At 41.8% G+C, this 72,089-nt stretch overlaps 1 protein-coding gene and 1 pseudogene across 3 annotated transcripts in view; one reads left to right on the forward strand and one right to left on the reverse strand.

Annotated features, from left to right (window-relative positions):
- Nucleotides 1-13,834: 13,834 nt before the first annotated feature.
- Nucleotides 13,835-45,770, forward strand: LOC117452882 (uncharacterized; annotated as a pseudogene).
- A 23,559-nt stretch (nt 45,771-69,329) lies between these two features.
- The window catches only part of npnta (nephronectin a), a 50,691-nt gene continuing 47,931 nt past the window's right edge, over nt 69,330-72,089 (reverse strand). For all 3 annotated transcript variants that reach the window (XM_034092936.2, XM_034092944.2, XM_034092955.2), the window contains 2 exons: nt 70,559-70,818; nt 69,330-69,538 (listed from right to left, as the gene is read on the reverse strand). In XM_034092936.2, the coding sequence (XP_033948827.1) occupies nt 69,428-69,538; nt 70,559-70,818 (371 nt within the window). In that variant the 3' untranslated portion in view covers nt 69,330-69,427. The remainder of the gene's footprint in view (nt 69,539-70,558; nt 70,819-72,089) is intronic.

Genomic DNA, 72,089 nt, shown 5'->3' on the forward strand with positions numbered 1-72,089 from the left:
TTTCACATAGAGTAGGTGATGGCACAACACAGGGAGAGTTACAGGGATTTAAAAGAGAATTAAGAGTGGTAAAAAGGAACTGGGGCCTATTTCTGTTTTTGGACACAAGATTTGAAATAAAATGAGTTTTTGCACATTTAACAGCCCTCTGATATTCGCTTAAACTGTCTCTCAGAATCCCCAAGGAGACGTGAAGTTTATCCTTCTTCCATCTCCTCTCTGCTCGTCTACATGCGCGTCGTAGGGCGCGGGTAGAGTCAGTTAACCACGGTTCAGTCACAGGTTTAGGGTGTCTGGCCGTGAATGGAGCGATCAGGTCCAGAATATCCGTGCAAGTAGAATTAAAAAGGATGAGAATCTCCTCAGCACTGGCATCACAAGAGTCATTTAAAGTGGAAAGCAGCACAGCATCATTAAAGGCAACGGAAAACTGTGACGCTGTCAGAGGATTCAGCGCACGTAGGTGTCGCTCCGGAACGCACGAGTCAACTTGAGAGCAAGGCAGCATCATAGTAAATAACACAGGCAAATGGTCCGAAATACCAGTGTCACAAATGTCCCTGATACAAACCATGAGACAACACCAGGTCCAGTGTGTGTCCCTTCTCATGTGTCGGGCCATTAACCGACTGTGTAAGATTAAAAGAGTCAATGAGATTCATAAAATCTTTGACGAGCGGTCGGGAATCACAGCACACATGAATATTAAAATCGCCAATAATTAAAAATCGATCAAAGTGCTTGCTTGGTAGCACATGTCTTCCGAGTCATTTGCTTCAGAAGCGAGGCAGGAATAATTCCGAGGCAGGAATAATTCCTGGTATTCGGAAAACAAAGAGTGGAACAGGCGAGCAAGTGTGCGTCATATGAGAGGCCCCGCCTTACATTTTCCGTCACAGATTTGGGGAAATTGGTCCGTGCGCAAAGCATTGTGGGGATTTTAAGACCGCAGAATCTACACATGTGCAGCCTCGAAATTTCTCGCTACGAAGTACGACGGGCTCGGTAGAATTCCAAGTATGCTGGACATTGGAACAGTCCTTCGGCCGCACTCGATGACGTAGCATTCTTGAAATAGTGGCTCTGGAGCAGATGTACTCGACATTGAGAAACACCCAGTAATTTACTCCATAAAATGTTCAGTCATTTACATTCATTACACTCATTTACACTCATTTGGCGAGTTGTAACACCAGTGGCGTAGCTTTGGGTGGGCCTGGGCCCACCCACATGCACATCTGGCCCACCCACAGCCAATCAGCGCAACATAGCACAGAGCCGGGAAGCCCAGAAGGAAGTGCCACAAACTGCAGTTTATCTAGTGGCCGACAGGGGATGGATGCAGAAAGGAGCAATTTCCATAGACCCCCATGTTAAAATGCCCAACTTTACAGCAGAAATAAACATGTTTCTAGCCTGGATCCAATCAAACTTATTCTGGATATAGTTAGATTCCACCTTCATGCCAATGGAATAGGGAGTGCATTTTTTTACTGTGAGTAAATTAGTAAGTAAAGTAAGTTTTGCCGTGAGTGAATGAAAGTCTTATTTCTTCTTGAGGTCTGCAGTTTAGCGTGTAAACATTTGCTGAATATGAAAAGACTCTCAGTGTGTGTCCACTGTGCGACTGTCAAGGATAAACAACCTGTGGCTGCCGAGCCAGTCGTGTGTAGGGATGGGTACCGGGGTTGAATTAGTAAAGACTGTGGTAAAATAAAATAAATAAATAAAAAACATCGATTGTTTTAGCCGCAATGCATGTCGGGATATGGTGTTCATCCGATATGAAATCGGAAAAACATTTTTTTTAAATAAAATAATAATTTATTCCGAGTATTCTTGCTTTTCTCTTTGGAAGTCATCACATAACGGCATTGTAATACACGGTTTGGCTGCATTAAATATTACATATCTGCTGTAGATATTTATTTATAGAGCCCTGATCAGAAGACCTTTTGACAAACTGTAAGAAATGCCGCCAAAACTGAATATGTGACGTGAATCATAAATATATTAGCAATTAAACAACATCTTCCATTTCTTTTCACACAATACGTCTCCTTGCAGTATCAACACTAATTCGGCTGACTTTTATATTTGATCCAATTGGTAGATAGGCTGTATTTACAACATAACGGTGCACAGCTGATAGAAAGGGATTTTTTTGTAGTTTTTAAAGATATTATTTACTACCTTTGCAACTCCTCACGCAGTTGACTGTTACAGGTCTATACAGGTTCATGGTACAATGCATAAGCTTCAAATCGAGAGACTGAAACTGTATTTTCCTATACCGTTCTGTTCCGTTCCGTTTTAATTTCACAATAAAGTTAATAGTCATATTATGTTTGATATTATTATGTTTTATTAACTACACCACTCGTTTTTGAACCCGCACTGCCTAGTGGTTAAAGCACAGTATTGAATGTTGTTGTTGAATATGTTTTATTTGATGAAAACATTTAAATATTAAGAGTAGCCCACATACGAAATTGGGGGAAAGTAGAAGGCATGATAGAAATATAGAATAGAAAATATCAAGAAGATACTGTAGTGATCTCTACAATAAAACAGTTTAGTGCAGGACGTCCAAAGATATTAACAGGAGGATGTGCAAAACAGACAAACTAATAAGGCTTTATTTAAACATTAAATAATATAAAAACAGTCATTAATTGTACATCTGTAAACATCCAAGGTATAAAATCAATTCAAAGTTCCTATTTGTACGAGAGCTGGAAGAACATGTCCTTCAGTCTTGCTGACTCGTTCTCCTCCTCTCGTTATGACAAAGAGTGTCTAGTGTGTAAAGGCACTGTATATTAGCACTGAGGTGCTGATTGGCTCAAACTCTTCTTCATCAGAGCGCCATATTTCAACCCCCCAATTGCTCTGCTTTTGTGTGGCTCATTCAGTGAGCACTGTAGTTGATCCCCCAGTGAAACTGAGAATCATCTGCCTGCATTCCTTCTGCTATCTGCTTGAGAGCAGTGCAACTGCGTATTCCAAGTGCGCATCCAGGTCTCCCCCCGTGATGGGAGAGGTTAGGAAGACATCAAACTGCTCCAAGAAACAAGGAACCTTGTATGAAGCCTCTGAAGCCCTCGCTCGTCCTGCAGGGTTGTCTGCTTGAGCCCACCGAGCAGAAAGATGAAGAAGCATCCCATCTCCTCAGAAAGTTGAAGATTAGAATCCTCATCTCGAACGACCTCGTGCCTCCTTGCCCGTGGCTGGGGGTGCCCTCTGCAGCCGGAGAGTGTGACCCTCTCTCTCTGACCCTTGGCCTTCAGAGCTGTCCTAGTTATTGGGTTAACACCTGATAGGGATGTTTTCCTGAGTGCAGACACCTCAAAGTAATGGATTAGCACATTATCATTTAAATACAAAAATAGGATAGGCCCCTTAGAATTATTTGGGAGCCTTCCTGACACATGCACATGCATAAATGTAAGGTTTGTGTTAGTCATTTAACATGCAAGAATCATATACTCATCAGTCCAAAGCAGAGAAATGTTATTGTAATTTAAAGGTGAGCTAGTCCCTGTGGATATAACCCCTTCTCAATGATTCTACATGTTATATTAATTCACTATTTACCGTTTGATAAAATATTAGTTTATCAGAAATATCTTTTTTCTCTTCCATAAAACAGGTTTGAGAAATAAATGTTCCAATATAAAATCAGTTACACAATATAATTGACTCTTCTCTGTCTTTTCTTACATATGTCACATATGAAATAATAACTTAGGAGTCTATTTAAACATGGTGTAGTGTATATCTATAAACTCAAGAAGACTCAGTATCACCTGTGTGCAGCTTACAAAAAAACAATTGTGAGAAACATATATTATGCAGGAAATGTATACATTTGTTGAAAAACAAAGCATATCTGATTTGGGAGGAAAAGCTTCATCCCCCTTAACATCTGAGTCACTACTGATGGCATAGCATGAATGGAATTGGGTGTCTGAGGGTGTCACTACTGAGAAACGTCAAACAAATTAAAAACCTTACATTTGAAAACAGGTTTGCATTCCTCCACTTAAAGTGACGTTATCATTGGAAACAATAAAAGCTAATTGTTTTGATGTAGAATCTATCAATTGAATCGTTAGAGCAGAACAGAATGGTCGTATTGTAGCCTGAGTTTCGTGCAGCCTCTAGTTTTACCAGGTGGAAACATGGTCCATATAATGTGAATACATGTAGAACTAAGAGGCCCTTGACATTAGGCCTATTTTAAAAATAGTAGGGGCTTTTAACAGCTTGCCAACCTACAGGCATCCTCTGCATAGCAGTATGAATAGCCTTAAAAAAACAACCCACTCTGCGGTAACGAGAGTCATGTACTGTATCTGAACCAAATGCCCTAAGTGAAGCCGTTAGTCTCATCTGACTGACCCAAGGGTTGGTGCTGGTGTGACAGGGAGGCTTCCAGGTGTTCAAAGCAGATGTCAAGCTTTCAGTTCATGGCTCGGTGGGTGGGAGCAGACCCACGTGAGATAGTATCAACGGCTGTAATGTTCAGTTTGAGGAGCGTCATTCTCTCTGGGAGCAGGAAATGGTGTCCATTCTCGGACCAGAACATTAATGTCATTTCATGTAGAGCAGCCATAGCATCTCTGTGACTGCACTCAGCCGGACTGTAGCAGGGTAGAACTGGGTGACTCTGAAGCCGTCCAAGGCCATAGACAAAATGGAACCACGTACCAACAAAAGGGACACAAGGTCATCATTAGCCGCGTTCACACTGCGGTACTTTTCCCAAAAAGGTTCATGCGAACTTAGTTCATGCGAACTCTTTAGTTCGCATGAACTAAGTACAGATCGCGTTCACACCAGAAAAAGTCCCTGGGGGTGGATTAGGCAAATGAAGCCGCTGACGTCACTTCTTCTTCTTCTGCTTTGGGTTTACTGGCAGGCCGCAACCCACTTCACGGCGTATACTGCCGCCCAAAGTCCCCGGCCGGAAGTCCCCGGAGTTGGGGACTGGCTTCAGTAGAAGCTGCTGGGAGTCCCAGCAGCTTCTACTGAAGCCTTCCGAGTAAATCGCCAGAACGCCGACACCTCCTCATCTCCACCGCTCCCATGTTTTATTGTGTGTTGCCATAAGTTAGTCTCTCTGCGTTTCTGCGCTGGGCTAATGCTAATGCTAATAATGCTAATGCGAGGATAATAAAATGGCGGCTTCACAACACTTTTTGGGAGTTTTACGCGGCGTGGTTTGCAATTCGACCAGCCAATCAGGAATACAGCTCTTTTCTCAAAAAAGAGCCGCTCGAAAGTCCCTGCTTTCTAGCAGGGACTTTCGAGGGGGTAAAAAGGTTCGCATGAACTACTTTTAGTACCGGCTCTTTTTGGTGTGAACGCGGTCATGAACTAAGTTCGCATGAACCTTTGTGGGAAAAGTACCGCAGTGTGAACGCGGCTAATGTCTCTCTTTGCCATTGGCCTAATTGCACAACAAATTAGTGGGAAAAAAATGTGGAACACACCGGTGTCCTGCCCGGCCTCCGGCACTGTCCCGTCAGCGCCTTCCTGCCCGGCCTGCGGAGCTGTCTGGTCTTCGCCCTCGAGCCCGGCCCCCTGAGTGCAGCGGTCCTCGCCCTCGGGCCCGGCCCCCTGACTCTTCCTGCCGCTGCCTTCGCCCCTCCATGGTCCCCACCTTGGACTCTGTCTTGCCCCCGGGCCGTCCGCCCGAGACCCCTTCCTGGTCCTCTGCCTTGCCCCCGGGCCGTCCTCCCGAATCCCCCTTTTTGGACTCTGCCTTACCCCCGGGCCGTCCGCCCGAGACCCCTTCCTGGTCCTCTGCCTTGCCCCCGGGCCGTCCGCCCGAGACCCCTTCCTGGTCCTCTGCCTTGCCCCTGGGCGGTCAGTTCAGTCCCGTCCTCCTGACCCCCTCCTCCCACCCTGGTGGCTTAGTGATGCGAATACATTGAAATCAGTTGAAAGCTATTTGCGTCCCTTTATGAAGCTGAAGGAGCATAGGAGCATCACAACTGCACGCCACGGGACCCTGACCAAACGTCGCTCCTGGGCGATTATGGAGTGAGTGTGTTGCACAACGATGAAACACAGTTTTGTTCTACACTTGCTTGCCACTACCCACCTGTGATCAATTAGCCTATAATTTTATGTATGCACCCCGGACCGCCACCAGCTCCTCTAGCAATGTACTGAATGAACTGTGGCGCATCGGGTGATGCACGCACCTCGCGCTGCCCCGTCTTACCATGCATGTAGAAAACGGTCACAAACAACGAGTGCTTTTAGACCATCTCGTTTTTAATAGAGACGGCGGTGGTGTGAATTAAAGCTATAGACAAAAAGCTGTGACTTTCTCCCTCTCCAGCCCCACAAACACGGGGAGGTTTCACACACACACACCCGGGTCTGCAGCTGGAAGCCGTGTTTACAGAGAGGCGATAGCAGTAATATCTCCGGCTGCTTATTTTCAACTGCTGTGTTGGCCGCTGAAACCCCCAGAATTTGGCGATTTGTCCAATACAAATCTTTACATCGCTTTCATACAGAAGCTCCACTTTACTGATGCCTTTCTTTAAGGTTTCTCTAAACATGAGCTGTGCATGCTTGTATGGCACTTTCGTCCCGAGCAGCTACACAGAGGAAATCAGCCAGGACTGAGTCCCCAGACACTGATCCCCTGGGTTTATTATCCCCAAATGTTCATTAACCAAAAACGAAACACAGCCGCTCAGTTTCACAGGTAATTTTAGGATACCGTCAATCACAGATTCTGGTAAGGCAATGTCCAAATGTAGATTTGAAATTACACTTACTAGTTCTGAAGATTTGTTGGCATCCTGCCGACAACGCCAATTTGTAAGGGAACTTCTGTGTAGCAATGCAGTGGGAGTCACCGACTCAGGAAAGAGACACGGGAAGAGCAGGAGCTTTGATGTCAAACACTGATTGTTTATTTGGAGCTTCAGCCGGAGAATTCACATCACAAGTCCAAGAGCCAGAGGTTCTGACTTCACGGTAGAGTTGCCACGTCAATTCTGAAGAACTCTACCCCAGACCCATGTATTTAGCTAGTTCAGAGAGCATCATCAACATGCTGCATAACAAGATAAAATCATAACACCTCTATCAGCTGACGCCAACAGGCAGGAACAGGGAGACAGAACACTGAGAGCACAGCAGCCAAGGTTACGAGGTGCGTGTGCTCAGTCAGGACAGTTTGAACTGATAAACTGGGTCAAAGTTATGGGCCTTGGAAAATATTTCCCCAACGCTTATCTTATCTTAAGATGATCGATGGCTACTGCCATATTTGCAAAATTTGCCTCAGAACCTTGACAAGTGCATGTTTCAGGCTTATCAATGAACAGGAGGGGTCACAGGCATAAGACCAGTTGTTAAATAAAGCTCTTCTGACCTTAGGTGTCATGTGGGTATATTAATTCACCCATTTATTAATTATATGTTTTAAATGTGATAACACCAATGTGTTTAGTATCCCCTAAACCTCCAGGGTGTACACAGTTTAATACTGGCAACTTCTAATTGTGGGAAATACGAAAACGTCTTATAAAGAGACGTGCCATTGAACATGTTGCGAAACACACAATACAATACAATTAGGGCTGTCAAGTTAACGCGTTAATAACGCGTTAACGCAAAAAAAAATTAACGCCACTAATTATTTTAACGCGATTAACGCATGTGTATTTTTTTTTCTCGGCCGCCCCGTAGTTTCAGAGCGCATCGAGTTTAAAATACCATCTACAAGCTGATGCTGACAGCCCCGCTCCTGCTTCCTGCTTGTGGCAGACCACACTTCAACGCTCACCGGCAGGCACCGACTGGCCATCGGGAGGACCGTGTGTGTGTGTGTGTGTCTGTGTGCGTGTGCGTGTGCGTGTGCGTGTGTGTGTGTGTGTGTGTGTGTGTGTGTGTGTGTGTGTGTGTGTGTGCCCGAGCGAGAGAGAGACCTTAGTGCATTGTTGTTGTTAGCATCGGGAGCTAGCTAGCTGCGCTAACGGATATAAGGAGCTGTTTCAATGAAAACAGAGGAGCGCTCTATCCACACAACTGCGAGCACTTGACTTTAAGCAGGAAGCCAGACAGCGGGACATTGTACGAAAAGTCAGCACACTCATGATTGCAGCAACATGATTGCAGCGTCCAGGCAGCTCCTGTTCGAGCATATGCCTTGAGTTGCACATAGCTCCAACGATCCAACACACACACACACACACACACACACACACACACACACACACACACACACACACACACACACACACACACACACACACACACACACACACACACACACACACACACACACACACACACACACACACACACACACACACACACACACACACACACACACACACACACACACCATTTGTATTGTATGAGAGGTTCCAGGTTGTTGTGTTTAATATTCATGAGAATATTTGTCATTGTTCAAATGATAATAAACATTAGCATAAAGCATATTTGTCCGCTCATATGTTGATAAGAGTATTAAAAACTTGAAAAATGTTCCCCTAAGGTACAGATAAAAAATGTGCGATTAATTTGCGATTAATCGCGATTAACTATGGACAATCATGCGATTAATCGCGATTAAATATTTTAATCGACTGACAGCCCTAAATACAATACAACTTTATTTATAAAGCACTTTAAACCTCCAGACCAAAGTGCTGTACAGGCAAATAGATAAAACACAGCTCAGCTCACACACCATAAAACAAGTACAAGTAAAAACAAAAAACAATTTAAATGCAAAAAAAGCAACACTCTAAAAGATGTTGAAACGCCAAATGTTAAAACGCTAAGGAGAAGAGGTGGGTTTTAAGAAGCGATTTAAAAGCAGGCAGTGTGGAGGCCTGTCTGATCTCCAGGGGCAGAGCGTTCCACAGTTTGGGAGCCGCTACAGAGAAGCAACGGTCCCCTCTGAGCTTTGACCTGGTTTTAGGCACATTCAGGAGCAGTTGGTCCGCTGACCTGAGAGGGCGGTTCGGCGTGTAATGCTGTAGCAGCTCAGCAAGGTATGGTGGGGTCATGCCATTTAGGGATTTAGAAGTAAATAAAAGAATTTTAAAATGGATCCTAAAATAAATTGGCAGCCAAAGCTAAAACAGGGGAAATGTGGTCAAACTTCCGTGTGCCAGTTAAGAGCCTTGCTGCAGCATTTTGCACCCGCTGCAGTCGTGCGAGCGAGGACCCACTGACCCCCATGTAGAGAGAGTTACAGTAGTCCAGCCGGGTGGTGACAAAGGCATGGATTACTGTCTCAAACTGCTGTCTGGAGAGAAAAGGTTTTACTTTCGCTAGTTGCCTCAGGTGATAAAAGCTCGTTTTTACCACCGACTTAATCTGACTCTCAAGTTTGAGTTCACGATCCATTTTAATACCAAGGTTTGTAACGGTGGGCTTGGTGTACTGATGCAAGGGACCCAGGTCTACAGAAGTGGTGTCAGTGGTGCTACCAAAAACCATTACTTCTGTTTTTCCTTCATTGAGTTTAAGGAAATTGCACACCATCCAGGCCTTTATGTCATCTAGGCACTTTAGCAGTGGGCTAATTAAGTAACCCTCCTTCTTTGTTAGAGGGACATACATCTGGCTATCGTCAGCATAGCAGTGGAATGCGATGCCGTGCTTTCTAAAAATGGACCCAAGAGGGAGCAAATAGAGGGAGAATAGCAGGGGGGCTAATACTGAGCCCTGTGGGACCCCATACAGGAGTGGAGCAGAGCATGACTCGCAGTCACCAAGGCTGACAGAGAAAGTTCTGTCCTTCAAATATGACCTGAACCATTCCAGGGCTTTTCCCTCAATGCCCACCCACTTTTCCAAGCGGGAGATCAGGATGTCATGGTCGACTGTATCGAAAGCAGCAGTTAAGTCAATAAGTAGGAGCACAACGCAGTCCCCAGAGTCAGTAGATAAAAGGATGTCATTAAAGACTCTTAAAAGCGCTGTTTCAGTGCTGTGCATAGTTTTAAAACCGGATTGGAAAACCTCCAGTATGTTGTTCTCTTCCAGAAAAAACATAATTTGACTGTAGACAATCTTCTCCAGGATCTTTGCCATAAAAGGCATTTTGGAAATGGGCCTAAAATTAGCCAGAACTGTGGGATCCAGGCTGGGTTTTTTTAATACGAGGTTGCACTACTGCATGCTTCAGGTTTTCGGGGACCTTCCCTGAGAGCAGGCTGCTGTTTAAAACTGCCAGCACAGATGGTCCAACAGTGGGGAAAACCTCTTTAAAAAGTCGAGGCGCGACAGGGTCATTTGGAGAACCAGAGGGCTTTAACTTGGAGACAATCTCCTGTACAAAAGACAGAGCTACATGCTCAAACTGATTAAAGACAGCAGAACACGGTGCAGGAACTGAGGGGTCAATTGCAGGAGCAGAGATTTGAGCTCTAGTGGAGTTTACCTTATTAATGAAAAAGTGAAGAAAATCTTCACAGACCGCGGTAGAGGTCTCCATAGAGCTATTCTGGGGGGCATTAAGGACCAAATCAATAGTCTGGAACAGAACGCGTGGCTTATGACGATTTGACAGAAAGATGTCAGATAAAAGTTTGCTTTTCGCCTCCTTCACAGTGATCTGATAGAAACGCCAACACTCCCTCAACATTTCAAATGAAACTTGCAGTTTGTCCTTTTTCCATTTACGCTCAGCTCTACGGCAATCCTGTCGGACAGCCCGAGTCGTGTCATTTAACCAAGGCTCAGATTTAGTTTTAGGTTGCCTGGTTTTTAAAGGAGCAACAGTGTCTATGGCAGCTTTGCAAGTAGAGTGAAACCATGATCTAAGCTCATCCGTTTCAGGTGACATAGGTTCCCGATTCACACAGTTCTGTTTAAAGGCAACAGAGAACTGACCAGCAGTGGAGGGGTTAATAATGCGAGCGCGCCGAGGAGCAGCGCGCGGTTTAACCGTTTTACAAGCAAGACTCACATCAAATAATACAGGCATATGATCAGAGAAAAAGGCGTCACAAATCTCCAGGTTAAGAACAGGCAAACCATAAGATAAAACAAGATCAAGTGTGTGTCCGCGTTCCTGATTTGGGCCAGACACAGACTGCACAAGATTAAAGGAATCAACAAGGTCTAAAAAGTCCTTTGCCATAGCTTTGTCGGGGCAACACACATGAATATTAAAATCCCCAACAATAAGTACACGATCATATTTTGGCATAATTTCAGCCAAGAAGTCAGAGAAATCGTTTAAAAATCCCTTATTGTATTTGGGAGATCTATAGACCACAGCACACAGCACTGTATGAGAGCGACCAAGCTCAAACACGCTCAGTTCAAAGCTGCCGGGTGAGAATGTCAGTGAAAGCTGCTGGCATTTATAGTCACTCAAAACAGTTGCTATACCTCCACCTCGGCCTGACGTCCGCGGGGAGTTAAAATAACAGCAATGCTGCGGTACAAGTTCGGTAAACGCGCTGGACTCACCAATACTGAGCCATGTCTCAGTCACGAAGAGGAAATCCAAGCCCTTGGAAGTGAAGAAATCCTTTAGGACAAAAGTCTTGTTTGTTAGCGATCTTGCATTGACCAGGCCAAACCTGGCAGGAGGCGGCAGATTGGCGGCGTTAGAGGACCGGGGAGCCCGACACAGAGACTGCAGTTTATGCGGATTAACCCCACGGCAGCGGGGACGAGGGGAGCAGGTCCCGCGGTCAGGAATGCCTCATCCGGGTCGACGACAGGTACCAGCCAGGCGTCGACAGGGTCCAGGAAGCGATGAGCTGAAGAAGCCTTCATTCTCACCAGTCGACCACTGCGTTTTCCCCGGCGGCGGTGGCGTTTACAGCGGGTAGGTGGAGCAGGGGTGCGGCACAGGTAAACTGGTCCCCCTGATAAAAACGGAGGCAGCATTTTATCTCCACCACGAGTAGACTTTGCTGGATTAATGGCAGAAAACCGAAGGTCCAGCAGTGTTTGGCGATCGTACACCACTAGAGAGTTGACATTTTGCATTAAGCATGACAAAAACACACAGCGTAAGCATCGGCAGACGGCAGGCCATACACACTGGCGCCATCTTGAATCACGTCTTCACCAGGAATGGGGTCAGAATAGCCAGAAAGTTACGGCCCGTCCACACTACAGCTTCGACAGCTTCAAAAACGGTTTCCAACGCGTCTGCCCATTCACTTTGAATGGGGTGACGTCACGTTGCCTCGCTTTTCGCCGAACTGAATTGTGGGTAGCATAGTGGTCCGTCTCCGGCGTCTCCGGCGTCTCCGGAGTAGCCAGCGCCAGCCAATCAAATCCCGTTCCTGAAAATCTGACAGCTCAAGCCCTAGCCAATCACACCGCGTCTAAGCTGGGAGAGATATCCCGCAGTTCATTTCTATATTTCAAAAAAAGATGGAGGAGAAACTAATTATCGCCGTCAGGGGCGGGAGATTCATGTGATTGGTTGTTGGTCGCGTTGCTCAAATAAAATCCACAAGCTTTAGACACGCCCAGCTCCAAGCTTTTTTTGAAGCTGTAGTGTGGACGGGCCGTAACAACCCGGCTCGTGGGCTGTAACATAAAGCAGGGAGGCGAGACGAGAGGTAAGAATAATATAGTTTAAACACCACAAACGAAAACACCAGCATCAGGTCCCCGAAGCTGGCGCAGAGAGAGTGCCCAGAGGAGTGAGACAAACTTAACCGGCTGGGCTCCTCCTATATCCTGTTTCAACAGGTGTAGCCCATCCGGCAGGTGCGCCTCATCAAACAACTGCAGCTGGAACCTGCAATCACACACAAAACACACACAACCAGACGGCACCCCACGTGGTGGGAGGGGTCGTCACATGTAGGTTCCATTCCATTTCATAGAGTAATCTTGTCGCACTCGTCGCACTGCCACTCCAACATCCAATTACAGGGCTTGATGACTAATCACGGGGTTTTTAAGGCGGATGTTGTAGTCCCAAACGATAGCTGGGGATTCTGGGTAGTGTAGTGCCTTCTAAAACTGTAGTGTCTAAAACAATTTTTTTCTCTGAATTGAAGGTTAAAAACACAAAAGCATTATTAAACCAATCAATATTGTATAATTAACAAGGATAAACTGATGTTTTTTAGTGGATGAGTAATGTAGATATCACTGTGTAATCATTTGACAGTGAGGGGAATATATCCGGTTTTATTATGAAAACTTCGAGACCGGAAAAACTGTTTTCACCCACGCTAACTTTACATGCAAGCTGCATACACGTTATCCTGACGAGACCTCCAATCATCTTCGTAATATCTATCAAACTATAGATACACATTGACTGGACGTTGATTCTAAGAGTACAATATACACTTCTCGCCAGAAATCAAATCAAAAAGCATTTTAATGGCCAAACTATTCCACAATTTAGGATTGTCCAGAGAGGGTTATTTGTAAATAAACGTCCCTCCGGAGCGTTTGCAATGAACGGCCACACGACCACACGACCACTAGAGCACCTCTAGTGGTTGTGTAAGAAACAACATAAACTTTAAAACGTGTCTCTGCGTCGTAAAAGGGCATGAACAATCGGCCTGTATGGTCGTTTTTTGTAGGAGGACAGGCTGATTAAAAGAGGAGGATCAGTGGGCGGTTCGTCAAAGGAACTCAGGTCTCAAGAACAGGTAAGAACAATTCTTCTGTAATTTAAAATACACATTTAATATTTGTTGTTTCTTTAGATTTGCCACTGCCTTTTTCTTTCTGGTACTAGTATTTAAACAAAATAATTCAAATCAAAACGGTATCTTACGCAATAATTGCTGAGAATGGTGAATATAACTCTCTCCTCAACAGGATTGTTCTTCGTTTTGGTGAGAAAATGGTGGATTATAAAGTGTCTGTATCCACTGGTACACGTGTCTTTGCCGGAACTACACACCACATCCATATTAAGCTGGTGGGCACAGATGGGGAAAGTAAACGCACATGGCTCAGTGGGCCATTTGCTTTCGTTAATGGAACAGTAAGTCAGACATACGTATCTCTCTAAAAATATAACACTCTAACCAAGCGGCAAACTCTGGGGAAGAGCCGGGACGCCAATACGGAAGTGCCACACACTGCAGTTCATATATTGGCCGATAGGGACTGGCTGCAGAAAGGAGCAATTTCCATAGACCCCCATGTTAAAATGCCCAACTTTACAGCAGAAAAAAACATGTTTCTACCCATGGATGCAATAAATATTATTATGAATATAGTTAGGTTCCACCTTCATGATTATGGATCTGCGAGTGAATTTTTTTCTAACACGACCCTTTTATTTATATTAGGTCTTAAAGTTTTTGGATAAATTAGGGCGTGGTCACATTGAGTGACGGCTCTGTCAAGTGACTGCTGCTGCTAGCTTCTTGTCTCTCTGCTAGCTGCCGCGTGAAACTACAGGGACTCTGCCTGGTCAGTTCATCCAGGAAACACAATTTGAAGCCGGCCGTGGCTGTTTGTTCTTCATGCTTATATATCGGACTATTGTGACTCGCTCTGCGGTTAAAACAGACGGTGCATGCATACGGTAAGTGAAAATCGAGTGCTTTATTTATGTGTTAATGATTTTAATCGGCTACGTAATGAATGTTAAGGCTTGGTTTAGTGTGTAAGCGAGTGGTAGCTACATCGGTGCTAACGATGCTAATCGTAGCCTCCAAGTTAAAACCATAGACTGTATATATAAAGGTTAAAACGAAATAGACAAGTGTTAAGTGGGATAATACTGTAGAACAAACGGCTTCTGTTTGAGGTTATAAAATAAGGTCATCCTTGTAACGTAGAGAGATATTTTATTGTACGTAGGAACTGTATGCATCGCTAAGGTTAATTTAAATTGGCTATGCTCAAGTATGTAGACAAGCTAACGTCGAAGTAGTGTATGTGAAATCAACCTCACAATAAGATGTGTGTATATTACAATTATTAATTTTTTATTAATTGCATTACCAAATGGGTATCAAATAAACAGTAAGCATTGGTAACACAACTTCCAAAGTTACAGTAAAATAAAAAGGACCGTGACTCGGACAATACACAATCCAACATGTTCAACAGAAGAGAATCAGTTATATTGTTTGTACACATGGTACTTTACATATATATATATATATATATATATCTGTTTGTTTAAGGTGTCCAGATGATGCAGACAGGCTGGACCAGAGAGTGAGAGACAGAACTGGACTCCTCAGAGCAGTGAACTTCAGCTCAGGTACAAAGACTCTTTTTTTCATACTGTACAAAGAATCAAGAAAGATATTGGTTTAAATAAATGAAGTATTGACTTGAATACACTGATATGTATTCCATTAAACAATACTAAATACTAGATCACCTACACATCACGTTGAGGGGTTTTTCCATGCAAAAAGTTGCTTTTTAGATATTTAGCAATATGACTTTGTCAGCTTTCTAATTTAATGTATTGAAGGCAAAGATATTTAACACATAGTGAGAACTGCTACTATTTATCTCTCAATATTGTCTGAAAAAACGTGGTAAAAGTGATTCTTTCAGTGAGACAACAGAGCCAGCTTATACAGTTGCACTACGTTTTGTAACAGTTACATATTATTTTGATAATAACATATATTTCAATGTTGATGAACTTCATACTGTTCATTCATAATCTGATTGTCTTTTTAGCTCACTGTTGAAATAAAAAAAAAACATTACAATTACAAAATAATTATATCTACAGCCCCTAAACACACAAACACACCGCTTTCATAAATAACACACTTGTTGTAAAAACAGTCAGCTGATCGAATGCACCTATTTCCAAATCTACACTCCATCAGCTGATTATTTCTATTTGCCTCGCTTTATGAGCTTCACATCACTTGTGCCTTGTACGCAGAGTTTGCAACGTCACAAATAAATGGGGCCAATCTTCAGTCAGATGTGAATGTGTAATCTAACATTTTCAGTAAGAATAATGGACAAAAGGAGAGCAAATACAAATACAATTTATTGAAATGTGAACCAAAAGTTAATCAAACATGTTTTAAATAAAAAGCACATATGGACAGAAGGTGTAAACCTATTAAATGTATAAGTAAAAACATATAGTCAAATAACGTGACAGACTAGGCCTGTGCAGTTGGTATCAGCTGTGCCCAGCATGGGCTCTTCCATCAGGCCTGGTCCTCCTCCATCAGGCCTGGTCCTCCTCCATCAGGCCTGGTCCTCCTCCCTCAGGCCTGGTCCTCCTCCCTCAGGCCTGGTCCTCCTCCATCAGGCCTGGTCCTCCTCACAGAGGAAATACCCTCAGTCCTCTCCAAACCAACAGACAGGACGTCCATCACACGGAGGTTTCTCCCTGAAGTCTCTGCAGCTCTCTGGACACCATGCTGCCTCAATCCGTCCACACTGAATATGAGAGGGGGGAAATGAAAATAATAAATGCTTTAGACAATAAGAAATATACAGTTGAGTTGCTCTTTTTTTTTTAGATTGTCAATACTATTACTGTATAACTAATATATCAGGTTAAGAGGCACATTCAAATAAAGATTGGTCTTTAAATACATTTTGTTTTTTGAATTGTTTGTCTAAAGTCAAGGATCTAGAACTGGTACTTAGTTTTAATGATACAGTCTGGTTATTATGCTGTTTGGAGGAGGCCTCACAGGTAAGAGCACTAACTAGCTACCATCACATGTACCTTAGCTTGACTTAAATGTATTAAACGTATAATTAAGTGATATCAAAATATAAATAACTAATGTCATGCGAACATATTAATATTTGCTTGATTCCAGTGTTGAATTTAGCACAATTGCATACAAACGTTAAGGGATTTTAAGATTCTGAAGTATTATGCTAAAAACTTAGATTATTATTTATAGTTTTGCTGGATAGTTTCATGTCCGCTTACCTTAGAAACGTAAAATGCGACAGCAGTGTACAGATGGGGAGGATGTTAGCTTAGCTTAGTAGCTTCAGCTAGCTCTGGAACTTCCAGCTCGGTGGCAGCAGGTCCCGCCTTGGCTCCGCCTCTTTGCCCTTATTTGGAGCAGGCTGGAGAAGGCGGAAGTTGAACTCTGACGTCACTGTCGAGCCGTTAGTGGCCGACTCTGCCTACTAAGGGCTTCTCGGCAACTCTGCAGAATCCTATGGGTGACGTCACGGACCCTACGTCCATTTATATATACAGTCTATGACTCTAACTCAACTTTGCTAATACTTTTTAGATTATAAAGGGATATTAAATATCAATTGGGTAAGGCTAATGTCAATTTAGGCATCAACACAGTATTATTATCTTGTACTTAGATTAACTTGACTGACTTGCTTCATCTTGCAATTGTGTTTTTGTAACCACACAACTATTGTACACTCTAAAAACAAATGCCTTGGCTCAACAAAGAAAATCAACGCAACAGTTTGCATCGATGTTTATTGAGTTAAGACAACTTCTGATGAAATTGTCTAAAAGCAACAAAGTTATTTGAGTTAGTGGAGAAGGCTTTTCCTCTACAATCAGAGGTGTTTTTAATTACCACTTTCTTAATAATTGGTATTATAAACACAAGTTTTGAAGTTGATTACTCAAAACATTAAGTTGTTCCAACTTATTTTACAGTATGATTTAAAAGGAATTTTAAGTTGTATGTACTTAATTACCATCATTGTGAACACACGTTTTTAAGTTGACAACCATTTATAAATTAAGTTGCTCCAAATATATTGTATTCAATAGTTTTTTTTCTTAGCTTTTTCATGTTTTTGCCTTTAAAGAAAGAAATTAATTGATTCCACAACAAAAATATTAGGCAATTCACTTTTTATTTTGAATTGCAGTTGTTTATTTCAACACATGATGTTTCAATCAGGAGAGAATTCATTTTGTTTGAACATTTATTGACACATGCCATATGATAAGGTGCATGAACACCTGAAATCACAGCTGACTGCAGGAGAGAGGAGAACCATTGTATAGTTGGGCTGCAGCACGTTGATTGGCTGCTGGAGAATGAGGTGAAATGTAATAGGTTAAAGAGAACGCCTGTGATGAGCTGATTATATGCAGCTGCGGAGTGAATGTATACACCCAGTCTTCCTGAAAGAACTTGCGCTGAGCTTCATTTAAATCCTGAAAAAAAAGATAAATAACACAAATTAAAATTGCCCCACAAATAATAAATAAACACATTAGCCATATTACCATGGGAAATGGGGACACAGCAAATAAATGCTGCCATCACATCGAAGTTAGAGGCCATTGCATATTTAAAACCAGTGCCTAATATGTAAAATCTGTAAAGTTTTTGTAAAACTACAGAAACAAACTCTCAATGGCCACCAATCTGCAGATCACACACATCAATTTTACAAAAGATGTAACAAAGATGTTTACACTGCCGACAGTCATTATTTCAAACAGTATGAACACATTTAACGCAGAATGCTTGCTAATTCATTTGTTTCCCTCGACCACGATGGTTGCCATCGTATGGTCAGATCCTGGGGTGGACCGGTCACTGATGAAGGCGTTATTCATGTCCTTTTGAAGCACATTAAATAATAGGTTAGCGCATCAGAGATAATGAATTAGGTAATTACATACTTTTTAAACTGTCACTCTTAGCTAATTTCAGAGCCATTATTACCAGCTGCTAAAGCAACGCTGGTATTGTTTTCACCTATTGAGTCTGCATGTGTGTGTCGTCATGGCAATGTGGTCCTGAAGACGCACAGAGGTGGTTTTGAGTACTTTGCCTAGTGTTTAAATGCATGTGGACAGATTTTGTCAATCACAACCATGCAAGTTTTAGTGTTCCTTCTCATCTGTTTTGCAGGTTCCATACACTATTTGAACTGGTTAAGTGAAGAGCAGAAGCCACTTTTCAAATGTTACACAATCCTTTTCCCATGCCATTGCTGTCAACACCTATCCATGCTGAACGTTGCTAAGATATTATTGATTGGGGTGTGGCCAAAAGTGCAATATGCTTCAAAATGTAACTGACAGAGAGCAGTGCTTTTGTCCTGTGTTAAAAACACTGTGCCCGTGGATTCTATTTGATTTCAAGATGTTTAATTACGTCGCTAAACTCCTTGAAAAGGTCCTCTTCCTTTTCTCCAAGGTACACGACAAGGCAGCGGATGGCTAGTTCTCTGCGTACTTCAATTGTATTGTGCTATTTTTTTAAAAGGAAAAAAAGAGAAATTACCTAAATTAATATATAATTAATAATAATAATAATTCCTTACATTTATTATAGTGCTTTTCCAGATGCTCAAAGCGCTTTACAAATACACATTACACATATCATACATGCAATGGTCATGTACTGTGGACAATACCCACAGGAGCAAGTTCAGGTGAAGTGTCTTGCCCGGACACATATGTTGAATGGGTGACTGCCAACAACTTGCATTTCAATGACAACTCTAAATAACGATCCTACCTCAAGAAGCATGTCCTTGATCTGCTTCACCTAGATTCATTTTTAATAAAAAGCGATATCACAATAGTAACCAAAGTATTTTTACACTCACAGTAGCCTCTACTACTTTGTATCCTCTCACATAACTATTCACAGTTCAAAGGCTGCTAATTTTGGTCAAACAGCAATTTGCCTATACAGTGCAACTACAAGGCTATCTACTGTATTTGAATGACAAAAGATGACACTTACCTTAAAATGTCCTTTGTATATTTCTATTTGTCCTAACTGTCGGAACTTGTCCAGGCATGTTAAGTGAGAGTGGACTTGAAATCCTTAAGTCAGCGTGTAGAACAATTAAGTTATCAAGCCATTACTTACTACAACTTGAATTTTGTTTTAAGTCAATTAACGCAGAAATCATACACAATATTAAGTTGATGTAATTACCAACATTATTACGTCAACACAACTTATAAATTAATGTTTGCAACTTAAAATGTTTATCTAAATCAATTGACTCACATTTTTATCTTGCAACCATGCATTTAATTAAGTGGAGGTGAAAGGTCGCCTGAATTCGTTTTTAGAGTGTAATTCACATGGATTAAAAGAGTTATTTAACTTGTAAATACAGTTATTGTATAATTGCTTTCAAATCCTTTCTGTCATTACCTCAGGTATCCACGTTTACTGTGTCCTGTCCTGTCTCTATTGGAAAGATGATTCTGATAGAGCTCGATAAAGAGATTGGACTGGTCGTTAAAGACCATTGGTTCCCTGCCAAGGTTGAAGTGGAGTCTCCTGATGGAGAAACATACAACTTTCCCATCTAACGCTGGATCACAAGCGGCAAGGTGCATTACTTCAGAGAAGGAAGAGGTATTCGGAAATGTGCTTTTCTGACATCCTGTAAAAAAAATTCAGACCACAAAATACAAGTTCTGCAAGCTGGACTATTAGAAAGTCAGGGTTAATTCATGCCAACATACTCTGCATATCACATTTTTTAATCTGTCTTTCTTTAAGCTCTGAGAGCGTTTGAAGACAGGCATCCTGATGGCAGGTCAGTCGAGAGCAGGAGCTGAATCAGCGAGAGAAAGACTATTGGTGAGCGCTCAGAGCTTATACACATTTTAACTTCAGGCATCCCGAAACTTAAATCCATCCAAACATATTACACACATATGACACTGTCCAAGCTTTATGCAATGTAATACAGTATATCTAAATATGTTGCTATATTGAATACTTGTCATGTGTTTGTATACTCGAAACTAAAACTGATACACTAGTATCTAGAATGTCCACATCTCCTCACATCTGTTCTCTATTTCTCCCAGCTGGGGTGAGTACGAGTATGTAAAGGGAATACCCATAGAGGGAATCATGGAGGCAACAGATGGTAATTCTCTGCCTTCTGAGGTCCGCTTCTCCTACGAAAAGACCATACAGTTAAGACTCACAGCAATTGCTGGGTGAGTTTCTCAAGTCCTGTTATCCAACAATCTACAAAATATGTACCTGCCTCGAATCATTTTAGGGCATTATAATAAAGTTACTTGTTGCTTTTTTTTAGGCTGACTGAGTTGAACTTAAAGGGAATCGCTGACTCCAAGGACAACTGGACTGATATTAATGATGTCAATCGTGTGTTCAGCAACAAGGACACTAAGATATCAAGTACAATTATATACCTGTATATATATATAATACTTTAGATTCTACTGAATACTAAAAATGTATCTAAAAAAAGTTGTTTTATCTTTACTTATAAGAAAACTATTTATTTAGTATTTAAATAAATACCAGTAAGACTGATAACTCACTTATGAATATGTAGAGGAAAATTGGAAGGAGGATGCCTTTTTTGGCTACCAGTACCTAAATGGTGTCAACCCCATTTTGATCCGACGTTGTACAGCTCTGCCCGAACACTTTCCTGTCACTGATGAGATGCTCTTCCCTGATGGTCAGAGTAGTTTGACAGATGAAATTAAGGTGATTATCTTTACCAGAATTGAGTTTAGAGCCATGTTTGTTTAGAATTTGTTAGTGTTGGAATTTCTTCACTGTGTTTCATACATACAGTGTTTGCATGTGAGTCAATTCATATCTCATCTTCACTCAAAACAGAATGGCAACATATTCCTGTTAGACTACAAACGTTTTGATGGACTGAAAGCAAACATTGTCCATGGGAAGCAGCAGTACCTGATGGCTCCCCTTGTCCTGCTCCAGAAAACACTTGATGATAAGCTGATGCCAATTGCTATTCAGGTGAGATACACGCTCAAATAAAGCTAACATCTAAGATGTAAGGACGGACTAACATTCAATACAATAGATGTCATATGTACAGCGAAGTAAGCAAATAGCTTAACGGTCACCTATTAGGCAAAATTCACTTTTTATGTCTTTTATACATAAATATGTGTCACCTTGTGGCTACTCGGCAATGCTCCGTTTGACTTTGTAAGTGCCCAACATTTCATACAAAATTACTCAAATTCAAGTATGCACATAGTATTTTCATTAAAGGTCACCTATGATGCTAAATGCACTTTTTGATGTATTTTATGCATAAATATGTGTCCCCGATGTGTAGGAAGACTCACAAAGGGAAAATACAACACTCTAAAGGGGAGTGGTTAGTAAAATAGGCATACATAAAAAGTAGTAACCCTAACTAGGTAACATAATATAAGATAAAGGTAAGACAATAAAATAAACAAATTTAAATGATTTATTATTGGATGTGATCATATTCTAATAATTGTTTTATCATTGAAATGTTTACAGTTCTGTTTCGTATGAGTGTTGAGAGCTGAATAAATAATTTTGCTCTCGGAGGGGTCCACCCACAAATAAAATTGGTTCACATGGATAGGTAGATAGGTTTGCACACTCATCAACATTCACATTGACTCACCCACCTGCAAGCTGACATCCGTATTCACAACCCTGCTGGACCATTTCTCTATCACCCAACATGTCACCTTCCCCACCCATGACAAAGGACACATTCTTGATCTCGTCTGCTCTACCAACCTCCCAGTGATTGACCTCCACCCTTGCCCATTTCCCCTCTCCGACCACAAATTCATACAATTCACCATTGCCCCCCCACCCGAAACCCCTGCCCACCCAGAAACATCACCTTCCGTAATCTACACTCCATTGACCATAACCATCTCTCCAAACTGCTATCGTCTAATCTCCCCCTGGACGCAACCCTCAGCTCCCCTAATGATCTGCTCAACCACCTCAACTCCACCCTACTCACCTCCCTCAACACTTTAGCCCCCCTGAAAAATAAAACTGTTACTTTCAAGACCTCCTCACCCTGGTTCACACCCGCACTGCGTAAAATGAAGCAGCGAGGCCGCCAACTTGAATGTCTTTCAAAGAAATCATCCCTCACAGTCCATTACATAAACTACAAACTCCATCTCAATGCATACAAAGATGCTCTTATTGCCGCTAAATCTGCCTACCTCTCCAACATCTTCACTGACCCCTCCCGTAACCCCAGGACCCTCTTCTCCACAGTTAACAAGCTCTTCAAACCCCGTGCTGATAACCTCCCTACTTCTATTTCCGCTACTTGCAGCTCATTCCTCCAGTTTTTCGCAGACAAAATTAACGCCATTAACCGCTCCTTCTCAGCTCCATCTGATATACAAGCATCTCCCCCAACCTCCACCACTACCATTTCTCCCCCCATCTCCCTGGACCTCCTGACTCCTCCTCCCCAGCGCCGCCTCTCCCAGTTCAACCTGGTTACCCCACTTGAAATACTCCATCTGATCGGTTCCTCAAATCCCACAACCTGCTCCCTTGACCCTCTACCCACTCCTCTCCTGAAGTCCTGCCTCCCCGTCCTCTGCCCCTATCTTGCTAACCTTTTCAACTCCTCGCTGTCCCATGGAACCGTCCCCTCTGCTTTCAAAACTGCTGCTGTTACTCCAATCCTCAAAAAACCTGGTCTTGATCCCTCCTCCCTCACTAATTACCGCCCTATCTCCAACCTACCATTCCTCTCAAAAACTCTTGAATGCATTGTAGCCAAACAAATTCACTGCCATCTCCAAACCAACCAGCTTTATGAACCCCTTCAGTCTGGATTTCGTCCTCACCACAGTACAGAAACTGCACTCGTCAAAGTACTCAATGACCTCCTCACCTCTGCTGACACTGGTTCCTTCAATATTCTCATCCTCCTCGACCTGAGTGCAGCCTTCGATACCGTGAGCCACAACATCCTGCTCACCCGACTCAGGGACATTGGTGTTGAAGGTATTGCACTCAGGTGGCTCCAGTCCTACCTCACTGAACGATCCCACTTCATCTCCCTCCCAAACCACTCCTCTGCCACAGCTTCAGTCACCCAAGGCGTTCCTCAAGGATCAGGCCCCCTCCTCTTCATCATTTACATCCTCCCCCTCGGTCAGATACTCCGCCACTTCAACCTCGACTTCCACTGCTATGCTGATGACACTCAGATCTACCTCAGCACCAAATCCCTCCATAACCCACCCGTTACCCACATCGATTCCTGTCTGACAGCTATTAAAACTTGGATGCAACATAACCTCCTCAAACTGAACAGCAACAAAATAGAACTCCTCCTAATCGGCTCCAAATCCACCCTCAGCAAGGTCACTAACATAACTCTCACCATCGATGGCACCATTGTTTCCCCCTCCAATCAGGCACGCAACCTTGGCGTAATCTTTGACCCCACCCTCTCCCTCGAACCTCACATCCGCCAAACAGTAAAAACCTCATTTTTCCACCTCCGCAATATTGCAAAAATCCTACCCTCTCTCACCCGCCCCGCAGCCGAACGACTAATCCATGCCTTCATTTCCTCCCGCCTTGACTACTGCAACTCACTTCTTTACGGCATCAGCACTACATCCCTCAACAGACTCCAACGGGTTCAAAATGCAGCTGCACGTCTCCTCGCGCATACCACATCATGGCATCACATCACCCCAGTCCTCAAAGACCTCCACTGGCTTCCTGTCTCCCATCGCATCAACTACAAAGTTCTGGTCCTCACCTACAAAGCACTCCACCATCTGGCCCCCCCTTATCTCACAAACCTTCTCACTCCTTATCAACCCCCACGGTCCCTCAGATCCACCGCAGCCGGACTCCTATCCATTCCCACATCCACACTCTGCAGCTTTGGGGACAGAGCCTTCTCAGTGGCAGCTCCTAGGCTCTGGAATTCCCTCCCTCAAGATCTCCGTGCCTCTGATGCCCCTTTCACACCAACGCGTTTTCAGCTCCGGCTCGGAGCTGGAGCCTGAAAAGTGCCGGTTTTTGCTGTTCACACCGCAGCGGCGCCGCCTCTTAGCTCCGGAATCCGGTTCACTTCCAGCTCCAAAAAAGTGTCGGTCTAGAGGCAAGAGCTTCGGAGCTAAGAGCTCTTGGCCCGAAGAATCTACGAAACAAATTATCCAAAGATATACTAACTATGGATGGCATTAATTTGGCCTCCAGTGAGACTGTAAGGAATCTTGGTGTTATATTTGATCAGGATTTATCCTTTAACGCCCACATAATATCAATTTCAAGGACCGCCTACTTCCATCTACGTAACATTGCAAAAATCAGGCATATCTTGCCTCAAAACGATGCAGAGAATCTAGTCCATGCATTTGTTACTTCTAGGCTGGATTATTGTAACTCTTTATTATCAGGGAGTACCAAGAAGTCAATCAAGTCGCTTCAGCTGATTCAAAATGCTGCGGCTCGTGTACTAACCAGAGTTAGGAAAAGGGACCACATTACTCCCGTTCCTGGCTGCCTTACACTGGCTCCCTATAGAACACAGGATAGAATTTAAAATTCTTCTTCTCGCCTACAAAGCCCTTAATGGGCAGGCGCCATCTTACCTTAAAGAACTCATTATACCCTACTGTCCTACTAGGGCATTGCGTTCCAAGAATGCAGGGTTGTTGGTTGTTCCTAGAAGTCTCTAAAAGTACAATGGGAGCCAGAGCCTTTTCTTATCAAGCTCCACATTTGTGGAATCAGCTTCCAGTTTGTGTTCGGGCGGCAGACACCCTATCCGTTTTTAAGAGTGCGCTTAAGACCTTCCTTTTTGATAAAGCCTATAGTTAGGGCTAGGGGTGTAACGGTTCACAGAAGTCACGGTTCGGTTCGTACCTCGGTTTGGGGGTCACGGTTCGGTACGGGTTCGGTACAACAAGGAAAAGCAAAAAAAAGTCCCAAATGCATAATTTTTTTTGCTGTTATTTAATTTGAACAGTAGTGCAAGTTTTGGTATGAAAATAAGGAACTCTAACATTTGGAATCATTAACTGTATTATACAGTTAAAAACAAACCACAAACAGTAACACACAAACAGAAACACACACACACACACTCAGATGGCCATATTATCTATAATGGCTGATGTCAAACTAAAAGGTTAAATAAGCTGAACAACTAAAAAGAATGTCTTGAAAATATTAAAATAAATAATAAGAAAGTGTTTCAATCACAATCAATAAAAGGCAATACAGAACTGTATAATATCTCCTGATGTCAACATATACAATAAATACAATGATAAAATATAAAACAAAATAAAATCTGTACCTTTAGGAGCAAAGTCTAACATGTGTAATTAACTTGTGAGTGTGTGAGGCCATTATGCCTAAATAAAGGTACTCAAGCTTTACTCTATTTTCAAGTTGTTCTTCAAAAAGATGTTTGTCTACGTTGTCAGTAGTGAGGGCAGATCTGTTGGCGGTAACTATGACACCTGCCGTCGAGGAAACGCTCTCGCTGGGGACTGAGACTGACTCGGATGTGCTTACCACTAGCATACCGCACCGCTGTCGAACAACGCCGACACACCGTCCTCGTCCGATCCACAACTCGCACCCCATCATTGTTGTAGTCCACAGGGAACCCGAAATGTTCCCACACCTGATTTAAAAGAAGCAGGTGGGTCTTCTAGCTCCTGTGTGTTGTGTGAACTCGCCATAGCTGCTAACTTTTCTTCTTCATGTATTGTGTTCGTTTTGTTGTGTTTTGTTCTTGTTCTTCATTTGTTATTTACGGGCGGCTGGCTTTTAGGCGCAATACCACCCCCTGGATTATAAATAGTGTAATACTGCCCCGAGTGACAGACTTTTTTCCCACTCGTAAAAAAAGGGGTATTCGCCGTGTGACTGCATGTGCCGAACCGTGACGTCCGAACCGTGACGGTACGGGACGAATACGGATACCGTTACACCCCTAGTTAGGGCTGATTAGATTCAGCCCCTAGTTTTGCTGATATAGGCTTAGTTTGTCGGGGGACATCTTACTTCTTCCTTCTCTCTGTCTATACCTGTGTACTCTCATGTTCCGATTAACCCAGCTTCCCCAAATGTCTTTCTTTTTGGTGTCTATATACGCTGGGATCCGGAGTCATGGATGATCCTGCGGTCCTGTGTCCTGGATCGCGAGCCCTGGATTGCGAGTCGTGGCTGCGGTCCTGGATCATCGGTCCTGGATGGATATCCTCGTGGATTCATCTTCCTATTGCACATGCATTTCCAAACATTTGGACTACCTATGTTGCAAATGTATTATCTTTTCAATTTACACACGGCATCTATTGCACGTCTGTCCGTCCTGGGAGAGGGATCCCTCCTCTGTTGCTCTCCCTGAGGTTTCTCCCATGTTCCCTTTAAACTGTGGGTTTTCTTCGGAAGTTTTTCCTTGTACGATGTGAGGGTCTAAGGGCAGAGGGTGTCGTATTGTCATACTGATATTCTGTACACACTGTGAAGACCACTGAGACAAATGTAACATTTGTGATATTGGGCTATATAAATAAACATTGATTGATTGATTGATTGATTGATTGATTGATTGATTGATTGATTGATTGATTGATTGATTGAAGAGGTGGCGTCGCATACGTCTCTCTTACGTCGAGGCGTGCAGGAAACTAAACCCACCTCCCCTGAACATGGGTCGACTGTCATGCCTGCCTACAAGCAGTAGTGCTTATAAACACACTTTATAAAGTCAGGCAACACTAACCAGCGATTCTGTTTATTTGTACCTTACTTTGACCATCCGTTCACTGTTATTGATCATTGTCGAGAGAGGCAGACGTTTTGTTTTGTATTATAGCAGCTATCGGATGGAATCAATACATGGGCTGCACAGGTTTTCGTGTCCGACTATCACAAGTAGAATCATAATAAAAATACGCCGGTAAAATGTGCATGTAGAGAACGGTTTATGCCACAATAGGATAGCAATAGCAAGTAGTTAGTTTAGCTTTGGTTGCTATGCTAACATCACCCATTTTATACCAGAGAAACTTTCATAACAGCGTTGTGATGCCAAACAGCGTCAATTCAGACTGACACACATTCACTTAAGGGGAACTGGGGATATGCATCGGCTGCTTGTGTGAGTCGGACAGTGAATACTTTAGAGCGGCCGCTGCAGTGTGAGCTAACCGGGAGCTAACGGGAGAATAAACTCCCGTGGAAGAGCAGCCAGCACTGCAGCGGTCGGTAAATGCTGCAGAAACACATTAATAAACAATGAACCACGGCACTCTGGAGCAAAGCATAAGGTTGGAGAAGTCGTTATTCAATTTATTCTGGCTTCGTGTGATTAAAAGCAACACGATCATCGACCCGATGCAGTTCCCCGTTGTTGTTGTTGTTGTTGTTGTTGTGAGCGCCGTAACACCGTTGGGGAGCAAATCAGCGATGTACTGTAAACGGTGACGTCATGACGCAGCAGTGGCAGCACCAGTCGGGCTCTGGGCGGTGTGAACAGAGCGGGAGCAGAAAAGGGAAACCGGAGCTGAACCAGAAAAGCTCTAGCTCGGAGCTAGAAAGGGAAAAGCGCTGGTGTGAAAGCCGCATGAGTCCCTCACAGTCTTTCAGTCCCGCCTCAAAACACATCTTTTCAACTCTGTCTACCCATAAGCCCCCCCCCCTCTCAATCAACTTCCTCTTGACTGCCTTTTTATTTTTTACTTACTTGTTTGCCTGTCCTTGTGTGTCTACCCCAACCTGATCTCACCAGAATGCGTGACTCCACCACGACTCCTTAACACCACAATGCGTGGTGGAGTCACGAACTTTGTTACATTTGCGTGTCGGCACCACGCAAACAACCCCAATGTAAAGTGAATGAGGCTCCTTTGTCGTGGTGCACACACGCATTTCTACAACGTGCATTGTGTGTAATGCAACTGTTAATTTTATTAAATTAGTTAGTTTTTAAGGAAGTTTTTAAGGAATCAAATAGATTGTTCCCTTCAGTTAACGTTATTTAAAAGATAATGATCATGTCCCCTGTATTGTATTACGAGCGTCCATTCCCATTGGATAACGGAGAATTTTACACCCGGAAGTAAGTAGCCTATTCTCCTTACTGTCGATTGATTTTACAGTGATATCTGCACTACACATCGACTAAAAAACACCAAATTGTCCTTGTTAATTACACAACATTGATTGGTTTGAATTGTGTACAATGCTTTTGTATTTTCCCCCTTCGATTCGGAGAAACAAATATATTTTCGGAGTTTTTGGACGGCAAAAGACACTACACTACCCAGAATCCTCAGCTATCGTTTGGGACTACACCATGTGCTTAGCTTGACAAACCCCGTGATCAGTCCTCAACCTCTGTGATTGGATGCGCGACGTTTACACAGAGTGTCCAAAAGGACTTTGAAATGGAATTAAACCCATCGACGGCACACTATTCTAAACAGGAATCGAACGTGTCCTACCCCCCCTCCTCCCCCCCTTAGGTCACAGTCTCCTCCAACAGTGCTACGCAATAAAACAGATACACAGAAAAAATAGTGAAATAGTGCAATAAGAGTCTATATACAAGTGATTGGAATATGATATATTAGATAAATAATTTCTAAGTAGCAGCCAGATGAATGTTATTTCTAAATTCAGGTGTTTAATAGTCTTCTGGCCTGTGGGATGAAGCTGTCCCTGAGTCTGGTGGTTTTAGTCCGAATGCTGTGGTACCGCCTGCCAGACTGCAGCAGACAGAACCGTATGTGGCTGGGGTGATGGGGGTCTTTTATAATCCTGAGGGCTTTCTTTAAGGTTAACCTGGTATTTTTAATCCACTACATTTATTTTAGTTACTTTACAGATTTGGATTAATGATGTGAAATATAAACAACCCTTAAATCAGACTTTAGTTACACCTGAATGAAATTCAGTGAAGGTGATTGTCAAGTGCCAACAATCAGGCGAGATATTTGATAGTTGGTTGCTTGAGAAGACTAAATATTTATCTGCAGATCCGTTTAAAGCATGTTCATTACTCGTTATTCTCTAATAGTTCATTAAAGACTGTATATAATTGCTATTTTGCACATCCCTTTCAAGATTTTCTAAGGTTTATTGACATATCATATACACAACAGTGTAGTTATGCAATGAATGAAAAACTTGGGTCACAGGTTCATCAACAGTGCATTACAAGACATCTATCAATGTGTGTGTATACTTCCACCATTACACTGTCGTATTCTGCACATTTCTTTAATTAAAGCCTTATTAGTTAGCACATCCTCCTATCAGGCACTAAACTGTTTTACTCTAGATATCATTTGAGTATCTTCTTGATATTTTCTATTCTATATTTATATAATTGACCTTCTACTTTCCCACTATTTTGTATGTACTCTTAATATTTGAATGTTTTCATAAAATATAACACATTCAAAAGTGCGTTACAAAAATGAAAGACATTAAGAAAAAGGCATTTTAAACAGTCATTAAAAAGCAACACAATCTTCCTGCATTGCAATTACTCTAAACGTGTAATAACGTGCTTTAACCAGTAGGTGGTTTGGGTTAAAAGGCTGTCAAGTTTACAGTGTTACGGCCCGTCTACACTACAGCGTCGAAAGCTCCAAGCAGCTCCAAGCTGCCCATTCACTTTCAATGGGGTGACGTCACGTAGCCGCGCTTTTTCGCCGAACTGAATTGTGGGTAGCCGAGCGAGGCGTCTCAGGCGACCAGAAGTTGAACATTGTTCAACTTCTGGTCGCCTGGACGCCGGAGTAGCCAGCGCCAGCCAATCAAATCCCGTTTCCCAAAATCTGACAGCTGAAGCGCTAGCCAATCAAACCGCGTCTAAGCTGGGAGAGATATCCCGCCGTTCATTTCTATATTTTCAAAAAAAGTCGGAGGAGAAACTAACTATCGCCGTAGCGAATCACCCGGTTTTGTATGACCAGACCCTCTTCACCTCCCGGGATACAAACCGGAGGAACCAGGCATGGAGGGAGGTGGCAGAGACAGTGGGGGAAACTGGTAGGTTTTCGCCTGTTTGGGGAGTTTATATATATATTGCTCGCATAAAATCCCCGGGGGTTTTTGCTTTGTATGTCGGGGGCGGGAGATTCATGTGATTGGTTGTTGGCCATGTTGCTTGAATAAAATCCCCAAGCTCCAGACACGCCCAGCTCCAAGCTATTTTTGGAGCTGTAGTGTGGACGCTCCGTTAACCAAATAAAATATACTGCTGTTTCCGGTTTAGTTTACGACGAATATTATTTTGTTATTGTTTTGATATTTGTAACACAAAAGCGATGGAAAAAACCCATAGCAACCAAAAAAAGATGGTCTTAACATGACCCAGTCGTCTAGTAGTTAATAAAAAACAATAATATCAAAACAAAATATTACTACTAACTTTATTGTGAAATTAAAACAGAACGGAAAAGGCATTTTAAACAGTCATTAAAAAGCAACACAATCTTCCTGCATTGCAATTACTCTAAACGTGTAATAACGTGCTTTAACCAGTAGGTGGTTTGGGTTAAAAGGCTGTCAAGTTTACAGTGTTACGGCCCGTCTACACTACAGCGTCGAAAGCTCCAAGCAGCTCCAAGCTGCCCATTCACTTTCAATGGGGTGACGTCACGTAGCCGCGCTTTTTCGCCGAACTGAATTGTGGGTAGCCGAGCGAGGCGTCTCAGGCGACCAGAAGTTGAACATTGTTCAACTTCTGGTCGCCTGGACGCCGGAGTAGCCAGCGCCAGCCAATCAAATCCCGTTTCCCAAAATCTGACAGCTGAAGCGCTAGCCAATCAAACCGCGTCTAAGCTGGGAGAGATATCCCGCCGTTCATTTCTATATTTTCAAAAAAAGTCGGAGGAGAAACTAACTATCGCCGTAGCGAATCACCCGGTTTTGTATGACCAGACCCTCTTCACCTCCCGGGATACAAACCGGAGGAACCAGGCATGGAGGGAGGTGGCAGAGACAGTGGGGGAAACTGGTAGGTTTTCGCCTGTTTGGGGAGTTTATATATATATTGCTCGCATAAAATCCCCGGGGGTTTTTGCTTTGTATGTCGGGGGCGGGAGATTCATGTGATTGGTTGTTGGCCGTGTTGCTTGAATAAAATCCCCAAGCTCCAGACACGCCCAGCTCCAAGCTATTTTTGGAGCTGTAGTGTGGACGCTCCGTTAACCAAATAAAATATACTGCTGTTTCCGGTTTAGTTTACGACGAATATTATTTTGTTATTGTTTTGATATTTGTAACACAAAAGCGATGGAAAAAACCCATAGCAACCAAAAAAAGATGGTCTTAACATGACCCAGTCGTCTAGTAGTTAATAAAAAACAATAATATCAAAACAAAATATTACTACTAACTTTATTGTGAAATTAAAACAGAACGGTAAAAGAATAGTTTCCGGTGTATTCTGATGCCCGATCTCTGTAGATAAATAAAGAACTAAGACAGATGTGTAATATTTAATGCAGCCAAACCATTTATTACAATGCATTCATGTGATGACTTTCAAAGAGTAAAGCAAGCACTGCTGAATAAAGTATGATTTTCTCTTTTACGAAACCTTTTTTTTCATATGGAATGCAGTTGGAGGTCAACCAATCACAGAACTTGAGGACTGATCACGGGGTTCATGGTGTAGTCCCAAACGATAGCTGAGGATTCTGGGTAGTGTAGTGTCTTCTGCCGTCCAAAAACTCCGAAAAAATATTTGTTTCTCCGAATTGAAGGGGGAAAATACAAAAGCATTGCACACAATTCAAACCAATCAATGTTGTGTAATTAACAAGGACAATTTGGTGTTTTTTAGTCGATGAGTAGTGCAGATATCACTGTAAAATCAATCGACAGTAAGGAGAATAGGCTACTTACTTCCGGGTGTAAAATTCTCCGTTATCCAATGGGAATGGACGCTCGTAATACAATACAGGGGACATGATCATTATCTTTTAAATAACGTTAACTAAAGGGAACAATCTATTTGACACAGCTGAAGCTCTGGCCTTCCTTAAAAACAAACTAATTTAATAAAATTAACAGTTGCATTACACACAATGCACGTTGTAGAAATGCGTGTGTGCACCACGACAAAGGAGCCTCATTCACTTTACATTGGGGTTGTTTGCGTGGTGCCGACACGCAAATGTAACAAAGTTCGTGACTCCACCACGCATTGTGGTGTTAAGGAGTCGTGGTGGAGTCACGCATTCTGGTGAGATCAGGTTGGTCTACCCTCCCTCATACTGTAAAGCGTCTTTGAGTTGTGAAAAGCGCTATATAAATAAAATGCATTATTATTATTATTATTATATGCACTACACATTTTTCCTTGGATTTTATAACACCATAGTCCTTAATATATTTATAGAAATGCAGGAAATGGAATTCAATCGAGAACATTTTTCATTGTGGGGGACACCCAGACCTGCTATTTTGTGTTCCCCCAACTTCTAAAGTTACAACCTTGCGGTAAACACTAAATAAAGAACATATCAAGCTATGTGCTGTTTCAGAAACAATGTGCAATGTGTTTTGGAAGTAATATGGTCTGTCATTACGTTAGCAAGCATAGCTAACACTCAGAGCTAACGCTGTAGGCCTAATGGAGAGAGTAGAAGCCGGATATAAAAGGGACTGTCCTTGTGTTAAACCTGAGAGAGAAAAAGCTTCCCATTTTCTTTGTCGAAAAAACGATAAATTACACATTCAACTATTGGTGTATGTAAGGCTGAACAAGAGAAAGTGTTTCAGCTCCATAGTGTTTCAGAAATAATGCTTGATGTGGTTTGGAACATAATATGGTGTTTAATCACGGCAGCATTTAGTTGAGTTTCTGCTGGTAGACAGCCTTATCTTCAAAGAGCTCACTGCTTGCATGCTCAAAAGGGGCGTGACCAGCAGCTCCAAAGGGGCGTGGCCAGCAGCAGCTTGTTTACATGTAAAGGGCCAGACACAGAAAAAGCACTTATATAACATGGCTGAAATAGAGGGGTATGAGGCATGGCTACAATGGATGATCTGTTTGGTATTTTGAGCAAAACACTTCATAGACATGTTTTGTATAGATATTGCCATATAATATATATTGTTCAAATATAGCATAATAGGTGACATTTAAAGAGCCTGTGACACCATCCCAACAACTGTTGTGCAATGAAATATTGGGCTACTAGTAATCTCGAACCGTCAGTTTAAAAAAGAAAAAGCGATACCGTTTCGTTAAATATCAATAATTTCGAACATCGCGGGGAAATTCCTTCACTCATTTTGAAGTTTTGGGGGAAGCCGGAAGTGACGTCAATGCGGGAACGCTTCGAGAGCCAAACACGGACAAAGTGTGTTGTTATGCGTAGAAATGGTGAATTACTGAGATTAGGCACTTTAATAACGTTTTAATGAAGCTGACTACAGTATATTCATATGTGTCAGTGCTTTCATGTCAATTCGGCGACATAAACATAAATGATCGTGGTGAAGATGATGATTACATTAGGATTAAAAATCGGGAGTGAGAGCTGCTGAATTTCCTCCCGTCGGATGTGATATCAAAACAAATCGATTATTTTTGTGGTTGTAAACTCAAGTGGATGAAACTACATTTATTAGTGCTTTCATGTCAATTCGGCGAACATATGATACATTCAATAATGAGTGAGGATGATGATTAAAAATCGTTTGTTTGAGCCGGTCTGCATTTACTGATGAGAAAACAAACCGATGCTTTTTGTAGTTGTAGTAGGCACCAACAACATGGATTAAACGTGTGGTTTTTTACCACAATGTTGGGGAAATTAATGGATAAAATGCACGGATTATTATTATTATTCCCACTCCGATCGGGACACTAGGTCCACCGTTTCCCCGCAGCGAGGCTCCCCCCGTTGACAGTTTACGTGGGCTGGGTGCAGTGGCGGACTGGCCATCGGGACGAATCCCGATGGGCCGGTACCGAAGTGGGCCGGTCGGATAAGTAACTAGCACATCCCCCATAGGCGGCGCGTGAGGCTCAGGTTTGAGAAGGCTAAATAACTTATTTTACCTGACGCTGCCCGCCTCCGGTGTCTATAGAAAAGAGATTAACTCAGTGTGCGGAGTTTAAATCTCTCAAGTCATATTACAGGATAAAGGAAATACAGTTTAATACTGCCGTATGCAGAGAAAGACGCCGACGACTTGTCGCCACTTATCATTCATATTACATCATCACAATCAGATCATCGATCAATATATCATAATTATATCATATATTTCCTTATCTGAATTCAGCTTCTCCAGCCTCATTGGCGTGCAACACTCACAGTGTAAAGGACTGGAGCGAAGATATTAACAAATTTTGACGAAACACTCAGAGACAATGTTAATTAAATTCATGATCCACTCGTGTCTAAACCATCAACGTGCATGTTAGACCCAATTCCAACTAAGCTGTTGAAGGAAGTTTTTCCATTAATTAGCACTTCTTTATTAAATATTATGAATATGTCTTTATTATCAGGCTATGTTCCACAATCATTCAAAGTAGCAGTGATAAAACCGCTTCTTAAAAAGCACAACCTCGATCCAGAGGTTTTAGCCAACTATAGACCTATTTCTAATCTTCCGTTCCTCTCAAAAATTCTTGAGAAAGCGGTCGCAAAACAGTTGTGTGATTACTTAAAAAACAATGATTTATTTGAAGATTTTCAGTCTGGCTTTAGAACACATCATAGCACAGAGACAGCTCTGGTTAAAGTCACAAATGATATTCTAATAGCCTCAGACAAGGGACTTGTCTCTATTCTTGTTTTGCTCGATCTCAGTGCTGCATTTGATACTATCGACCATGATATCCTATTGCAAAGACTAGAGCACTTAGTTGGCATACAGGGAACTGCTTTAGGCTGGTTTAGGTCCTATCTATCTGAACGCTCTCAGTTTGTACGTGTTAACGATGAATCTTCCACGCAAACCAAAGTTAGCCATGGAGTGCCACAGGGCTCAGTGCTCGGACCTATTTTGTTTACATTATATATGCTTCCGTTAGGCAATATTATAAGGAATCATTCTGTAAACTTTCATTGTTATGCGGATGATACTCAACTATATTTATCAATCAAGCCTGATGAAATTAATCATCTAAATAAAATTCAAGACTGCCTTAAGGACTTAAAAACGTGGATGACCTTAAACTTTTTGATGTTAAACACGACCAAAACTGAAGTTATTGTACTTGGCCCAAAGAATCTACGAAACAAATTATCTAAAGATATACTAACTATGGATGGCATTAATTTGGCCTCCAGTGAGACTATAAGGAATCTTGGTGTTATATTTGATCAGGATTTATCCTTTAACGCCCACATAAAATCAATTTCAAGGACCGCCTACTTCCATCTACGTAACATTGCAAAAATCAGGCATATCTTGCCTCAAAACGATGCAGAGAAACTAGTCCATGCATTTGTTACTTCTAGGCTGGATTATTGTAACTCTTTATTATCAGGGAGTACTAAGAAGTCAATCAAGTCGCTTCAGCTGATTCAAAATGCTGCGGCCCGTGTACTAACCAGAGTTAGGAAAAGGGACCACATTACTCCTGTTCTGGCTGCCTTACACTGGCTCCCTATCGAACACAGGATAGAATTTAAAATTCTTCTTCTCGCCTACAAAGCCCTTAATGGGCAGGCGCCATCTTACCTTAAAGAACTCATTATACCCTACTGTCATACTAGGGCATTGCGTTCCAAGAATGCAGGGTTGTTGGTTGTTCCTAGAATCTTTAAAAGTACAATGGGAGCCAGAGCCTTTTCTTATCAAGCTCCACATTTGTGGAATCAGCTTCCAGTTTGTGTTCGGGCGGCAGACACCCTATCCGTTTTTAAGAGTGCGCTTAAGACCTTCCTTTTTGATAAAGCTTATAGTTAGGGCTGATTAGATTCAGCCCCTAGTTTTGCTGATATAGGCTTAGTTTGTCGGGGGACATCTTACTTCTTCCTTCTCTCTGTCTATACCCGTGTACACTCATGTTCCGATTAACCCAGCTTCCCCAAATGTCTTTCTTTTTGGTGTCTATATACGCTGGGATCCGGAGTCATGGATGATCCTGCGGTCCTGTGTCCTGGATCGCGAGCGCTGGATCTTGAGTCGTGGCTGTGGTCCTGGATCATAGGTCCTCGATGGATATCCTCGTGGATTCATCTTCCTATTATACACACATGCATTTCCAAACATTTGGACTACCTATGTTGCAAATGTATTATCTTTTCAATTTACACACGGCATCTATTGCACGTCTGTCCGTCCTGGGAGAGGGATCCCTCCTCTGTTGCTCTCCCTGAGGTTTCTCCCATTTTTCCCTTTAAACTGGGTTTTCTTTGGAAGTTTTTCCTTGTACGATGTGAGGGTCTAAGGACAGAGGGTGTCGTATTGTCATACTGATATTCTGTACACACTGTGAAGACCACTGAGACAAATGTAACATTTGTGATATTGGGCTATATAAATAAACATTGATTGATTGATTGATTGATTGAGATGCTGGGATCCTGGACGGTGCAGCTGGAGCGCTGTGCCCGCAATGACGTCACCCATCATTTGGCGGGACTTGAAGAATCCGCGAGAAGATCCAGAACATTGTCAACATTGAAGGCAGATTAATGGTTATCAAAGTACAAATATCCAAAATCAGTTCAGTAACGGTTTTCAAGGGGACAATATGTACTCAAATTGATGGGTTTGGATGATGGGGGAAAACCGTGTCACAGGCTCTTTAAGGAAAAGTTAGATGATCTCCAGTATGAATCATCTTGGGTCCATTCATCTCTCTGTTTGTATCCACATTTATGACATTACATGCAATTGCTGAACATTAGTGTGCCAAAGTAGTGGACTGTTATCAAAATAATGACAAGGCCTGGCTTCAAAAAGTATGACAACAACTGTACACAATATTGTCAATTGTCTGTTTTTAAATGCTTTTAAACTTTTAATTTTGAATGTATCATTTAATTTCATCAGGTCCCTCTCGGCCAGTTCCCAGAGGAGCATTTCACTGAGGAGATTCCCTGTGACCTGATAAAGGATTTTCAAGGAGAGCTTGAAGTGTTGACTACAGTCAGAAACAGAAAGCTGGAGATCCCATACAGATACATGGATCCAGTGGACATGGAAAACAGTGTGATCATATAATTATCATAATGTGAAACCTTAGCTGCAGAGGCGCGGGAAGGTATTTTGAGTGGGGGTGCTGAGGTGCTGTCCGATGTGCTAATTACGCACGGGGGGGTGACGTTGACATACACTGAGCAAAACCACACACACACAGTGCATTACAATGGACTCCAGTGCATGCTATTGCGGGCACCATAACACACACACACACACACACACACACACACACACACACACACACACACACACACACACACACACACACACACACACACACACACACACACACACACACACACACACACACACACACACACACACACACACACACATTATTTTACCAACAATGTGGAATTGACATTCATTGAAGTAGGCTATCAGGCATTGCTAATTCCTGGTTACATATTACACAGATTCTGCGTAATAATGTCCTGCCCCTGCATCTTCTATTTCAATCTTTTTAGCAGATTTAGCGTTTTTTGTGAGAAAGAATTCCGAGATACGTTTTTGCGCCATGTTAGTGACTTGTCACTGTTGTACGTCACGTTAAAAAGTAGCCGACTAAAAACTAACAAAACGCTTTTTTTCCACATCTTTTTTATTTTTCTTCCCTGAAGCTAAATAATTCATTATATAGTTTAAAATGATCATTTGAATAATAATATATATTATAAAATATATCTCAGGCACAATCAAATGAAATAAAAAAAATATATAAAAAAATATGATAAGAAAATGTTGCAGAGAGAGGAGCTCCGCCTGCCTGCCGCTAGGGGGTGCTGCAGCGCCCTCAGCACCCCCTTCCCGCGCCCCTGCTTAGCTGTCTGCTACATTTAGCTTAATATTAGCGGCGAGAAAGGGAAGAAATGAATATTCAGTTTAAGTGTTTGGGAGATCATTATTATGATTGTCATTACCTATCTTTTTCATATTTTATTGTTAGTTTTATCTGTAAAAAACTAGAGCCACCAGAGTGGGTGGAGGGGGTCTGGAGGACAGGTTTGGACTGACAACCCAGCAGCACAGCGGAGGACGCGGAAGGAATGTCGGGCGGACGGCCCGGGGGCAAGTTAGAGTTTGTGGTGGGGGTCTCGGGCGGACGGCCCGGGGGCAAGGCAGAGTTCATAAAGGGGTGAAGGCCACAGCGGGCGAACTCAGGGGGCCGGGCATGAGGGCGAAGGCCACAGTGGGCGAACTCAGGGGGCCGGGCTCGAGGGCGAAGACCGCGGATGGAAGAGTCAGGGGGCCGGGCCCGAGGACGAGGACCGCGGCCGGGAAAGTCTGGGGGCCGGGCTTGAGGATGGGCAGGAGCTGGTGGAACCCCTGGCGGGTCAGACGAGACCCTGGACGGAACCTGGGCTGGTGTCAGTGGAACCCACGACGGAGCAGACGTCGGCGGGACCCCCAACGGGACAGGACAAGGAGTTGGCAGGACCTCCAACGGCATAGGACATGGAGTTGGCAGGACTCCCAACGGAACAGGAAATGGGGTTGGCAGGACCCCCGGCAGAAGAGTCGGCGGCGGGACCCCCAACGGGACAGGACATGGAGTTGGCAGGACCCCCGGCAGAAGAGTAGTCGGCGGAACCTCCAACGGCACAGGACACAGGGTTGGCAGGACCCCCGGCAGAAGAGCAGTCGGCGGGACCCCCAACGGGACAGGACACAGGGTTGGCAGGACCCCGGGCAGAAGAGTAGTCGGCGGGACCCCCAACGGGACAGGACACAGGGTTGGTAGGACCCCCGGCAGAAGAGTAGTCGGCGGGACCTCCAATGGCACAGAACATAGGGTTGGCAGGACCCCCGGCAGAGGAGTAGTCGGCGGGACTGAGAGGAGAGGTGACTCGAGAGGGGACTCGAGAGGGGACTTGAGAGGGAACTTGAGAGGAGACTTGAGACGGTCGGTTCGCCAACAGAACACGGGGTGCTGGAGTTGGCCGGTGCGCCGACAGGACACGGGGAGCTGGCGTCGGCCGGAGAGCCAACAGGAGACGAGGAGCTGGAGTCGGCCGGTACGCCGACAGGACACGGGGAGCTGGCGTCGGCCGGAGAGCCAGTACTGGAGCCGAAACCATGCCTGCTGGGGCCGGTTCTGGAGCCGGAACCATGGCTGTTGGGCACGGAACAGAAGGCTGGACCCTGGTTGTGTAAGCCAGGTAATGGAGCACGGAAGCATGGCTGTGTGGGCCGGTACTGGTGCACGGATCCATGGCTTTGTGGGCCGGTTCTGGAGCCGGAAACATGGCTGCTGGGGCCCGGACTAAGGCTGGAACCATGGCTGCTGGAGCCAGAACTGGGGCCGGAACCATGGCTGCTGGGGTCAGACCTGGGGCTGGAACCATGGCTGCTGGGGCCAGAACTGGGGCTGGAACCATGGCTGTAGGGGCCTGTACTGGAGCCCAAAGCATGGCTCCTGGGGCTCGGGCTGCTAGCCTGGACTTGCGACTCCTTCTCCTAGGAGCCTTTTGGAGGCTCAGTGGACCTCCAAAAGCCAGACGAGTACCCAAGAACGGCTCCTGGACAGGAGCAGGAAATGGGGAAGAAGCAGGAGTTGACTCCAGACGGAACACACTGAGACGTATGGTGTCAGGTTGGGAATTGGGAGGCAGTGGGCTAGCATGCCTGGAGCTAGCAGGCCGGGAATCACACGTCTGGAGGAAGTCCATAATCCAGTCAGGTAAGAATTTCAACAACCATGGTTTCTCTGTTGCCAACCGGTGTGCCTCTACCAGAGCGACCCTCTTCTGCCGAACACTGGACGCTCCCTTCCACCAATCAAAGCAGCAAGCCAAATAAAAGGTAAAATGTTGCAATTCTACCTCAAATGGATAATCTGCTGGGTCCATTTGTGGTTGGTTCATTCTGTTACGGTTGAGTGAAGCAGGCAGGACCCAAATGCAGAATAAACTGAAAAAATACCTTTATTTCAAGGTTTTGAGGAACAAACAGAACACTAACCCGAGAACACAGTCAAAGACAAACAATGAACCAACAATGACAGACAGAAAAACCAGAACTTAAATACACACAAGACTAATCATACAAACAACACACAGGTGAGGAGGGAGGAGAAAACACAGGGGCACCAGGTGAACACAATCGGGTCATTAGGTAGGAGGGAAAACAGACGGACAGCAACAGGCAAGACAGGGGGTGAAGACTTTTCAAAATAAAACATGAAACCAAAGACAGAAAAAGACAAGACAAAACACAATACAGACAGATCGTGACACCTTCTGTTTTAATATGAGTCACTGCGTTCTCATGTTTTGATGGTAGGTATAGCTAAGAAGCTTGTCTTTTGTTTGGCTTTGGTTAGGTTAGTTTAGGGTTCCTTGTGTTCAGAAGTTTTTGTTTATTATGATGCCATTTTTCTCACATCGGATGAAATTAAAACTGCAAATTAGATTTCCGATGTCACTGACTGAGTATCGAGTGTGCATTTCATGGTATGTCTAGGAACCTAGACATACCAAACCAAGGCTGTCCAAACCAGGCTTGTCTGGATAAGCACATTTTTAAAACACAGTCATTGTCCATGCCGGTTTCAGTTGGATTATTTGTCACAGTTGCTCCGATCAGATCGGTCTCCTCCATTTTGTAGATTATTTACAACTTTTGAATCCACATAAACACATCGGTAAAATCCGGCTTACTTTGAGCATGTGTTTTAAACAGTTTAATCCCTTTGTGAATTGTTTCCACTTGCGCCGTCCTTTAATTTCTTCATACAGCGGGAATCAAAATGAATTAATCCTGAGTCCAATAACCCTCAAAGTCACTCCGATAGTGCTCCTTAATTACGCTTTCATCCTCCTTTAACAAAATACTTTACATTCATCCAGTTTGTGACAGTAGTTGTAGCATTTTTGAGACTTTTAAACTTTAATTACTGCTGTTGCGCCCCCCCCCTTAACTCGTCTTGACGTGAAGTAGTGATGATGACGCGACGTCATCAGCTCACGCATCACAGAAGGTAAACAACACCGTAGAGTGAGCGTGTGGAACTCACACGAGAGGTGAAAAACCAAGATGAAAAAATCTAATCCATCTCATTTACCGACGAACATTTCTGCTAAAGACAAAGCAGTACCCCGATGTCTTGCACGAAAGTGGGGGGAAACTATTCTGCACCCCGTGCAACTGTGTGTTGGAGCATTTGAGAAAATCAACGGTGATGATCCATTTTGATTCATTCAAACATTCGAAAATGCTTTCTGCTGCTGCGGACAAGAAAGCCAAACAACTCACGTTCACCGAGGCATCACCCTCCAAAACCCTTTCGAGGGCTACAATAAACGAAGTGAGTAGCCAAGATTGAAGCTGGTCAGATAACGAACGAGTAAATGAAAACAGAATGAAGCGGAGAAGTGTGTGTGAGAGAGAGAGAGAGAGAGAGAGAGAGAGACAGAGAGAGAGAGATTGAATGTGTTTAATTGAATAGGAAAGGGGTTTAACGTTAGTGGCAGGTTGTGTGTGAGAGAGAATAATATTTAAAAAAAAATCTATTCTTTTCCGCATATTTGGTAACTTCCCGCAATTTCACCCAATAAAATCACGTAAAAACCCTGCATGTTCAATCGCATAATCAAGGATTTTTGCCCGCGTTTTTCTGGAGGGTCTAGTAAATGTGTGTATCATCTCCATAGCTGGTAACTTATTTTGTTGTTTTTCATTATCGGAGCCAGTGGTAATATGTAGATGTAAAAGAGAAGAGGCCCTAGGATGGAGCCTTGAGGAACCCCACCTGTCATATTTGTTCAATCAGAATTAGTTGAATACCCCTCCACTTTGCCTCATCGAGACTCCTACAAGACTCTTTTGTCTTGTCTGTCTTACTCCGACAAGGCTGATGCAAAAGCTGACTCATTAAGATACATTAATCTATTTGCGTATGTCAGACTGAAGAAAGTAATGCCACTGTTCTGAAGTTGACTGTGTATAAAACCTATGGTTAATAGGCAAACTTTCAACAATCAAATAATTAAGCATTATTGACCAAGACTGGTACTGGATCAAATTCTTCCAAAGTTGTTTAAGTTTTAGTGTTTGTGAATGCTACTTAATGTTATAGAAGTGTCCAGATTCTGACATTGTTAAATAGTGTTATTAACATTTTCCTTCTTTCCCTCAGCTCCTCATACCTCACACTCGCTACACTCTGCAGATCAACTTCTTAGCTCGACTTCTTCTCATATCTCCAAGTGGAGTTTTCACACAGGTATGAAAAGACCAACACACTTTGAGACCATTACCATTACAATATTTCATATATAGTGTTTTTCTCTAACTTTATTCCTTACATATTTGTCTCTAGTTCGCATCATCTGGCGGCGAGGCTATGATCACAATCCTGAAGAGATCCTTGTCCTCAATGACCTACAGGTCTCTCTGCATGCCGGAAGACATTGCTGAGCGTGGGATGGAGGATGTGCCAAACTACTACTACAGGAATGACGGACTCATGGTTTGGGATATCATCAACAGGTACTGCTGGCACTGGCAATGTGATAATACAAAACAATCTAACTTAAAACTAACTTTTAAACATGTTTAACTATATTTGCATGTTTAACTATGTTTGTATTTTGCACAAGTGATGAGCAACAGAAAAACTAAACAAAACCCTAAAATTACAATGTTAGTTTCTTGGTTTAGTTCAATTAATTAACCTATGTCAGGAGTAACGATGTCAGAAAGTCTTTCAAGTTCAAAGAAGTTGAAGAAGTGATGTGTTTTACATCTTAAAGAAAAACACACAAAATACTGAGCGAAGTGCTCTGGTCCTTTTAAAATATAAGCAGGTCCTGACTTCTCTAACTTTACCAAATACTGTTTGGAAAGTCTAGGTGATAAGCAGCACAATAAACACGCTTACTTCAAAATATGGAAATAACTCAAACTGTTTACATTTTATTAAGCAGAATAATAATTTAACCTCAACAAGCCCCCAGAAAAGAGAAAAATATAAAGGTATTGGGTGTTGTTTACAGTTTCTTCCTTGTTACATCTCATTGTTCAATGCATTTCATGCTTATTTGCTGTATTGCAGCAGCAGGGAGCATTTCCAGGGAGAAGTCTTCCATTTTCATTTGCTATGTGACATTATTGTTCCCAAAGGATCTCAAAGTAATGATATCAAATTGTATAAAAAGCCTAACAATATATTGTAAGCCCCAGAAAGGGCTGCAGTGGTGAACAACCACATTAGAATAAGCCACCGTTTCATTGTCTAATGTTTTTTCATTTGGTTCTTCTTTCTTTCAGGTTTGTGAAAGGAGTGCTTGGTCACTACTACAAGAGTGATGCTGAGGTCAGCCAGGACTCTGAACTCCAACAGTGGATTCAAGACATTTTTGAACATGGATTCCTCTCCCAGGCAAACATAGGTGTGCTTAAATTCAAGCTGATGTGTTATTATCCACCAAGTCCTCATTTCATATTATAATTACTCTACATTATATTAATATATTCAATTAATATGCATTCTCAGGAATCCCTCAAAGGCTTTCATCCGTGGCAGAGTTGGTCAAGTTTGTCACCATGGGGATTTTCACTGGACAGCACTCGGCTGTGAACTGTGGACAGGTGCATTGTTATTTTTATGTAATCTTTTTGTGAGATAGCATTTTACCTATGTTTTAACTCTGACACATAGCATCTTGTGTAGAGAGCTCCACGATCTGATTCCAAATACTATGATATGGTGTAATGGTCCATTTCTTTGTTAATCTGTTTCCTGTTTTATTTTGAAAAGACTTCTCCCACAGTGTCATGTCTGTTTTTACTTCCTGTCTGTGTGTTTTCCCGCCTTTTTGGATTGCCTGGCCTAGCCTTCTTACTTTTTACTGTTCCCCTTTACACATGACTATCAGTTACAGTACATATGGTTTAAAGATAATGCTGGTTAATAGTTTTATAATCTTTGACAATGTATTTTTCTTTTATTGCAGTTTGACTATAGTGGCTGGATGCCCAACAATCCCATCTCCCTTCAACTTCCTCCTCCATCCACAAAGGGGAAAACAAGCGAGGCCACGATGCTGAACACATTCCCTGATGTCAACACAACAGTCCAGGGCATGTCCACCATGTGGCTGCTCAGCAAGCAGTCCTCTGACTTCGTAAGTGTCCTAGACTTCAGAAAATATTATATATCTATCAAGTTCATATTTGGCTTTTTTAAACACCGCTGCAGCTTTAGTTAAATAAAATCAAAGAGAACATACAGTTTCATACCACAGGAGATACAACTGTTGAACTCCTGAGCTCACCACTCACATATGTCTATAATAGTTCATTTGTTTGTTCCAAAATATCCTTATATCTGTATAGTACACAGTATTGATGCTATACTGTACATTATTTAAATATACATACTTTTTATCTCACTCTATCTTACATATACATTGTTTACTTATTCCTGCACTTTACTTGCACCATTGTTACACCAGCAGTATTTTTTTATTGGACTATTTAACTTCCTATTTCTTTATGGCTTAAGTATATTAGTATTTCAGTGAGTGCATATGACAATAAAACAGTTTGAATCTTCGAACTTATACATTTTTCAATTTGCATTTGCTTGAAACTTTTTCTTATTTTTTAAATGACAAAGTGCTGTAGAAACCTTAAGTTACAACACAAAATGTACAATAGTAATGTTAGCTTTGTCTTGTTCTTCATCTTGGTAACACTAATGTTGCATTTTCCCAGGTCTGTCTCGGCCTCTACCCAGAGAAGCATTTCTGTGAGGAAGTTCCCTGCAAGCTGATAAGCAACTTTCAAGGGGAACTTGAAATATTAAGCACAGTGATCAACACCAGAAACAAGAGCCTGGATGTCCCATACACTTACATGGACCCTGCTTTGGTGGAAAATAGTGTGGCCATTTGAATGTTGCAGTGAAAGGTGTGGGCCCCTCCCTCAATCCGACATTGGATAGTTTCCTGATCTCTTTCTCGCTATAGGGTTGGTATCCTCATGAGGGAATCTTTATTAGCCTCATTAGTCTTCTAAATGTTTTACTGATGATTTTTCAGTGTCTTGGTAATTTGATTGCTTATTTTAAAGCTCATTTAAAAATCTACTGATGGCAACTTTACCACTGGGCAAACTCAATACATTTCAAACATTTGCATGCAGAACACAACTCAGAGATTTGCTAAATAAATACTGCTGTGTTAGCTGAGAGAAAATGTACAAATCTGAGCATTTTAGCATCAGTTCTGCTAGCTCAGTCGAGTTACATAAACAGAAAATGGACCAAACTATATATTCAGGAACAAAATATACTGATCTCAAACAATCGTGCAGTGACTAAATGTAACTCTGCCTGCAACAGATTAGTCTTGTCTTTGTATATTTGTTGTTTATTCCGTTGATGTTTTGTTGCTGGTGATTTGTTGCTTATTGTATACAGTATGTTGTTGCTAATTTATTGTTTCTAGGATATTATGTAATTCTGTACTCACACCTGTACTATCTTGCAATGAGTCGCTTGTCAATAATAAAACCAGATCTAAATAGATTATCTCTCTATTTTTTAAGGCTGGTGCAAGTTGACTTTCATACTGTAGTATGAAAATGTTATAGTAAAATATTTCAGTAAAAAAGAAACTTAAACAGGTAATTTAGTAGAATAGAATAGAATCCATCCATCCATCTTCTCCCGCTTATCCGTGGTCGGGTCTCGGGGTAGCAGTTCCAGCAGAGAGCCCCAAACGTTCCTTTCTCTGGCCACATCAACCAGCTCTGACTGGAGGATCCCAAGGCGCTCCCAGGCCAGCGAAGAGATATAATCCCTCCACCTGGTCCTAGGTCTACCCCTTGGTCTCTTCCCAGCTGGACGTGCCTGGAACACCTCCCTAGGGAGGCGCCCAGGTGGAATCCTAACTAGGTGCCCGAACCACCTCAACTGAATAGATATAGTAGACAAAAAAAAGTACTTATTATATGTCATAAATAAAAAAGGTTTTGAAAGGGTCAAAGTGTAGTATGTTGTTAAAATGTCATAAAAAAATCATACATTATGAAAAATTGCATAAAATGGTCATGGTATACTATGTCGTCAAAAAAAAAAAAAAAAGCCTTATTTTGTTACTTCGTGAAAATGTATTAAAAGGTCATAGGTCAAAAGGTTATAGGTCATAGGTATGCTGTAAAAATGGCATTTCAAAAATATGATTTTCATAAATATGTCACAAAAACTGTAATAAGAAAACATCATAAAAAAGTAATATTTATATCCTAAAACATTTCATGAATAAGGCATAGTATAGGATCTGGTGAAATGTCTCTAAAAGCTCAGAATTTGTATACTGTAATTTCCCATCCAATCTCAATCACCAAGGAACCATTTCTGCAAAGCATCTTTAATGCCGCCTCCACCGCGATCTCTGCCAACGAGATTTGTGAATCATCCACTACTGACTGCCATCCAGAGGGCAAGTCCGTCAAGTTCCTCATTGAAGAACTACCTTCAAACTCCATCCCCTATTTATTTCATCATCTTCCTCTTTGAGAACATGCAGCGGTCATTTCCTCTTACCTGTCAAGACTTTTCTGCTGAGTCAGCATTGCCAGTCTCATCTGGGAGACCTCTTCTTCGCCTCGACAGATAACTGATTTCTGCTTGATAACTTGACAATGCCTGACACAAATCTCTGTTAGACGGCAGCGCTATGTTAAATGAAATCTAATAAAAAAAGTTTGCAGATCTTAAGCCTGACTTACGCATTGTTAGGTGTAAAAATTAAATGTTCAGACAATGTAATGAATTCATTTTAGAACATAGAGCGATTCATCTGTTGATCTTTCACCTGATACATCAAAAATAATTGCTGATAAACATCTCAACATAACATCTGAAAAGTAAACTGGGTAGTTAATAAAACTGCCTTTGAATAAATATAGTAAAAGACAGACAAAAGGTTGGCACACTCAACAGCTGAGAACAAAATATTCATTCTCTATCTCTATCTGATGTAACACTGAGCACTTTAAATAATGTGATTATATTTAAAAGCAATACAGCAATACATTTGCAATTTAAAAATCTATTGATAGAAATTTGTAGGGATTACGAGTCCGCATTCCAAATCTCTGCGCGTCGCTAACAAGCTGGTTATCATACAGGAAGGAATCCAGAGCATCCAATTAACCGTTTAACAATAATCTATTTAATGGTAATATAACAATGCAATACAATCAATACATTACCATACAAAACCATATCATATCATATGCATAATGTCAGGAGTAGGCCTACTCCTGGCCCTTGTTCACAGGCCGCCACGACCTTCCGGTCCGAGCGGCGCGAGAAGAGAGAGAGAGAGCAAAAGGCTGAATAGCCTTTCATCCCAACAGAAACAGGAAGGGGTGGAGTTTAACTGGTCATCTTTTCCGGTCATCTCAAACAAACACCTCTGACATTCACTGTCTCCTATTTCTGCAGCCTCCACACATGCACACATCCCCCCACATTCCAGAGACCACAGTGGGGTCTTGCTCCACCTCCCCCAAAGAGTAATAAAACCCTGTTTACTCTAAACAGTTCTTGTTTATAGCCATTTTAGTCCTCACATTTATGAAAGGATAAAACAGATAAATCAATATAAAACACAAACACAGGTATTGTTTGAACAGTATTCACTTAACTGCTACTATTTGATAATTACCAGAGGAACTCAAAGGACCTCTTTTAATATCTGGAAATTGCAACAAGACTTTCTGCCATTTCAAATGTAACACACTTCTTAAATATCAGATGTTGCAATCCCCCTTTTGCACTCTTCTAAAAGAGTGCAACTTACACAAGGCACTTGAAACATAACTATTGTCATTCCTCTCCAATATCATCAGAAACTGAGATCCAAAGTATTTGAAATCGTGAAGGAACAGAACATCACTTCCCATGGCAGTGAAGGAACCATGAGGGGGCAGCTGAGTGCTAAGAAGCAGTCTCCTGGTGGTGAATCATCAGCCCGCCTGCCCGCCCCCCCCCCCCCCAAAGGAATAGCCCACACGACAGCTGATAGGGAGGGGGAGATGCGGCTTTCCCTTCACGGCTGGAACTGATCAGAGAGAAGTAGACTCCTCTGCTGCCTCGACAAGTCCCCCAGCCCAGTGCCAGCCGCTTCCAAGTCGTCTGCTGCATGGATGTCCTCGAGGTCCTTCTCCGGTCCGATGATGATGCCTCCCGACTGCTGGATGGATGTCCTCCCGATCCTCCTTCCCCGGTCCGATGATGATGCCTCCTGGAACGACTGCTGGATGGATGTCCTCGAGGTCCTTCTCCTCCAGTCCGCTGATGACAGCATCCGAGTCGACCTCCATGACGAGAGCCAGATCCGTCCTGATGTCGTCTAGGGTCCTTGCAGGTGTTTTCCCGACCGCACACTGGCTCCAGTGGTACCAGTTGTCCCCCTTTCCTTGTAGGCGGACGGTATGGGATGTCCTCTGGGTCACTCGGTCGGGGCCGGAGAGCCTGGGGTTGACAGTCAGCCTCCTGCGTCTCGGGTCCCCCTTTTGGCGTCAACAACCTGTGTGGAGAAATCTGATACAAATCCCTCAAGCCTACGCTCCGGGCTCTGGGGCCCTCGGCTGTTTGACCCATGGCCGTATTCATGGAGTCTACATTGGGGGGGACCAAAAATTCAATAAAAATTTGAATACTAATTTCCTGCCATTCTAAAGGAAAATACATACAAAATCACTAACACATTGGATACTTTAAAACCTGTTAAACCCCATGCCCCTGCCCGTGGGGGCAAAACACAACAATAGTCACGAAACTGTGTCTCAGGCATGGGTGTAGGAAGCATCCTCAATGTGGGTGGGACAATTTGACGGGGGGTGTGGGCGGGGGGGGACCTAACCTCCTCTAGGGGGGTCTGGGGGCATGCTCCCCCGGTAAGATTTTTTTTTAAATGTTGAAGTTAAAAGCATCAATCTGGTGCACTTTGAGAGCAACATTAGGGACTAAATCTATGGATACATCTCAACAACACCCATTTGAAACAGAACTGAACAGATTTACTTTTTCTTTATGCATATTTTACAAATCACTCCCTTTTTAAACTGTAGTATGAGTTGGAATGATTTCGTTATTCTGTTATTCTCTTATTTTGTATAACTATAATGATCATATAAAGGTGTGCCTTGTAAATACTTGTTTTGCATCAATCTTGATACAGGGTACTTATTATATGTTGTACTTTGGATTCCTAAAGCTTTTAGTCTACTATCCCATCATTCAAGAGTGGTTTTCACAATAAGTAATGGTTTATTTTTTGCACGGACACTATCATTTACATTTTTTTACTATTTTCAATCTGAATTTACTTTAAAAACATCTATATTGATTCTGACTTTTTCTACATCCAACTCACAGGTTTATCATTGCTTTGAGAAAAAAGATTATTAGTTTAACCATTTTAGAAGTGAAGATATAGTCAATTGTTCTGGGAATGTCATTTTCAAACCTGAGACCTGAAAAACAGGCTTGGGGCTTAACTGGTTAAAATGTTTTACCATAATGTCTAATTGTGCATTGTATTACATCGCCCTATTTTATCTAGTTTAGCTTTTCTTGTTTTGTTGTTTGTAATGGCAGAGATTAGGGATGAATAAAGTACAACTATAACCATAATCACATTAAAGCATTTCAATCCATAGAAAGGTCTGTGCCACGCAATTTCAATAGAAACAGGAACACTTTATTGCCCTTTTGTTTTACAGCCACGACTCGCACTAGCTGCTTGCCGCTCATTCAAAATCAAAAAGACCCCCAACTTCCTCCCAGACACCCGCCCAAAAAGCCCAACCCTCAAGTAAAGGACCCAAAAGCCTTTTTGCGCTTATCGTTGGCACTGATAAAAGACTGGCATATTCCTTCAAGGTCCAGTCTGTCCAGTTTCTTCTGGTGCACATGACATATGGCCACATTATTCAGCCTTGTTTGACTCATCGATGATCTAAGCCATGTCTTAAGCCTCCTCAGGGCACTAAAACTCCTCTCAGCCTCTGCAGAAGAGGCAGGGACGACCAACAGAAGCCTTACTAAAGCTTCCACCTGACCGAAGAGACCTCTCACCTCTGGCACCATTTTCCGAATAATGCTAGCAACATCTGAGCTTGTTTCATAGGTGTAATTAGCCTCAAACATGGCCAGCTGCACCTGCAGTAGTCTTGAATTCAATTCAGGATACTCTTCTACCACCTTGTCCATGTCTCCGTGTAGCAGCACATTTTCAAGCTGCTGCAGCTTGTGGAATCCAGCTTGTTCAAACCTCTCTATGAATTGAGTATTCACTGTGTCCAAGGCATTGTAGAATTGGACTCTGTACAAGGACTGGGCATCGGGATGGATATGGGCTGCAGCCTGACCCGTGTAACGCTTTGTAGGTTTGCGGACATGAGGGATCTGAATTGGTTGTAGGTCCAACTTTGTTGACACAGCAGTTGCTTTCGAGAACAATACATCAAAATGCTCCTCCGTTCGTTTGACCTGCATGCTTGTTTTGACATGGTCTACAGCCTCCAACATGCCTGAAACGGTCTGTTTCCTAAGCTGCAGGGAGGTGTTCAGGCACTCCAAATCCCCCATCAGGTCTTCAGCCATTAAAAGGCCGAGCACAGTGTTCCCTTTAAGAAATGTTCCATGAAGACCATTGGCCTTGGCTGAAGTTTCAGGTGAGCTGCATGATGCCATTTCTTCAAGGGCCATCAGCACTGACTCATACTGCTTGAGAACTGAGCGGATGGCAGGGGTAAGTACAGTCCACCTGGTGGGACAGAGAGGCTTCAATGAGGTGAAAGTTGAACCATGCTCTGATTTTGCGATATTCTGGAAAATCAACTTGAACTTGCCAGATTGATTAAAGAAGCCCCCCAATTCATGGACCAGACCCATTGCATCTCTTACTAGTGGAGAGGCTCCACAGGCAGCCTGCGTAATTAAGTTCACGCAGTGGGGACCACAGTGACAATACACAGCCAGCGGTTGTTCTTTCCTTAAAATGGCTTGTACTCCCTGCAATCGTCCAGCCATGTTTGCGGCACCATCATAAGTTTGTCCTCGGAGTTGAGACAGAGGAAGTTGTAGGCGCGTCATCACATCACATGCCATCTTGGCTATATTTTGCCCTGTTGTTGATGACACTTGGTAGATTCCCAGGAATTCTTCCTTTGGTTGTAGATCTGCATCTACAGAGCGCACACATATTGACTCCTGCTCAACTCCTGATATATCTTGGGTGCCATCAATGATAATTGCGAACTGGACCACTGGCATTGATGTTATTTCCGACACAATTTCTTTGACGATTGTATTGGCCATCACCTTCAACAGTTCGTTCTGCAATTCCGGACTGGTGAAATCGAGGGGACCTTTTAGCCAGGAGGTCAGCTCTGCATCGCCCGTTGCCTTGTACTTTAGAAGCTGGCTTAGATTCCCACTCTCCTTCTGATCACCTCGAAAAGCTAGACCTTGCCGCGCCAAGTACCTCACACCCTCAACAATCTTCATCAGATTTCTTCTTGCTTGTTGCTGCCGTCTTTCAAGCTCACGTGAAAGTTGCACATTAACAGGCTCTGGATCCTGAATCCTAGTCATCACAGCTAATTTGTGACACTGGCTGTGTTTATGCACACTAAATTTCTCCAGTGCCTTCTTCCAATTGTTAAAACCAGTCTTGACAAACGCTGAATCTGCTTTTGACGCAAGCTTAGACTTTTGTGCTGCAAAGTATTTAGCACAATAGAAACAGAGGACCCCTTTTACAGAGGGGCTGTAATGGAGCCATGTATGATCTTCAAACCACTTCTCCTGAAAGTAGAGTATTCTATTTGATAGGGTTTGACTGGGTATGACTTTCACATTTGGATGATTTGGGCAAAGTCCAAGCTCCTCCCCTTCCTTTCCTGTACCTTCATTTTCGCCTGCCTGGCTGCTCTCTCTCTCATTGTCAAACTCACTCTCCCTGCTTGATGGTATTATCTGAAATACATATGAGGATGATCTCATCTTAAATTAACATTAACATTAGACTGCTATGTTGTCATTATTCTGTCTTAACCATCAATATAGCTCCTTTCTGACTTACCTCCATGTCACCAGCGCACACTCTCCCTGTCTGGTCGCCATGCTCACATTCTCTCTCTCCCTCTCTCTCTTTACTCTGAACACACCAGAGTGAACATGGAAGAAATATCAGTAAACTATTGACTAGAAAGACTGTTGATACACATTATACATATGGGGGGACACAGGAGTCTGTACATTAAAGTGGACCTATCATGCTATATTTGAATAATATAGTGTAGGACCATACCTATATAAGGCATATTTATACTTTTTTTTTCTCAAAATACCAAACAGATCATGCATTTTAGCCATTCCTCATTTCGCTCAAATTAACACTGAGCCTGACATTTTGGATTCAGTGAGAACAGCACCATCTTTTGGCCTTTTAAATGTACTACAGCTTCTACAGCTTCTCCAGCGCTTTAGAACGGCAAAGCACGTGGCTGTCTCCTCCTGATTGGTGGAGTTGGCCCAATAGCCGTAGCGCCACCGTCCTGACATCAGGACAGTGCTCAATCTGGATCCGTTTTTTTTCAGATCCGTTGTTGCAACCCCTTTTTTAGAGATTTGGGCACAGAGGAAAATAGAGAGGGTTGTGTTTTCTGACTCTTGGTGAGTTCCCTGACGCACCGGGGACACATATTCATGTTTAAAAGACGTACAAAGGTGCATTTTGCATGATAGGTCCCCTTTAACATTTGTGACGACCCCTCCACACCACGTGTGGTGCCGTCTGTTTGTGTGTGTGGTTTGTGGGTGTTCACAGGTTCAGGTGCTGATGAGCCGCACCTGTGGGAGGATACCTGCCTGATGAGCTACACCTGTTGAAACAGGATATAGGAGGAGCCCAGCCGGTTACGTCGCTCTCACTCTTCTGGGCACTCTCTCTGCGCCAGCCTCAGGGACTTGTTGCTGGTGTTTATTTAGTTTTTGTGTTTCAAAGAATAAACTAAATAAACACCAGCAACAAGTCCCTGAGGCTGGCGCAGAGAGAGTGCCCAGAAGAGTGAGAGTGACGTAACCGGCTGGGCTCCTCCTATATCCTGTTTCAACAGGTGTAGCTCATCAGGCAGGTATCCTCCCACAGGTGCGGCTCATCAGCACCTGAACCTGTGAACACCCACAAACCACACACACAACCCACACACACAAACAGACAGCACCCCACGTGGTGTGGAGGGGTCGTCACACATTAGACTGCTATGTTGTCATTATTCTGTCTTAACCATCAATATAGCTCCTTTCTGACTTACCTCCATGTCACCAGCGCACACTCTCCCTGTCTGGTCGCCATGCTCACATTCTCTCTCTCCCTCTCTCTCTTTACTCTGAACACACCAGAGTGAACATGGAAGAAATATTATCAGTAAACAAGCTATCTGACTGGAAACAATACTCACTTTCTCACTGCTCTTAATTTACTTTTTTTCTTTTCTGAGGCTGCCCAAAAAACTGTCTAATGTCACTGCCACCCTTCCTCTTGCTCATGCTTACAGCTTGACCTCGGCGATCTGCAGTTGCTGATGTGATGAATACGGGTCAGCAGCGCTGGATATAAGATCATTAAACATGTTTATTAGCAATTCTGAGCGTTCTAAACCCAGCACAAGCTATGATGCACACTGCAAACCTCCTGCGTGTGAGTATCTTTTAAATGCTTCTGACGATTATGAAATACTATTTCATAATAATTGTAGAATATTTATTATTTAATTAATTCTGGCACCTTTGGTATTCCATAGGTGTCTCACATCACAGTTTTAAATCTTTCCACACCCTACAAATTACAAAATAAAATAGAAATAATCCACATGAATAAATATCTATTGGATTACATCCAAAACGACACCGTCATTTTCCACATAGCTGACACTAGCCCGCCAAACCCTGGCTAACAACTGAAACCAGCTAGCCCACAGCTAGTTAGCTACTATTCCTGAAAAGTTCGGTTTTAACATCAGAACTACAAGTTACTTACACAAAGAAGCTAAACGGAGGGTTCATTAACATTACCATTACGAAATAAAAATAATATAGATTACTTTAGGGCTAACTAGAAAAGATACCAGAACTGATGGAGGGCAAATTAAAACATGACTGACCTGCTTGGAGCATCAAGCTAACTGAAGGTGGACGCAGACGTGCAACAGGGAAATACACCCCCGGGTACAAAATAAGGAACAAATTTACATATGAAAAGAAATATCATTTTGGTGAAGTTCACAATAACAGAAAATATAGATTTTCAAGTATACAAATAACCAAAATAAAGAAGTTATAGAATAGCAATTTTATTTTAATTTTAAAAATCAAAAAATGTAAACTTTTTTTTTTGTTGCTATTTATTGGGGGGGACATTTTGAGTGTATCTGAATATTGGGGGGGATGTGTGTCCCCCAATGTATATGGTGAATATGGCCCTGGTTTGACCCACCAGTGCGTGGCCACTTGGAGCCTGTTGGTGGGGTGTCTTAAAACAACAGACGTCTGTGCACAGGTTTTCTAAATTAATTGTGCAGCTTCAGAATCTTAATACTTGGACTGTGCCAACTAAATAAGAACCCCAACATCTTTAGGTAAACTAAATAACATATTTCAATAGCTCTGAATTTCTGACAAGCATCTGTGTTTATTTTTAAATGAAATCCCTGAGATCCCATTAAAAATCTAAATATGATTTGAACTGCTAATATATCTGGTAAAGAAACACACTAATGTTATGGATTCAAAAACAACCAAAATCACGATACTAACAAAGTGAATGGCTTCCTGGTGATACTGCTTTTACCCGTCAGTTCTTAGATATTATCCCGCTGAAAAAATGAATACAGAATTCCAACAAACTGTCCTCAAATGTCTTTCTATTATAATTGTAGATGAAATGTATATCCCCATAATGACCTAAACAATAAAGTCTATGGCTTTTACTTCTTTACCAGACTAGTTACATGATGTTGTCCAAATTACATTGTGTCTCATTACATTACTATGTTTTAACTTTAACTGTAAATATGTTCTTTCTACATTTCAAACCTCAGTTACTTTAATACCTGTTGAAACATTAGTTGAAACATTACTCACAGGTCAGCTTCTTCAGTATTCCATTCTGGACTTACATCTCTCAGGTATCCCCTTGGCCACTGATTCTTTATCTGTGTTACCTGCTATAACTCAATCAATATTAGAGACATGCCAACATTCATAACACAGTATATGGAGCAGGTCAATTCTAAAACTGTCAATCAATGGTCAGATTGAACAATCGAGTTTGGGCAGCCGGTTACTTTCAGTCCCTAAATGAAAAATGTACATTGTGAAGTTTACACTCCCCCTTTTTTACACATTATCTCATGTGTAAACAAAATCCTGTATGGGAAGAAAACCTTCAGGTCATAATGGATTATAAGACAATACCAAACATTTTCCCAAATGTACATCCATCATTTCCACAGTAAACACTTCAGTGTAATTAAGTGTTTCTCTCCATCTTTCAGTCCTAAAAGAAACAGAATCTTCATGTTTTAGTTTGAGCTTCACATTCTGCAAACTGCCACCTCCTGTGGGAGTGAAATATCATCAAGCAGATTAGAAACGGTTTCCCCTTTTGTGCAATGTTAGGAAACCTCTCATTTCACACATTATTATCACACAAAAATAATGTGTTAGTCCAAAACATGCTTGATTAGTCATTGTTTTAAATCATGCAGTTGCACTGATCAGGTGCAGACATACACTCACTCACACTCACACTGTCAGGTTGTAAAGTCAGGTTTGGTCAGGTACACCTCAGAGTCAGTCATTGACAGTGCCTTCCCAAGTTACCCTGTCGGTCAGGGTCAAAGGTCAGTTGGTCTCAGTCTTTTTGGCCATGTGTCATGCTCTGCAGAGACTCCGATCTTCCCGCACAGGCCAGCATCCTCCGTCTATAAAAATCTGTATATATGGAGCGCCATCATTTATTAATTCACAATTCCAACTATAATGTTCAAGATATCTCTGTTTTCCCAAATTCCCTGAAAAGTGTTAGCCAAAAAATGTCACTTCCTTATTGTACTACTACTGCAGTTCATTAACACCTAATCAATATCAACACGTCTAATAGATGTAATTCAGAAACTTGTGTACATCACTATTATCTTGTGTCAAAACATTACTAGGATCTGTAAAGCTCTGCTATGTATTCCATAACTCATTCTATTAATTTATCTTCAATTCTGGTGCACTTAAAGAACAATGTTACCCTCTTTAACAGTGCGTGGAACCCTGGGTGTCCTGAACATGTAACAATCACTTCTTCCTTTATCAAGGACCTAAAAACAGAAGTAATTTCATCAATGGTTTGTAGCTGAACTTAGGAATTATCCCTCATGGTAGGTATGTTTTTACTTTTTAACATCTCTAAATGTCAGTTAATTACTAACTAAATGAATGTACATTAGGAGGTGGTGCCGCTAGTCCTCTAAACTCATAATCTGGTGCTGTGCGCTTCCTGTGAAGCTGCAAGTATGATTTAAAAAAAAAAAAAAAAAAAAACACTGCAGGGTGGGTCGAGTGACCCCTCCTCCCTATTGGTCGTCAATAATATGCACCCTTACTGGGTGATTGAAGGCCCCACATTATTTCCCATTTCAGCATCAGCCCTCTTTACTCTAAAGTTACTTTCTAAATAGGAATATGTAGAAATGGAACAAATATTCAATCTTCAGAAAAGTTCTTAACCAATGTCTATCTGGTGACTAGCCAACATATTTTAAAATGTCAGATGTATAAAAATAAGCCTAAATACTCCCTTACCATCAAAGTCCAAATCTAGACACAAGGTGAACAGTTTTGGTAACGGACAATTCAATCTAAAAACAAAACAAAATTGGACTTGTGTCCTTGTTTTTTTTTGTTCTTCAAAATACATTAGCAAATACCCTGCGAAGTATTCGCAACCTAACTAACCCTCCCTAGGATATGAAATCCATTAATCCCTTTACTCATAGTTAGTTTATATGTCTAAATTATTATGTGTGACCTAATAATCAGATGTCTTGTTTGTCAACCAAGAATATTAAACTTTAATCTTTTCAGTATTCCAGACCATCGCTTAAACAATCAGCCTCCCCTCTCAAACACTAATGTTATTGTTGTACACCACCCTCTGGTAAACTCTTGCACAGTTATGCTGTCAAATCATCGCATCATTTCCTCAGAGTATGAACCGTCTGAGACCAGCCTGTCTCAAGATCTTGTCACAATGTGAACAGTCAGTAATGCGTTGTCCTCTGCAGCTGTTTCCAATTGGATCAATGCAACTCTTGCACTGGGATGTCCTGAGGGGGAAGGCACCTCTGGATCAATGTGCTACAGTCAGCAGACACACGTTGTCCTCTGCACAGCAGGAATCCCCAAAAACTGCTGTTCCTCTTCCCACCACTGTTGCCTTGGCAACGAGGTACACGCAAAATGTCAAACCCTCCTCAGATGCGTTCTTTGCACAGTTATTCTGTTTCTGTAGTGAGCAACTCTTCACCAACACACTGATTCAGAGTACAACCCAAAGGTGGCGCACAACTTTCCAGTGCCGCTGTAATCACAATAAATCAGCAACTGGAGATAAACTCAATTTAAATCTCTCCCCCAAAGGGTTACAAAATAAAACGGCTGAGTGTCTATATGGTCAGGAATGCTGAAACATGTGAATGTTAAAACAAATCAATGGCAGTAGTCTACCCAGATTCTTTACTCCATTAAAAGTAGTAAAACCACATTGTAAAATCTCTTTTTGAAATTGTTTATCTAAGTTGTGTTACAAGCAGGTTAGATCTGTAACAAAATACAAAACTAACTGTATTTAGCGCTATACATGAAAAACAAGTTATCTGATCATATTTAATGAATATATATGTTTGAACACTCATTATTGCCGGAAAGGTTTCCTCACAAAATGTAATCTCCATTACTAAAGCTCAAACCTAAAGAAATCATCACGGAACAGTTTTCTGTCCTTATCACTTAATTGTCTCAATACAAACTAAAAAGCGTTGTGAAAACTCCCACTCTTGAGAACATCTCAACACTTTATTCCATCTGAGCACGAGTGTCTGACAGACACGCCCTATTAATCCAAAACGGTCTTTACTTGTATCAATTGTGAACTTCCTTAATATGAATTGTAAATGCAACATATGTTCTCTTTAGAACACAGATATGACAGTAGCTGCTGCAACTGGTTAATAGCAGTTTTCTGTCAACCTAGTTAAGCATGTTGTTGTTATATCTAGTAAATATATTTTTATTTCATGTTTACTCACAAAACAATATGGCATTATTTAGAATCAAGTTTTACTCTCCCTGAACTCTTCAAAACATCTACTTCTCTTGTCTCTCTCAGTTTTGCAGCTGCCGGCTTAAGTTTCCCCTCATCAATCACCTCTTTGTGTTTGTGCAACACCTCTGTCATGCGTAACCATTTAGCAGATTCATTCTGACTGACAAGCGTTCAAAAACCCTTCTGCTTATCACTTAGGCTACTACTTTTTGTTTTATTCATAACCTAAAAATACAATTGTGATGAATAGCTTGCTCTTGTACCATTACATTTACCAACATAAAACAAGGTCTTTACTAATCAACAATGACAACCTACAGACAGAACAATTAAGAAACAGATCAATACAACTCCTAAATAACATTACAATATATATTTCTCACAGTGAGTTCGTTATCTAATGTTTAACAAATTCTCATCTTTCTATGTGTAGTAAAATGATCAGTTAATGACGAATAGTATGAACTCTTAATCTGTTCCCATTGCTCCCGGTAACTCCCTGGAATTTCAGAATTGTCTTAATCATTCTGACGTTCCATATTCACTTCGCCTTTATTTATCTGACTTAATTCATATGTGTTCACTTGTATTAATCTATTGTCGTCGTTAACGTGCTTCCCCCCCCCTTTCAGCCACTAGATGGCAGCAGCAGAGCACAAATGAGCTTCACTCTTCTGAGTGCATTGTCTGAGTCCCACAGACAATCGCTCACACAGGTTTTTTAGGTAAAAATCACACAGATTTATTCCCCGTACAGTTTGTCCAGCTTGATAATGTGATGTGTATTTCAACAGACAAGCAAGACCGCGAATGATGAACCCAGGTCTTAGCGAGCCCTTTATCACACGTTAGCTTTTCAAATTAATTTTTACAGACAAGGGAAACGAGAGCCGGTCCCGTCACAATTTCGGTGACGTTTGCGTTCTCTCCCAGGAATTGAACATATAGCAGACCGCTGGCACTTAGCTATTAGCCTTAGTCTGCTATTTAACCCCAGTTTTAAACGGTGACCCGATCTAAAATATCGAGTTTCCAGGTTTTGTCGTGCAGGAATATCACCTCGCAACCCACAAGCTGCACCGTTTCCACGCCACTCAGGAATAAACTACCTGAGGTCCACGCCAAACTGCTCTACTTTCGTTACGCAGGACTTTCTGTCTACCTTGCGATCAACGTTCACGTGTTTTATATAACTTTCCTAACATAGTAAAATATGCATTGTATATTCCATTTAAACTTCAAAAACACTGTTAAACGCCTACAGACAATCCCAAAGTTTTACCTTATTTGTAGTTGCAGGGCCCTGCTGATTGTCTGAGATGTCTAAAAGTGTTTGTTCCCGACCCATTCCGGTCGTCCGGATTCTTCCACAGCTCTGTTTATGAGGCACGTCGGATCACCATTTGATAGAAATTTGTAGGGATTACTAGTCCGCATTCCAAATCTCTGCGCGTCGCTAACAAGCTGGTTATCATACAGGAAGGAATCCAGAGCATACAATTAACCGTTTAACAATAATCTATTTAATGGTAATATAACAATGCAATACAATCAATACATTACCATACAAAACCATATCATATCATATGCATAATGTCAGGAGTAGGCCTACTCCTGGCCCTTGTTCACAGGCCGCCACGACCTTCCGGTCCGAGCGGCGCGAGAAGAGAGAGAGAGAGCAAAAGGCTGAATAGCCTTTCATCCCAACAGAAACAGGAAGGGGTGGAGTTTAACTGGTCATCTTTTCCGGTCATCTCAAACAAACACCTCTGACATTCACTGTCTCCTATTTCTGCAGCCTCCACACATGCACACCAGGGTTTCCGTTAGCCGGTAATTACCGGTTTTTAGCTGGTACAATTTATTAAAAACCGGTAAATTCAAAACCTGCCGGTCAAAATGTCTGGTAATAATTAAGGAGGCTCCGATCGATCGGCCGCCGATCATTATCGGCCGATATTCACTCTTAATAGTTTGATCGGTGCTCTCTATAAAGGCCGATCAGGAGAGCTGGATCTGATCGATATGGACATAAACGTGAGTGAAGTGTAACCGGACGAGAGAGAGAGATCAGATCAGCTGCTGAGTCTGACCGAGACACGCAGCTCTGTATAATCACCTGAAGCCCCGCCCTCTGTTTAGCGAGCTGCAGGAGCTGCATGAGAAACTGACGGGCTGTCAGGAGAGAGAGGGAGGGAGAGGGGAAAAGAGAGGCTCCGTTTCTCCCGTGTTATTATTCTAAGTTAATTTAAACTTTTGAATAATGTACGTTATCTACTACAAGTAGTTTGTTTGAATGTAATAATTATGTTGTTTGTTGTTTGTGGAATAATTTATTGAAAAATGAATCTGAATTTTTCGATCTGTTACGATTATAAACTGAAGCAATATAAAAATGAGCCCCGTGAACTGAGTTTTAAACTGAAGCATATCTGCTCATAGTCCGGTAATAACCTGCTAACGGAAACTCTGCTACACAACTCTTATTATTATTATTGAAACATGACCGGTAAGTTTCAAATTTGTCCGGTAAAATAAATTCTGCCCGGACATTTGACCGGCGAGAAAAAATCCTAGCGGAAACCCTGATGCACACATCCCCCCACATTCCAGAGACCACAGTGGGGTCTTGCTCCACCTCCCCCAAAGAGTAATAAAACCCTGTTTACTCTAAACAGTTCTTGTTTATAGCCATTTTAGTCCTCACATTTATGAAAGGATAAAACAGATAAATCAATATAAAACACAAACACAGGTATTGTTTGAACAGTATTCACTTAACTGCTACTATTTGATAATTACCAGAGGAACTCAAAGGACCTCTTTTAATATCTGGAAATTGCAACAAGACTTTCTGCCATTTCAAATGTAACACACTTCTTAAATATCAGATGCTGCACTCTTGAGCTAAATAGACAAATAGAGGTTTAAAGCTAACCTTTGCCCGTCCTTTTTTGTCCAGCTCTTATTCATGATGGAGGTCATCACAGCTGTTTATCTCTGTTAACAATCCTTTATATTTCACTGTGTCATTTAACTCTTCTTATGACTTCCATTAATATCACATTAGCACTGATAGAAGTCATGTTTCTGTGGAACAACCGTAACAGATTTTGATACGGTCTTTTGCCTTAATTCATCCAGAGACATCACACTTTTTTTTACTGAAACTGAAAAGGTTTAACCCATAATTGTTTTTTATATCCTGGGGGATACAGACTGTGTCCATGTTCAAATTGGTGTAATACTTGTGTTACATGGCTGACATGCAGTATGGGTATACTAACAGTGTAATATAGGTGTAATAACAATGTATAATATGGGTGTAATACAGGTGTAATACTGGTGTAACATGGGTGTATGGTTGTATTAATTTGTAATGTGGATATAATGATGGTGTAATTATTATGGGGTATGTGTGATATGGGTTTAATAACAGTGTTACATGGGTGTAATAGGGCTGACTTAATGTGTGTTATGGGTGTAATAACAGTGTTACATGGGTGTAATAGGGCTGAATTAATGTGTGATATGGGTGTAATAACAGTGTTACATGGGTGTAATTTTCGAAAATCGCAATCGAATACATTTTCCAAAATATTTCTACAGTATGTGAGTGCCCATTTAAGGGTTAATATTGTATGCTCTTAATGTGGGCTCTGTCATTTTCTGTTTGTGTGCAATTAATGTGAGAAGAGTTAGAATGAGTGACTTTGCTACCCACCAACTGGAAAACCTCACATAAGAAACAGTACACACGCACAAAAACAGCTATACAGACAAATACACACATGTGTGTTATTTATTGCCTCTAGCCTTGGGATTTCTTCCTACTATGTGGTGGTTTAATAAACGGACTGTTTGCTTGCCCTTGCTGTCCCAAAATAAGCTCCCAGAGGGGGGAATTATTATTCCTTTTATGGTTTTTCAGCACAGGCCAGTAGCTGGACTTTAGAGAATCCTCTGTTTGAGAACAGATCTAATATCGAAAGTCCAAACCTTTTTTGAACAGCAATATTATTCATTTTCTGTGTGTGTGTGTGTGTGTGTGTGTGTGTGTGTGTGTGTGTGTGTGTGTGTGTGTGTGTGTGTGTGTGTGTGTGTGTGTGTGTGTGTGTGTGTGTGTGTGTGTGTGTGTGTGTGTGTGTGTGTGTGTGTGTGTGTGTGTGTGTGTGTGTGTGAGTGAGTGAGTGAGTGAGTGAGTGAGTGAGTGAGTGAGTGAGTGAGTGAGTGAGTGAGTGAGTGAGTGAGAGAGAGAGAGAGAGTGAGAGAGAGAGTGAGAGCTATTGGCCAGTAGCAATCACACTCCAGAGTTATGAAATGAACTCATGAAAACCGTATGCAAGTTTAAATCACCGCTGCGAGCACATCCACAGATTTTAAGGTGTCCATTTTTGTGAAAAAACATAATGAGGTATCGTGAAATTAGAACATGTACCAGACGCAAGGTGAAAACTCCACTAAGTGCTTCTTGTGCTTATATAACTGTATCATGGTCACCTATCATATAAAACACAGGGATTGTGTGTGTTTGTTGCAAAGTGAATTGATGAATGATTATGTAAGAGGCAAGAGTCAACTAGAAGTTTGAATGAAATGCAGCCTTCGAAGTAATGACTATTTATCTTTGAATGAGGAATATGACTCATTTTTGATGAAAATACGCGTCCTTCTGCTTTATAGCTCAGCAGAGTATAGTTTCTGTTTGTAATCTGCAAAGAGAATATTCTTTCTTTGTTTTATTTTATGTGCTTTGAAAAATTATTGTTCTCTCCATGGCATTTTTGTCACATTTGGTTTTCCATGAAATTAAATGTCGGATTAATTCAGATATCACTTTAAAGGGGACCTATCATGCAACATGCACTTTGTGATGTCTTGCTCCTTTAGCTTAGGAACCACTGGACCTCCCTTACCGAAAGGAGAGGAGAAAATGCTGCCCCACAATGCATTGCAGCCGCAGCATTTACCGTCACTCAACAGTCGGCCGTTCACGGAAACAAACGATTATGACCGAGAAATGATATCATGAAAGTTACGGTTCTTATTAAGCATTTTAAAACGTATGTGGTAAGTTGCCAAAGTGCTTTGTTTTGAACGTTCGTCAGTATTAGAATCAAAAAGAGAAATATGAACGTTAGTTTTTACTTAAATGATTGAATAAAGTCAACATTTCACTGAAATGTGGGGTTTGTTCAACTTTTAAAAGATGTTTGAATGGTGATATACACTGTGATAGATGTTGGACAAACGTTTATAATAAATACATTTGTATTGATTTTAAGTTCTTTTCATAGTTCATGCAATCATACGTATTGGGATCATTTGTATTAATGTGGACCGGAGGGAGAGGGTGACGAGCATAAGTTTCACTTTCCTTTTATATTCCAATTCCAACTTTGGTCATGAAGAATATGTTTCTCTGTTGTCCACGTTCATAAAGCAAAGCAGCAGCATCAGAGCACGGTGCAGAGTCTCTAGATGAGTCCCTCGTTCTTATTAAACATCCATGTTGTAGTCCGCTGTATAGAAAACTGTAGTTTCCATAGTTTCCCCACAGCAGCAGACGCACATTCATGACGTCCGCTGGCGCATCATAAACACGTTGGATAGTGAAAGTGCATTCGGATTCTCTAAAGTTCCGCAGTCTCTTCTCCTAAGTCCTTTTGAATTCTCCTATCCACTATCCCTTAACCCCGTGACGTTTCACTCAGAGGTCAAGGAATAGGAGATAGGGTTAGAATTTAGGAGCTGATTTTTGGATTATCGGAACGCAACACTTGACGTGGTTTAAACAAGATGGCGAAATATCACAACCGAATTTAACTTTATCTCCGGTAGAATTCTGATCAGGCATTAGCTCCGCCTCCTCTTATTTATTTTTCTCAAGCTAAGGACCCAAAATCTGCCTTTCTCTAACAGGGGCTGAAGTCGAATAGTCCATTTAGCTTAGGAACCTTCCTAAAGGAGTGAAATGACCCGGAAGTCCCTCAGTGGCAGCCATGATAAGTGCCGTTCGAATACTCTAGAATGATGAGAATGATAGGAAAGGAGGTTTCAAACTTCCTGTATAACCTCCTTTAGTTTAGGAACCACTGGACTTCCCTAACCGGCAGGAGAAGCGAAAATGCTGCCCCACAATGCCTTGCAGCCGTAGCATTTGCCGTCACTCAACAGTCGGCCGTTCACGGAAAAAAACGATTATGACGGAGAAATTATATCATGAAAGTTACGGTGCTTATTAAGCTTTTTAAAACATAGGTGGTAAGTTGCCAAAGTGCTTTGTTTTGAACGTTCATCAGTATTATAATCAAAGAGAGAAATATGAACCTTAGTTTTTACTGAAATGATCAAATAAAGTCAACATTTCAGTCTTCACTGAGCTGTGTGGGGTTTGTTCAACTTTTAAAAGATGTTTGAATGGTGATATACACAGTGATAGATGTTAAGGAGTAACGTTTATAATAAATACATCTGTATTGATTTTAAGATCTTTAGTTCATACAATCATACGTATTGGGATCATTTGTATTAATGTGGACCGGAGGGAGAGGGTGACGAGCAGTTTCACTTTCCTTTTTTATTTCAATTCCAACTTTGGTCATGAAGAATATGTTTCTCTGTTGTCCACGTTCATAAAGCAAAGCAGCAGCATCAGAGCACGGTGCAGAGTCTCTAGATGAGTTTACAGTAGTCCCTCGTTCTTATTAAACATCCATGGTGTAGAAAATTGTGGTTTCCATAGTTTCCCCACAGCAGCAGACGCACACAATGACGTCCGCTGGCGCATCATAAACACGTCGGATAGTGAAAGTGCATTCGGATTCTCTAAAGTACCGCAGTCTCTTCTCCTAAGTCCTTTTAAATTCTCCTATCCACTATCCCTTAACCCCGTGACGTTTCACTCAGAGGTCAAGGAATAGACGATAGGGTTAGAATTTAGGAGCTGATTTTTAAACTATCCGACTGCAGCCAGGGTTTCAAAAGAGAGGTGTGAGCAGAGGGATGGCTACAATGGGTGATCGGTGATCGGTTTCACAGACATGTTTTATATAGATACAATACAATATATTTTTAAAATATAGCATGATAGGTCCACTTTAATTTACATAGAATTTAGGAGGAATTAAGGATTTCTTAATCTCTGGTGCTGAAATAAAAAAAAATGTGTTTCTTAAAAATAATGTTAAATCCCTAGGTAAGGTATTTTAATATCAAATTGTGCTAAATAAAGCACACTTTCCTGTAAGTATGTGAACTCAGGAGGTGTGTGGCGCAGTGGATAGAGACTTGGTGTTGGGTTCAGGGGGGTCACAGGTTTAAACCCCACTGCAGTCAGCATGTCGTTGTGTCCCTTCACCCCAAATTGCTCCTGTGGGGATTGCCCACAATATTGAGTATGTAAGTTGCTTTGGAGAAAAGCAACATGTAATGTAACTCACTTGTTGCGCTAACAGTAATTGGATTGTGTTATGAAACTGTGGACATATAAATCCATCACCTTCGTTTCGCTGACATAAATAAGAGGAATATCAGAATATGATTCTTTGATCGTTGTACCAAGCCCAAATATAAAGAAAGCAATTTGACATCCTGGGACATCATTATATAAAGAATATCCTTTGGAGTTTTTTACTCTACACAAACAGAACTTTATTTGATCTTCATCTTCATATATTGGGTTCAAATTTAGAGTTAAACAAACATGATTCATGTTTGTTTAACTCTAAACTAAGGTTACTGCTAACATATTTTATCTTCGTCGTAATGCCAAATTGCATCGTCTACTTTTGCTATTATTGTGCTCTTACTGGCCTCAGACAGACATTACAGTTCAATTTAAAAGGCCATGAACTATCTCTCAATGTCAAAAACAGGGAACAATAATTTGTGTGTACGCCCCATGATTCAGATTTGCTTGATGTGAACCAAAATGTAAGTTTCAGTGAAACATGCTGAACTCTTCCACCTAGTGTCATAACAGCCATTAGCTTTTCTGTACTCTTGCTGACATCAACTGAAAACAAACCTTTTAATGGCACATGTAATAAAAGAGTACGGTGGCTGAAAAGGGCCAACGTGCTATAACGCCTAAATTCATTTCCATTAGTAGGAACACGCTGCAGCTTCAGAAACATTGCAAATTTAACGTTGACGTTCGGGGATTATAAAGTTGGCCAACTGTCACTGTCACAAAGAGCCTGTGTGTATAACTAAGTATTTTGTCAGTATATTTGAAATGACTAGGTTAGCCACGTTAGCTAGCAAGCTTACAGCAGATCGGAAATAAAATCAGAAGGAAGATCATGTTTAAATTAGCCAATAATATTAACATTTTAGGTTTACTTTATAGTGTAACTGTGTCCGTATGTTCAGCGTTTTGTGAATATAGGGCTTTTAGTAAACGCTGCATGTTTCGTCAAGTTGGTAAAGATGTTTTCCAAATGCCTCGTATGTATTGTCATGTTGATGAAGATGTTTTGAAACTAAATCACTTATCTCCTAATGGAAACGTTTGTAACCATTGTAGTGCCACCGTAACAGAGGAGCCTGCTCATAAACAAAAGCCAGTGCCATAGAATTTAAAAGCTCAAAAGATACCTTTAAAAATAAATGTTACTTCTCTATTAGACACTGTGTTGCTAGCGGGATAACAACAAAAATCATGCTTTGTTTCATAGCATATCAGTCAAATGTATTTTATTTACATACTGGTCTGGATACATATGAATTTGGTGAATGCACCCATGCATACAGAAAACCTTAAAGCTCCAGCCGATGCCCTTCATTGTCACAGCATACGATACGCAACTATGTGCTTTGCAAGTTACAGACAGAGCTTTATACCATAACACATGGACATACACATGTGTCCTTGTTAAACACAGCCTTGCACAACACAGGGTTTCCATCTGTATACATATTCTTTGATTAAAAGTTGAAATGCAAACCATTTTGAAATTCAATTAATGTCCATGTATGAATTAACATAACATATAAACCACACAACACATGGGATTCTAGATCTTTAGAGTATGTACACACAACTACATTTACAATAATACAATTTGTGAAAGCCTACAAAGTTGTTGGTATCGTCTTTATAACAAACTGCACTTAATATAACAAAGCACATATTGTATAATAGAAAGTAAGTGTTGATTTGCAAGTGTCAGAAATCATACACTGATTCTGATCGACACTTTTCAAGTATCTGGAAAAAACTATGACATGGAGTTTTCAGTCAGCTCGATAAAAGATCTGTGTATGGAAGGTGCTTAATTTGTAAGCCCCTCTTTCACCAAACAGATTTTTGAAATAATATGACAAGGAGAGAAAGCTGCTTTGATTCATTTCAAACTCAGATTAGATAACAAAAAGGTACATTGAAAACGTTTGGGTTATTTTTTTTTTGCAAATTTGGAGTCAGCTGGATTTAAAACAAATGCTAACAATTACAATTTTCCTTTGATATTTTAAATCTATTTCCCTTAAAGAAACCGATACTACTTTGATATTTATCTGGTAAAAACCGTTGCAAAATGCACCCTTGGCTACATGTTTTAACATCAAGCAAAAAAGAAAAGCAATGGCTTTTAGCTGAAGGATCAAAGTAAGGTAAAATCAGACTCATAGGCGTGGGAACGATCCCTCTCCGGGAAGAAATGGAGTGAACGTGGTCTCTCAGCGGTGTGGCTGGAGACCGCCAGGGCTGTGTTAGGCGGAGGACATTTCCATGGTAAGTAGGTGCATGCAGGTTTCATAGTAACACGGTGATGGAGTGAGAGGGAGGCTGAGGAGAGGGGGGGGGACTGCCGGGTTCCACCCATGACATTTGGATGCAATCTTTTTATTCATGGTCAGTCGAGAAAGAGAAACCCACTGTTCTGCAGACGCACAATTTCATGGATATCGTTCACTGAAGGGCTGTGAGGCGTGGCACGCGTGCGTGTGCGCGCGTGTGTGTGTGTGTGTGTGTGTGTGTGTGTGTGTGTGTGTGTGTGTGTGTGTGTGTGTGTGTGTGTGTGTGGGGGGGGGGGGGGGGGGGGGGGGCAGTGATAGCCCAGGCAGAGGGAGGGTATTTCACAACAGAGTCAGTTCTCTTTGAGATGATTTCCCCTCTCGTTCTGCCTCTTAGAGTCCTGTCAGTCAGAGTCTCCTCAGGTTGTGCTCCTCTGTGCAGGAGCCTTTCCTCAGAGTGATGTCGTCCACGGCCATCTCTCCACTCCGGCCCCGCCCACGCTCCCCCTTCAGGATCACCTGGGGAACAGCAGGAGTGAATATTGCAAAAAACTAAAATACAAATTAAATGCAGTTTTTTGTTATTACTATTATTAATATTGGAGCTAAAGCACTGAACATGTTTTCCTCTTCTCCAGCAACATGCACACGGAGGAACTGCAGGAGAGAATATTGCAAACAAAATTAAAAGCACTTATATACGGACTGGCGTTGGCGTTGTATGTTTTTGAACAGGGTTATGTAAGTGTGTATGAATGTATATTTGTGAAATCATTCTTTTGTTTGTTTAACCCATGACGAGATATGAACTGTATGAGTCGTTGCTTTGTAATCAGTTTTAATTTAACTATACATTTATTACTGCTTATATTTTCCAAACAGTAATATATTTCTTCCACTTTTTCTTTCAAAGTTATTTTCTTGTTTTCTGGTTTCTTTGCTTGTTGTGATTGCCATGTAAAAATATAAGATTAGATTCTGAGCAAAGTGCATCTGTTCATGAAATAAGCCGATACATTTAAAAAAAAGCAACTGCTACTAAGCATACATTTGAAGAACTTCTACCTTTTAATAAAATGCAACCTTCTATTTTTCCACGAATATACAATTTGGAGGCAAATGTTGTACTCTTTACAACACTACATTCATTTGACTGTATAAGCAACTCTGAAATCGACTACACTTTATAGAGTGTACTATACTTTGTGTACTAAACATATTTTTCTTAGCTAATAATTTTGTACTTTTAGTTTAGAAGGATTTTGAATGCAGTACTTTGACTTGTAACAGAGTATTTTCAAAATGTAGTATGGCTACTTTTATTGAAGTACTTCTTCCACCACTGCTACAGAGAACATGCCGCTTTATGATGAAAAAGGAGCTGCATGTGTTTATTCCCGAAGCAATCTTATATTTCACATATCAATTTTTTTATTTTTCATAAACCGGGAAAAATACATTCGACATTCTGTCAAAAAAGTTGAAATAATCATTTAAAATGTTCCCCATATGAGTGAACACTGAAATATTTATACTTACACTTTCCAAGCCGGTGCCCCATAAAGTGATTTGGGTGTGCCTCCAGCCATTCCCCCCCGTCCGGCCCCAGACTGCAGGGCTGTACTGCTTCCCTTTCTTCACGAACACTTGCAGCATGCCCACGTGATGGCCGGCCAGCTTGTGTCTGAACGACAGGCACAGGTTGCCATCGTTCCAGGGAGGGGTGAGGGGGAGCACCAGCCGCGCCCCCCGCCCTGTCCTCTTGTTGCCCACCTCGGGAATGGTGAGGTACCGTCCACCTGGAGAGAGAAGCAACAGATTTAAAGGTCACCTATTGTGCAAAATCCACGTTTTCATGTCTTTTCTACATCAACCTGTCAGATTTTGGCCACTAAAAACCTGATCAGATTTTGGCCACTTTATGATGTCATAACGTTTTTTTGGCTTATGTAACCATTAGCCTATCACCAACCAAGGTACCCCCCCCCACCTTATCACCTGAATCTCCTCCTAGAGCACGATTGAGTTCTTTTTAAACCAAATCTCTCTCAGAGGGGCGTGGGGAGGGGCTCCTTATTTTCATCTAAAGTAACAGACAGAGAATCAGCACTTTGGAAACAGGGCTGAAACAGAGGGGATTATGGGTAATGCTGGAATGATCTGTTTGGTATTTCGAGCCAAACACTTCAGATACATGTTTTGTCTCTTTTTTGTTTTAGACCTATAATATATTGATGGAAAACAGTATAATAGGAGACATTTAAACAAATGAATATACACAGAGTAAAATGGTTTAGTCAATAAGGTCAACACTGAATACGTTGATGACACTGGCTCCTCTAAGAGTAGCACTGAAACATTCCAGCCCTGATTGTACATATTTTTCTGAATTAACTCCTATTTTTTTGTAATAGACACGAGTTTGTTCACATATGCCTAATGGATTCAGAACCTTTCTAAATTGATTTTAATTGGCTTTTACTGATCCAAAAAATATTGACCTCAATTTGATAAAAAATTACTTGAAAATGGAAAACAAATAACACCATGTCTCATTAATTAAAGGGCATTGGTTCACCCTAACAAACAAACAAACCAAAATAACATATTTTTTCCATTACCCAATGAAATCAAGCCATACAGAGAGTTGTGGTTTTATTTACAGAGGTTATCTGTGTGTTTTTTGTTGCTGCAAACCCAGCAGAAAGTAGTGAGTGAATTTGTATTTGTGATGTTTGCGGCATTACACAAATAAGTAGCTCTCCATAAACACTATATACTTATAATTGCTCTAGGGTAATTGACAGATCTCAATATGAACAGTTTTTCATTGGAGCTACCACTTCATGAACAGTCCCAACACAAACTGTTGACGACGAGGTCTGTGATCGCCCTGAATCAGTGAAGACGTTTCATGCTGTTGAAGTATTGTGAACTTGCAGTATTTTATTTAGTTATTTTAAAGGTTTGCCTTTATTGTATAGTCAGGGTTGAAAAGAGAGACAGAGGGGATGACATGCAGCAATGGTCCCAGGCCGGATTTAAAACCTGATCCCCTTTTGGCTCAGGA

The sequence above is a fragment of the Pseudochaenichthys georgianus genome, chromosome 1 (genome assembly GCF_902827115.2).
Source record: "Pseudochaenichthys georgianus chromosome 1, fPseGeo1.2, whole genome shotgun sequence".
Taxonomy (NCBI): domain Eukaryota; kingdom Metazoa; phylum Chordata; class Actinopteri; order Perciformes; family Channichthyidae; genus Pseudochaenichthys; species Pseudochaenichthys georgianus.